The sequence below is a fragment of the Rattus rattus genome, chromosome X (genome assembly GCF_011064425.1).
Source record: "Rattus rattus isolate New Zealand chromosome X, Rrattus_CSIRO_v1, whole genome shotgun sequence".
NCBI lineage: Eukaryota > Metazoa > Chordata > Mammalia > Rodentia > Muridae > Rattus > Rattus rattus.
The window spans coordinates 33,258,220-33,330,308 of NC_046172.1; the positions used below are offsets into that span (position 1 = coordinate 33,258,220).

The following is a 72,089-nucleotide window of genomic DNA, read 5'->3' on the forward strand; positions in this document are numbered from 1 at the left end:
CCTGCAAGTGTTGCTAAGCCAGCTGACTCCATTTTCCCTTTTCCTAGTTAAACATGTTAGAATTTGCTTTCTATATTGTTCTCTATGGTGCTTTTCTATAATAATGTGTTTTTTGACTTGTTCTTCCTCTATAACTTTGTGATTTACATGTTATAAATTATTTCATAGTATGTTCCGAGAATTGGCTGACCATAAAATGTCTCATGGTATGTTCCAGGAACTGTCTGACTATAAACCCACAACATGTACTTTCTCCATTATCATAAAAATAACTGCAAATATCTGATTTTTATAATTACCTGCTCGAATGCTATAAAAAAAAAAGACTCCCCTGCTTTTAGTCTTAGCTGCTTCTCGCCTATTTGTAGTAGACTGCAAGTTTGGCCCAGCCATAAAAGATTTTTTTTATCTTATAACCTCTCAGTTTTTAGCTCCAGGTTTTCAACACCAAAGCAGTGAGTCCGAGGATTAGAGCCCAAGCATCATCAAGCAAACAATAACAACAAAACTGTCCTGGCCAGTTTTATGCCAATTTGATACAAGCTAGAGAGGGTTCCTCAATTAGAAAATGCCTCCATAAAAACCAGCTGAAGGCAAGGCTATAAGACATTTTCTTAACTAATGATTGATGGGGGAAGGACCAAGTCCATTGTGGGTGGAACAGTCCCTCGGCTGGTGATCCTGGGATCTATATGAAAGCAGGCTGAACAAACCATGGGGAGCAATCCAGTAAGCAGCACCCCTCCATGGCCTCTGCATCAGCTCCTATCTGCAGGTTCTTGCCTCCAGTTTGAGTTTCTGCTCTCACCGCTTTTGATGATGGAACTGTAAGCGAAATAAACGCTTTCCTCTCTAAGTTGCTTTTGGTCATGGCATTTTATCACAATTGTAACTACGACATGAACTAAAATATGATTAAGTTCATATGCATCTATTTAAATGTTTTAACGTAAATGATATTTTCAACAGAAAAATATGTACTCTAAAATATGAGTTTTCTCTGTGATATGGTGATGGGTACTTTTAAAATTTGTGCTGAGATAATTATAGGTTAACAGGTATAAAACAGACAGATAAACAGACAGACAGACACACACACACACACCCCAGAAAAGGGCAGGCACACAACTTTGAGTTTAGCCCTTGGATCACAGAATGAAATTCTCCCTCAAAAACAAAAACAAAACAAAGGAAAGTAATACAGATGGAACCTGGATACTTTTTACTTATTAACTAACATCAATCTTTAAAACCAGAAAACCCACCTAGAGAACAAATTAGTCTTGTCACTAGTCAAGAACTCTAAAGGAACTGTTCAATCTTTCATGTCTCTGTTACAGTACTTAATGTTGTTCTTTATCTTTGTAGATCTTTTGCTCTGGTTTGAGATTCTTTACAGCAGGGATAATCTTACTATTGCCACCCTATTACCAGTGACAAGGCTAGCACATGAGGAATTGAAAGGAGGCAATGGTATGGGACTCAGTCAAAACGTTTCTGGGGTGGAGTAAGGGTTCAGAAGGTAAAAGCACTTGAAACATAACCATGAGGATCTGGGTTCAGATGCCCAGAACCCAAATAGAGCCATACAAAGTAGCACATGTCTGTAATCCCAACACTCTTACAGCAAGACAGGAGATGGGGACAGGAAGATCCCCTGGAATCTTGCAGGACAGTAAGCCTGGCATATGCAGCAGTGAACAAGAAACATTGTTCAAACAAGGTAGAAGGCAAGGCCTAATACCTGAGATCATCTACCCTCTTTTCCTTCATGTATAATGAAATAAGAACATTGTACTCACATATGCTAAAATAAAAGCAAAGTTCTCGTCTTAAGCATTTAAGAATTCAGATTCTTTTTGAGGCTATTGAAAGTGGTCTTGTTCAATTCCCATATGAAAATTGCATACATAAATTCTACTATTTACAGATGCCTCAATTAATATTTAATGACTTAATTAGAATGTTATATGCTGGGGATTATGGTGAAAAAATAGACATGGTCTGTTTGACTGAATGCTATAAATTATCATAATTTTAATTTGTCTGGGTTTACTCTTATCTCATGAATTTCTGAGACAGTATCTCAAACAGTAACTCAGGCTGGCCTGAACTCTCTATGCAAGTCAGGCAGACTTCAAACTTGGGGTAATCCTTCTGCCTCAGACTCCAAGTGCTGGTATTACATACTTGATGTGTGTGTGTACTTTAAATTATAAAACAAGTGTATCATTTTAGGCTATCAATCTTATAGCAATTATTATCTGAGTATATATTCTGCCAGATTAAAAAGCTTTGATTTTGAGACACTGTCAAAAATTTATACAAATACGCCTAAATGGGGGAATCAGTTGTGAAATGAAATGCTAAATTAACAATCTTACCCTTAGGTGCTACAGTGATTAAAATCATCTATAATCAAGCTGTTTACCAAGCTTCATTTCTATGTTCAATGGCCATTTTCCTTATGAGACTGCAGAAACTACACAGGCAAACAGGGCCCATGTATCTCATCCTTTTTCTTGTTCACCAATACATGAAACATACACACACCCCCACCCCACCCCACCCCCCACACGGGGCGGGGGGGAGCTGCCAGTCAAATGACTAACTACTACTGTTTTATGACTATTTACGAGAACATGGGAACGAATGAAATCAGTTATTTTAAAACTAGAAGCTGGACAGATGGCTCATTAGTTAGGACCACAAGCTGCTCTATCCAAGGATCTTGATCCATTTCCCAACATCCAGTGGCATCTCACAACTATTTTTAACTCCAGTTCCAGTGCCTACATCTTCTTCTGGCCTTTGTGGGCATTGTATGATATACATGCAGGCAAAAACACCTATACAAATAAAATTAAGCTTCATGGACTGAAGATGTGGTTCAGCTGGCAGAATTCTTGCCTACCATGTATAGTGGAAACATGCCTGTAATCCCAACACTCCAAAGGTCATCCTGGTCATCCTCAGCTATATACTGAGTTCCATATTAGCCTGGGCTACATGAGACCCTGACTCAAAAACATTAAAAGTAGATTTTTTAAAAAATATCCAAAAAAACACAAACCTACTCTACTGTTGCACACATAAAATTCTCCCTTGCCCTAAGCCTCACATTTAGAAGGGTTGGAAAATCCGATTTATAGAGGTAGCACACAATACAAAGTCATTTGTGTGCATCATCTACATATCACGCAATTAGCACTGAATCAAGGCTCTGACTTCCCTCATCACTGACTCGTTTAAGGAAGAGTGGCTCTTGTGTGAAAAAAATTAATATAGATCCCTATGTGCTCCCCATTATTCAATATCAACAGGTGTTACCCAGGGTTGGCAGTCTCATGAAAAAAGAATGTTCTTACCATTGCCAGGTAGCAGCTTCAAGCAGAAAGAACAATACTTTATTTTCTTACAAATAAACATGTCACAAAATTTTGACTGGGAATGTATATGTACTTTTAAGCAGAAGAAAGAAAACAAAGAATTAAGTTTCTGGACCTACAGACTGTATTTACTATCCCATGGATCCTATCTTACACATAGTAGGTATGCAACATCTATCAATTGAACCAAAGATATGTTGTCTGTAAGATGTGTCTGCAAAAGGTGTAATACAGTAGTAGTAAAGTACAATGTTCAAATATGCAATTTTGTCTGTCAGATTTTAAAAGCCTTTAAAAATATAATATGCACAAGCTTGCCCTGAGGGAAAAGAAGATGGAATAGAGACTATAAAATCCTTACATATTTTCCACAAAAGCACTTGAAACTAGAAAAGAGCAAATAGTCAGGGGAAAACCCAAGATACGCATTACTAATAATTCAGTGCACTCGCCATGACCTGATGGAGAGGATGCACTTCTTCTCTAGGCTTCTTATATTGTATTATGAAATGGATGACACACACAGGCCTTGATCTTCACAAACTTCAGAAAACTTCAAGTTAGTAGCCAAAATGTCATCAGAAAAAGAAAAGCCAGTATAAAATTTGCTACTGTAAGGCCACTGTTTAAAGTTCTTTAATATACAGACACTAAATAATTCTGATACCTGTTCTTATAACACAAAGCTTTCAACATATAAACCTTCACATGTAACTCAATTAAACTCTCTCAGTGAAACCATGCTGAGAGAAAGATGCATCAACAAATAATGCCCCTCGAATGCATCTGCTGAGAATTTTTGCAAAAGAGCTTGTAGTTAAATACAACTTTTGAAATTGAATACTGTGATTAACAGTGATTGTTGAGTGTAAAAAAAGTTGCAGCATTCTACTACTGAAAAATAAAGATATTTTATCAAGAAAGTTACAGTATTAGTGTCTTAGTGTCAATCCAATTCCTGACAAAATGAGATGCTCAGTTAAGTCCTCATATAGTGTTGACTCCATCTGCAACAATTCGAGGTGGTTTGTCCTTGGCAATACTGGGTATTCCTATCAAGAGAAAACAAGAGAAATATGGGTTTCAACAGAAGAGTCAGTTTTCAATATCTGAGCTAGAGTTTGGGCCACAGTACAGTTCTCAAAATACTTTAATCTGTATAGTGCTAACTTGCACCTCCCAATTCACATAAAAGTAATGAATGTGTAACCCTAAAGGTATCATTTAAACATAGAGTGCATCAAAACAGTCAAAAATGGTAAATAGGTAAGACAAGAAACCCCACTAGAGGGCACTGGTATTATTGGCACAAGGAGAAAGCTGCATTGTGCTTCTTGGGAGATTTTCAGGGAAAGAAAGCACTCTGGCCTCAAATGTTGCCTCTCCAGTCCCCAGCCTGACTCAACAGAGGTAACCCATGTGCAAACTAGCATATTATCCTTTCCATCATATCCATGACTTCTTATTCCAAAACTATATGAACTCTTGTAATGACTGATAATTGCAAAGAAAGCTTTTGAAAAACTTTCCTCACTTTTAGATGGTTGTCAACATAAAGACATAAGGTTTCAATAAATGTGAGAAAAAAATTCACAAGAACAGGAAGATTATGATAAAAGTAACAGATATGGGTTTTATATTGTGGCATGATGCAAAACCCCTAAATTACCAACTACAAACTTGATATAACTATACAAATAATAAATCTAAAAATGGTAGAATGGCATGTATTTCAGAAACACTGAAAATAAAAATTTATTCAAATATATCCTTACCTTTTAACTAGGCTCTTACATTAAAACTGAAAGAAATGCAAAAGTGTATTTATTTTTAGCATTTATATTAGAATGGAAATGTTTAATTCCAAATAAAAACAATGCTGGTAGAAAAATCTTATTATTTCTTCTATTTTGCTTAACAAACACATGCACATACATTTTCAACATTATCTAAAACTGGTAGGTGGCACTGTGTTTTATTCTTTATTAATTGCACAATATAAAACCATACAATTATATCTTCAATTAACATGGTACCAACTAACGACTTGGAAAGGAAATTTTAAGTACAATAATTCTAAAGAAAATTTCACTTGAAAATCTTATAGAAGCATGCAATTTTTGAACTACTTTCATCCTGACATAGTTTCTCATCATCTCTCCAACTCATCTTATTGTTCAGTACAAGCCACCCTGCAAGCTTCCAGAGATTCTCCTATCTCCCCTATCTTGGTGGATGCCGGGACTGCAGGTATATACTGCTTTTTCTGGAATTATGGAGATTGTGGGAATTGAAACTCAGGTATGTACACTTACACACTCACTGAGCCACCTCTACAGGCTCCTTGAATCTATTATTTTGTCTTAACTGGGGCCAGGCCCCCATGGCAAGGAACACTCTGAATTATGAGTGATGGTGTCAAGAAAGTGAACCAAGAATGGGGGAATGCTGGCCTTCTAGTACTTTGAAGGCAGAGCCACCTGGATCTGTGTGAATTCAAGGCAAACCCAACCTACATAGACCAGCTAGTACCATGTAGTGAGGCCTGTCTTTTTTTTTTTTTTTTTTTTCTTTTTTTTTTCGAGCTGGGGACCTAACCCAGGGCCTTGCGCCAGCTAGGCAAGCTCTCACCGCTGAGCCAAATCCCCAACCCCGTGAGGCCTTGTCTTAAGACAATCAAAAAATTGGTTTTGCCAGGTCATGATGGCATACTTTTTAATCCCAAGCTTAGCAAGCAGAGGTGGGCGGATTGATCTCTTATGAATTTCAGTCCAGTATCATCTATATAGGAGTTCCATGCTAGCCTGGTTTATATATTTATATAAACACATTCTCTGTGTGTCCCCCTCACCTCAGAAGAGAGTTGGATCCTCTAGAACTAGTTACAAGCAGTTCGATACCATGTGGATGCTGGACCCAAACCCAGGTCCTCTGTAAAAGCAGCACATGCTTTTAACCTTTGAGCATTCTCTCCAGCCCCACTTGTGTATCTTTTAACTGAAAATTAGTTATTGAGTATATAAGTAAAAAGCTTGGGAAACTGAAATAATTAATATACCCATATAGTAGAATATATATTTGTTAATATACCCATACAGAATATGCATTTGTTAAAATGAATTAACTGAATGCAGTTGTGAAAGAAATACAATTTAAAATATTAATGGTTGGAAGGAGAATGAGGAGGACTGCCTATTGGGACAAGCTTTTAGGTTGGCTTGGCTGGCTGTAACAGCTATGGATCCTAATGGGAGAAATTGTCTATGGAGGAGACCATGTTTGAGATTGTATTGGATAGGTATTTTGTCAACTTGATAGAAGCTAGACTAATGTGGGAAGAAGGAAGCCCAACTGAGAGAATGCTTCCATCAGACTGGCACATAGACAAGTCTGTGGGGCATTTTCTTGATTGACTGGGCAGATGGTCATGGGTCATATAAGAAAGCAAACTGAACAAGCCACAGGAAGCAGGCTGGTAAGTAAGCAGTGTTTCTCCATGGCATCTGCTTCGGTTCCTGCCTCCAGGTGCCTGCTCTGGCTTCCCTCAATGATGGACTGTGATAAGGACAAGTAAGGGAACCCTTTTCTCCCCAAGTTGCTTCTTTCTGGTCATGGTTTTTGTCACTGCAATTGAAAAATAAGTAAGAAGGTATTTAAAATAAAACTTTACTTTCCTCCCATTTTAAGCAGTTCACCTATTTAAAGTGTACAATTCAACAACTTTGGGACTGGAAAGAGAATTAGTGAATAAGAGCACTGGCTGTGCTTCCAGAGGATCAGAATTCCATTCTCACCACCAACATGGCAGCTCACAATTATCTGTAACTCTAGTTTTAGGAGATCTGATGCCCTCATCTGGCCTCCTCAGGCACCAGACACACATGTGGTATACAGACGTGCATGCAGGCAAAAAACTATATACATAAAAAAAAAAAAACTTAAAACAAAGCCACAATTCAATGGCTGCAGAGCTCCCAGGGACTACTAAAGGCTACATACATATGGACTGACCCATGGCTCCAACTGCATAAGTAGCAGAGAATGGCCTTGTTGGGCACCAACAGAAGGAGAAGTCCTTTGTCCTGCCAAGACTGGACCACCCCCACACCCCCAGTGTATGGGAATGTCAGGGGAGGACAGGAAAGGTGGGGGTGGATGGGAATGGGAACACCCTTATTGGGGAGGGGGATGGGATAGGGGCCTTATGCCCAGGAAACTGGGAAAGGGAATATAACATTTGACGTATAAATAAAAAAATCCGAAAAAAAAAAAAGTATATTCACACACAGTACTGGTCAAACAACCGAGACAATCAGTTTTAGAATAGTTTTTTTTTTTAACTTTAAAAAGTAGCCATATACCCATTACCAATAATCCCAGGATGTCTCTAATATTCACTCAGCATCACAGTTTAAAGTTATATCCATGCTGCAACTTGGTTCAAAACAGGTGTAAATGAATTTGACTTGATTTAGAACAACAATTTGAGAGCATCTGTGAGGCACAAAACATCTAGAATCTGAGGAGTTGTCAGGATCAGCCATCAAAAGAAGTAATGGTAAAATCTTGGGAAAGGGGGAGGGTAATCAAATAGGATAAGTAACAATACACTAAGAAATACCCTTCCCTTCTTTTTGAGACATGGTTTGAATATGCAGACCAGGCTAAACTCGAACTTACTAGGTAACCTAGACTGACCTCAAACTTGCAAATTTTCTGTGTCGATACTGAACACGTCTTTTTAAGTGCTGGAATTATAGGTGTCCACCAGTGTACCTTGTAGAAAATGCTTACCCTCTTTAAGAATGTATGAAAGAAACTAGGTATACATGTCATGATCCTAGTACTTGAGTAGCTGAGGTTGGATGATCATGAATTCAAGGCCAAACTAAGCTATATGGTAGACTATTGCCTCAATTTTTTTTCTTTAAGAAGAAAAGAGAAAACACTCAAAAAGCCAGAGAAGCCAGACTTCAGGTCACAAAGACTCAAAAGTGATGACGCACACAGATAACACTTCCTTTTTATGTTGGTATGCTACAACTCAGACTTGGCAGGCACTTAGTAAATTCTTGATGATTAATCTGATCTTGGTTCTTTGTCTTTGTGATGCCATACTTTCAAGCTTCCTTGCAATCCCCAAGGCCACAAATCCCAGTCTCTAATTTCTTTCCGTATGTTTTTATGCCTTTTCTAGTTACGGTCAGTTTTAATAGGCACATAACCTATGTGGACTGAAGGACTACTGAAGGATAGATGATTCTAAGGAACTTTGTGCCTTCCTGACCAAATGCACAACTGCTGATGGGTTTTCAGTGGCTATCTTACCACTTACATTTTTTTATTGAAATTAAAATATAATTGCATCTTCCCCTTTGACCCTGTAGTTAATAGGGGTGTGTGTGTGTGTGTGTGTGTGTGTGTGTGTGTGTGTGTGTGTGTGTGTGTGTGTGTGAGAGAGAGAGAGAGAGAGAGAGATCATAAAAAAATTTTTTGAGGCAGGTTCTTACCCTCCTCCTAGAACTTACCACATATCCAAGTTTGCCTTGAATACATGACCTTTCATATTAGTCTGAGATTACACACCTGAATCACCATGGCAGCTGTCCATCAAGCTTTCTAAAACTTCCTGTGAGAAGCAGAAGCTATTATGGGAGATACTTCTGATACTAGGACATTAAAAACAAGCCCTCTTCAAGGAAGTAATGAACATATGTCCCTCATCTTCTAGTTAAAATACAAAACTCAAGAATGAAGAAACCTATTATAAGTGAAGGCAGTATTAATTCCCCAGCTAAGGGTCCTGGATCAGATCAGGCTGTTCTCAGATCACTTTCTCTTTGGTCCAAGATGGTCTGATTCCAGGATCTTGTCTGAAAAAAAACCCCTCTTTGTCACATTTCTATTACTGGGCTTTTCTTTCCCTCTTCGGGAATTTCTAAAGTCCCACCCTTGTCTCATCCAATCAGGTTCCTGCTATTATTTAAAGTGACTCAACTCACAAAGTGCATTGTGCTCAGTTCAAGGAGAAGACCTAACATTAATTCACATTGTGTGTGTGTATGTGTGTGTGTGCGCACGCGCGCGTGCATGTCTGTCTGTCTGTCTGTGCATGTGCATGCAAGAATATGTAAAAGCCCAGACATTCAACTCTAGACCCATCTCCTCTCCTTGAGGTAAGCCTGTTATGAATATGTAACAATTTCAGTTCTCTACCTTTTTATTTCTGCTTTGGAATCTTAAAACTTCGTGGGAAGCTGAGGGTCAAACGCAGTTTTAGGAAAATCATTATTATGATGCTAAGCAGTTGAAGATGATGTATTAAGAGCATATCTAGGGCTGGAGAGATGGCTCAGTGGTTAAGAGCCCCGACTGCTCTTCCAGAGGTCATGAGTTCAATTCCCAGCAACCACATGGTGGCTCACAACCATCTGTAATGGGATCTGATGTCCTCTTCTGGTGTATCTGAGAACAGCTACAGTGTACTTATATATAATAAATGAATAAATCTTAAAAAGAAAGAGCATATCTAGTATCAACCCTTACTACTTTCTAAGACTGCTGGGATGTGGAGGCAGGAAACCAGGAGTATGTATCAGATGGCACAGAAACCAGACTGCACTGAAGATAGGAAACACAAAATTCCCATGACATATTTAACAGGATTAAAAATAAAACAAGAATTCATATGCAGCTACAAAGGACCACAGAGAGCAAAGGAATCCCAAGGAGAAAGAACAATGCTGGAGGTAGTTCAGTACCAACATCAAATTATACTATAGAGCTATAGTCATAAATGCAGCTTGTACTTAAATAAAAATAGACAGGAAAACCAATGGAATAGAAGAGAGGACCAGGAAATAGAATGGCAAAGTCATTTCCATTAATTTTTTTTTGACAAAGGAGGAAGAAACATACTATGGAAAAAGGAGCCCATTCAAGAAAAGTGGCAGCAGAACTGAATTTCTAGCCAAAGAAAAAAGAAACTAGATTTACATCTATCTCTTACCCTTTACAAAAATCAGTTGAGAATGGATCAAAGACCTACATTTAAAACCTGAAACACTAAAAGCTTTTGAAGAAAACACAGGGGCTACCCCTCAGGATATTGGGGTAGACAAGAACTTTTAAAATAAAACAGCAAGAGCACAGAGCTAACCCTAAAATCAAAATAATGTGACTACATGAAAATAAAAAGTTTCTGTATAGCAAGGAAAACAACAAACAGAGCTAAGAGTGCACACAGAATGGGAGACAATGTTTACCAGCCACACTTCAGATAACAGGCTAATATTGACACATTGAAGAAATCCTAAATCCATCTGTTATCCAGCAAATTTTTAACTTCCTTTCTTTAGAGGTTAAGTAGTATTCCATTTTCCTATATACCAAATTTTCATTCTCCATTCATCTGTTCACTGACAACTACATTGATTCCGATTCATTGCTATTGTGAATAAAGCAGTAAGAAACAGAAGCATGTATGTAAATATCTTTATGGTAGGATATAGAGTTGTCTGTGTATATGCCCAAGAGTTAGAAAGCTGAATCATAAAGTAGTTCTATTTTTAATTTTTTGAGAAATCTCAAACTGATTTCCACAGTGCCATATTAATCTGCACTCCTACAAACAGTAAATATGGATTTCCCTCTTTCTACAACCTTTCTAATACCCATTGTCAGATTTGTTGATGACAACCATTCTGACTGGTAAAACAGTATCTCAAAGTGGTTTTAGTTTGCATATCCCTGATGGCTAGGGACACTGAACATTTATAAAAATAGTTATTGTTCATTTGTACGTCTTTGTTTGAAAACTGTATATTTAGTCAATTGCCCATTTGTTGACTGGCAGTTTGATTTCCTTGGTATTTTATTTATGCAATTCTTTGTTAATTCTGGATACTAGCCCCTTATCTGAAGTACAAGGTTACACAATCTAAGGAATAAAACTGCACATTCTCTCATATGCAAGATCTAGCCAATAATATACATATATAAGTAAACACATGTACATATGGGTACAATACAACAAAGAAAAAACATGAAAGGCTAAAATATAAGGGAGTGAAGAAGTGAATGCAGATAATGGATACAAGTTACAAAAGAGACTATAAAGCTAGTTCTTTTTCTAGTTCTATCTCTGTCATGAATTTTTTGATTTTGGTAAAAATGGAAAATTTAATGCAATATTTAAACAATGAAGAAATCTAAAGTGGAGGCAACCCTGGAGAAAAGTATCAGAACTTCTAACTTTATATAAGTTCATTAATTCTAGGCATTCTTATTTACTTGCAAGTTTTTAAATAAAATTTATTTTAAAATACTTCTTGCTTCTAGTCCGCACCTCTACCTGCACCCATAGCAGATTGGCATGCCCACTCCCCAACCCCATAAGTCCTGCCTGCCTCTGAGGAGGCCTGCTCCAATCCAATACCCCCAGGCCAGTTAACAATAGAGACAACTAGATGGTGAAACAGAAGCCAATGTAATTTGGCACCATCAGAACACAGTTCTTTTACAGCGAGCTCTGGATATCCTAAAACACAAGAAGAACAAGACTGTGACCTTAAAGCTTATCTCATGAAGATGATAGAAGTCTTTAAAGAGGATACAAATAATTCCCCTAAAGAAACACAGAAAAACACAAACGGGTAGAAGTCCTTATAAAAAGGAAACAAATAAAGCCCTTAAAGAAATACAGGAAAATACTATCTGACAGTAATTGAACAAAATGGTTCAAGACTTAAAAAATAGAAACAATAAAGAAATCACAAATGGAGACAACTCTAGAGATGGAAAACCCAGGAAAGAGATCAGGAACTACAGATGCAAGCATCACCAACAGAATACAAGAGATAGAAAAGAGAATCGCAGGTGTACAAGATACCATAAAAGATATTGATACACTGATCAAAGAATGCCAAGTGTAAAAAAAGTTCCTAACCCAAAACATCCAGGAAATTTGGAATACAGAAAAGAAGACCAAACCTAAGAATAATAAAAATAGGAGGTGGTGAAGATTTTGGGTCAGAAAATGTCTTCAACAAAACCATAGAAGAAAACATCCTAATCTAAAGAAAGAGATCGCCATAAATGTACAAGATAGAACACCAAATATATTGGACCAGAAAAGAAATTCCTCCTGTCATATAATAATCAAAACACTAAATGTACAGAAGAAAGAATATCGAAGCTGTAAGGGGAAAAGGCCAAGTAAATATAAAGGCAGACCTATCAGAATTACACCAGACTTCTCAACAGAGACTCCAAAAGCCAGAAAAAAATTGGGCATTTGTAATGCAGGCCAAAGCTACTATACCCAGCATAATTCGCAATCACCATAAATGGAGAAACCAAGATATTCCATGACAAAACCAAATTTAAATAACATATCTTTCTACTACAGAGGATACTAGAAAGAAGACTCCAACAAAGTACATAACTACTAGACCCAAGGAAACACGAGAAATTAATCATCTCAAAACAAACCCAAAAGAAGAGATCACACACTCATGCACATATTACTAGCACCAACAATATAATAACAAGAAATAACAATCATTGGTCACTAATATGCCTCAACATCAATGGACTCAATTCCCCAATAAAAGACCCAGGCTAACAGACTGGATATATGAACAGGAACCATCATTCTGCTGCATACAAGACACACACTTCAGCAACAAAGATAGGAACTACCTCTGAGTAAAGGACTGGAAAAATGTTTTCCAAACCAACTGTCCCAAGAAATAGTTAAACTCAGAGCTGAAATCAACCAATTGGAAGTAAAGAGAATACAAAGGATCAACAAAACCAAGATCTGGTTCTTAGAGAAAAATCAACAAGAAAGACAAACCCTCAGCCAGACTAACCAGAGGGGAGGGAGACAGTATCCAAATTAACAAAATCAGAAATGAAAAGGGAGACATAACAACAGAAAGAGAGGACATTAAAAAAACCACCAGGTCTTACCACAAAAGCTGATAGTCAACAGAACTGGAAAATCTAGATTAAAAGGATGATTTTCTAGATAGATACCACATACCAAAGTTAAATTAAGATCAGGTAAGCTATGTAAACAGTTTCTATAATCCCTAAGGAAATAGAAACATTCATTTAAAAAACCCCAACCAAAAAAGGACCAGGGCCAGATGGTTTTAGTGCAGAATTCTAGCAGATCTTTTAAAAAGAGCTAATACCAATACCCCTAAAACTATTCCATAAAATAGAAACAGAAGGAGCATTGTCAAACTCATTCTATGAAGCCACAGTCAACTAATAACAAAATCAAAAACTCAACAAAGAAAGAGAACTTCAGATTGATTTCTCTTATGAATATCAATGCAAAAATGATTAATAAAACTCTCATAAATTGAATCCAAGAACACATCAAAACAATCATTCGCCATGATCAAGTAGGCTTCATCCCAGGGATGCAGGGATGGTTCAATATATGAAAATTCATCAATATAATTCATTATATTAGCAAACTCAAAGGAAAAAACACCACATGACCATTTCATTGGATGCTAAAAAATCTTCAAAAAAGTTCAACACTCCTTCATGCTAAGTCTTGGAGAGATCAGGTATTCAAGGCACATACCTAAACACAATAAAAGCAATATACAGCAAACCAACAGCTAATATCAAATTAAGTGGGGAGAAACTTTCAGCGATCTCACTAAAATCAGGGACAAGACAAGGCTACCTACTCTCTCCCTGTCTATTCAATATGGTACTTGAAGTTCTAGTCAGAGCAATAAGACAACAAAATGAGATCAAGGGGATACGAATTGGAAAGGAAAAAGTCAAGGTATCATTATTTGCAGATGATATGACAGTATACATAAGTGACCACAAAAATACCACCAGAGAACCTTTATAGCTGATAAATAACTTCAGCAAAGTGGCTGGATATAAAATTAACTCAAAGAAATTAGTAGCCCTCCTTCCTATGAATAATAAATGGGTTGAGAAAGAAATTGGGGAAAAAACACCCGTTCCAATAGCTACAAATAATATTAAATATCTTAGTCTTACAGTAACCAAGCAAATGAAAGTTCTATATGATAAGAACTTCAAATCCCTAAAGAAAGAAATTGAGTAAGATCTCAGAATATAGAAAGATCTCCCATGCTCATGGATTGGTTGGATTAATATAGTGAAAATGGGCATCTTACCAAAAGAAATTTACAGATTCAATGTAATTCTCATCAAAATTCCAACACAATTTTTTACAGACCTTGAAAGAGCAATTTTCACCTTCATATGGAAAAACAAAAAACCAAGGATAGCAAAAACAATTCTGAACAATAAAAGAACTTCTGGAGAAATCAGTATCCCTGACCTCAAGCAATATTGCAGAGCAATAGTGATAAAAACTGTATGGTATTGGTAGAGATAGGTTGATCAATGAAATAGAATCAAAGATGTAGAAATAAGCCCACAAAACTACAGAAACTTGATTTTTGACAAAGAAACCAAAACTATACAGTGGAAAAAAAAAATCTTCAACAAATGGCACTGGTCTAACTGGCAGCCTGCATGTAGAAGAATGCAAATTAATCCATGTTTATCACCCTGTATAAAGCTCAAGTCCAAGTGGATCAAGGACTTTAACATAACACAAGATACACTAATTTAATAGAAGAGAAAGTGGCATAAAGACTGAGGTAAAATGGGACCAGTCATCAATTTTCCCACATGGGATGTAGTTTCAAAGTAACATGTGCTAGAGGGATAATCTAAAGGTCTTAGCTCAAACCTGGCAGAGCTATTAGCTGTCATATCTCATTCCTTTCTCCAAAGGTTAAGAAAATTGAGCTAAATTGTTATGGAGCATGCTAATCATAGTAGGGTATCTAATTTCATGTTACATTCAAGAGTTGGACTTTGTTTAAACAAAACTATGGAAGCCTCTCAACACTGCTCACAGGCACAGTCAGTAGCCAGAGTGAAAGAGACAAAAATCAACATATATATAATACTAAGAGTCAGGAATTAAGAGTTCAGTTTATTAAAAAATATGGAAATTTATTGCTTTGTAAGCCAATTAAAAATCTTAACAGTGGAAGGGTATTCTGCATAGCTGTATAATACTGCTTCTAGAAGTCATGGTGTATTAAACAAAAATCCCAGTGGCAGGTATGGGAAATGTCCTTACTAATTTTTAGCCAAAGAGGCCTCAGAGACTCTCACAACAATACAAGCTATGACCATTCCTCTTGGTTGCCTACCAGAACTAAATGACAAAATCTTATTGCTAAAGACCTTGGTTTTACCAGACATACAGAAAACGAGCTGTAATTGAGCTGAATGTTTTTTCTCCCTGATAGCTAGATTTCATGTGCTGGAGTCTGCTATACAGGCTACAACTGGAGTAAAGCTATCAATGCTCTTATCAGCTTTGGATTCTGTATGCTACAATGTAAACTGGCCAGGCAAGATGTGTCCACTGATACAATAGCGGTACAATTGTTATAAGGTAAAATAAGTGCTCTTGGACTGGATTTGAAGCCCACTCCACAGGTCAGAATACAAGTCAGTACTAGACTGTAAACCCTGTCAAAAAAACCTATGGTTGGGGTTGGGGATTTAGCTCAGTGGTAGAGCCCTTGCCTAGGAAGCGCAAGGCCCTGGGTTCTGTCCCCAGCTCCAAAAAAAGAAAAAAAAAAAAAAAAAAAAAACAAAAAAACAAAAAAACAAAAAAACAAAAAAAAAAAACCTATGGCTGGGAAGGTCCTACGTCCCAGGACAGGGGTTACTACTGTTGTTTAGTTAATTTAACATGGCACTAAAGTGAAGTCTATATGTGTTTATACTTATAGACAAATGATAATCCTAACTTTGATCAGAGATGCTTTTCTGCACAGTGAATGATAGAAAAGATGCTTCAAATGATGGGTGAGCATTCAAAAACAGGACATTCATTTATGCCAACCCTTCTAAGGCATAAGCAACATGGGAAAAGAGTGTGTGGAACGAATGTCAGAGCAAGATAATAGGGAGGAGGGCTGTAAATGCCTACCTTCAGGACATGATAAAGCCATGGCAAAAATGATCTCACAGCAGCTACAGCTGTTTGCACTAAGCTTGCACAAGAACAGGACTGTCAATAGACAATCATGGATCACAGAAAGGCTTATAGGACACTACCCCTTTGTGGTGGTTTGAATGAATATGGCCCCTACAAGTTCCTATGTAAGTCACCTCCATAATTTGGTGGAACTATAAGGGAAGGATTAGGTGGTATGGCATTGTTGGAACAGTTATCAGCCCTTAGGTACTACCCCGTGCCATGCTTGCCTACTTACTGCCATGTCCCTTGCTATGATGGCCACAGACTCTAACCCTCTGAAACTATATGCCCCAAATAATTTTTTTCTTCTGTAAGTTGTCTTGGTCATGGTAATTTGTCACAACAAAAGAAAAGTAACTAAGACACCCTCCCAGCTGAACTACTAGCAACTGCTGGAATCTGCCTTCAGTAGTCTGCTAAATGGTGAACCCATGAGGCTCCAATGATCAGCTCTAAGACTGTGGATAACATAATCTTGGTTAAAAATCAACACACCAACACACACACACACACACACACAAACACAAAACCAAACAAACAAAACAAAGGTGTGAATGTGAAAAAGGAGACATGTGGGAAAGGAGAGAGAGGGTAGTAGAGGTAGGAGGGGTCTAAAAGAATGCATTACTTAAATGTATGAAATTGTCAAAGGACAAATTGATCAATTAAAATGCTTTATTTAAAAAAGGAAGTAGAATCCAGAAGAATATGCCTGAGTAAAAGAATATTAGACAAGGAAAAATAGTGAACACCAAGCTTTTGGCTTCAACTTGTGGTAATCCTCCTGCCTCTGCATTCCACGTGCTGAAGTTATATTTACATGTGACAATGCCAAGTTTTGATACTGATTTTTCAAAATCCAGTGTGCTTGGATGACATCTAAAGTATCAGAATAACCATGAAAGGCAACAGAAAAACAGAAACCCATATTGGTTTAGCCTCTAACTGTAAATCTGTTTTATTATAGGTCATTCGGAGCCTTTACTTAAATGTTCATTTTAAAGATTACCTACACAACAAAAATGCTAAAATACAAAGTTCAAAGAGCTATGTTGTATTACAGTTTTCTCTGAGATTGAGATATTCCATCCTTCAGGGAAGCTCCTTGAGCAGGAAGTAAACAATTCAAGATTGTTTCGGGAAGTCTCTGAAACTGGCCAGAGTAAACAGTTAAGTTGCTCTCAGATGGAAGAAAGCTGAGCTGCAAAAATGACTCTTAGATGGGAACTGAGTTGCCACATCTCTGACAATGTAAGCCTCAAAGACACTCAGAGGAGAAGAGATTCAAAGACTCTGAGACCAGCTCAGCAAACTGAAAGAAACCAGCCTACCTGCCTGGAAGTTCTGACCAACTTAAGACATCTGGAAAAGTATTCTCCAACCTGTTGACCTGCCTGCAGACTGCAGTACTCCACGTTCCCAGCTTTGTGAGCTGCTACCCATGCTGGGTAGGTTTTGGTGATGCAGCTGTTTTTGAGTCATTTCTGTCCCATAAATAATCTCAATAGAATTCATTGGCTCCCTAAGTGAAACTTTAGTGGTATCTGTACTTTGTTCTGTCATGGGTCCCTTATCTGGGGTGGGTAGGGGTGTGTGGGTAGGGTGTGTACACATCACGTGCGTGAGTGAGTGTGTGTGTGTGTGTGTGTGTGTGTGTGTGTGTGTGTGTGTGGTGGGTCTCCCAAGGAAAAGATTTGTCATACAACAAGCTGGCATATTCAAATTGTTTCAGGTAAAATGGCAAAAACATTTTAAGCTAAAATTTAAGTTTCACAATTCTATCAACATTACTCTCGAAGTTTTCATTCAACTATCATACAATAAATTCATTTTTGAAATCTAGGTTGTTTCTTAAACTAGATGAAAAATCCAATTATCTAGAAAACACTTAAAGTTATTCAATATTTTTAAAAGCATTGTCAAACTAACCTTTTTTTTCCTCAGAAGTCTGTTCCTGAATTTATTGGTAATAAATCCCCTTGGTCCAGCAAATCGTAAACGCTGGTATTTGGCCTGAATATACAAGCTCTTCTGTACCAGGTGTGATTTATAATTGGGCTGGAATCTGCCACCCAAAAAGTTCTGTAAAGGATCCAAAGAGAATCAAAGGTTAAAAACACAGTTTCCAAATCTATTCTATAACAAGCATGAGAATAATATTCACAATAGCCCTTGATTCTAGGCACCATGAGTACTTCAAAAAGGCATTAATACCTTCACTAAAGTATATTTCTTTTGTATTAGTTTTTAAAAATTTGCTATATAGGTTTTTTAATTGCTAGTAATAAAGCTAGAAAGATGTCTCAGTAAAGTGCCTGCTAAGCAAGAATGAGGACCTGAGTTTGGATCCCCATTACCTGACTATACCAGTGATGGGTGTTGGAATAGGGAGGTAGTGATAAGCAGATCCCTGGAGTTCATTGGTAAGCCAGCCTATCCAAATTGTTGAGCTCCTGGTTCAATGCAACACTGTCTCAGAAAACAAGGTAGATTTAATTTTATTCTTCTACATGTTGATGCTTAAGTTTCCCAGAACCATTTGTTGGAAGATACTATTTTTCTCCAGTATTTATTTTTTGGTATCTTAATAAAAATTCAGGTAGCATGAATCCAGGTCCTCTATTCCATTGTGTCTATTTTTTACAAGTATCATGCTGTTTTTATTACTATTGTCAGTCTCTGTACTATAGCCTGAAATTATATATGTTGATACCTTCTGTATTAGTCTTGGTTTTCATAATTGTTTTGGTTGTCCTTAAGTCTTTTGTGCCTCTAGATACATTTTAAGATTACTTTTTCCACATTTATGAAGAATGTCCCTAGAATCTGTAGATTGCCTTTGGAAGGACTGCCAATTTTACAGGATTGAACCTGATCCATGAGCATATGAGCTATTCTATCCTCTGGTATTTTCCTCACTTTTTTTTCTTCATTGTCTTAAAGTTTTCATAGTAGAAGTCTTCTATTTTCTTGGTTAAGTTTACTGTCAGATATTTTTTATATGGCTGCTCTAAATTAGATTTACTGATTTATTTTTTTTTCACTATGCTTGTCGTCAGTATATAAGAAGACTTGTAACTTTTGCATATTAATTTTACATTCTGCCACCTCACGAAAGTGTTTTCTCAGTTCTGAGATTTACCCAGGGTCTCTAATCATATCATTTGCAAAAAGGAATATTTTGACTTTTTTGTATTCCTTTTATTTCCTTTTTGTCCTGTTGCTCTAGCAAAGATTTCAAACATTATATAGAATAGCAGCAAGAGTGGACATCCTTGCTTTGTTCTAATCTTACCGGGAATGCTTTGAGGTTTTTTCATTTAGTATGATGCTGGCTAGGTTTGAGACATAATGCCTTTATTTTTTTTTTCTTTTTCTTTTTTTTTCGGAGCTGGGGACCGAACCCAGGGCCTTGCGTTTGCTAGGCAAGCGCTCTACCACTGAGCTAAATCCCCAACCCCTCATAATGCCTTTATGATGATGAGATATACTCCATCTATCTCTAAACTCTTCATTACTTATTTTTCTTTAGATTTATGTTATGTTTGCCAGTATATATAGGCATTACATGCATACAGTACACTCAAGAGGCCAAAACAAGGCATTGACTCCTCTATAACTGGAGTTATGGATGGTTGTAAACTACTAGGTGCTGAAAAACAAATGAGTCCTTTCCAAGAGAAATGAGTGATCTTTGCTAAGCTATCTCTCCAGCAACATGCACATACCAATCCTCATGATTCTTATCATGAAGGAATGTTAGATTTTCCCTAAGGCCATTCTAACATTTACCGAGATGATCATGTAATTTCTATCTTTGTATTTCCTTATGCAGTGAATTACATTTATTGAACTTTCCCAGTATCCCTGGAATGAAGGTAACATGACCATGATAAGTACATTTTTTTTTAAGACAGAATTCAATATGCAATTACTGAGAACTTTTACATCTATGTCCATCAGATAAATTGGGCCTTCTTTTTCCTTCCTTCCTCCCTCCTCCTCCTCCTCCCCTCCTCCCTCCTCCCTCCTTCCCTCTTTTATTGTGGTTCAGTTTGGCCAGTTTGGTATCAGCACAATATTGGCTTTGTACAAAGACTTAGAAGCACCCTGGTACTTTTCTACTTTGTAAAATAATTTGATGCACTGGTGGTAGGTTTTTTTTTTTTTTTTGAAGGTCTAATAAAATTCATCAATTAAATTATCTGGCACTAGAGAGTTTTAGTTGTGACAAATTTTATTGTTGTAAAAAGACTTATTTATTTAATAAAAGTACACTGTAGCTGTCTTCACACACACCAGAACAGAGCATCAGATCTCATTACAGATGGTTGTGAACTACCATGTGGGTGCTGGGAATTGAACTCAGGACCTCTGGAAGTGCACTCAGTGCTTTTAACCACTGAGCCATCTCTCCAACTAGGGTTGGCTTTTTAACTTATTTTATCTTGGTCTAATTTTGGTAGGTTATATGTACCTAAAAATTCATCCATTCCTTTTAATAGAATATAGGTTTTGAAGGTATGTCCTTGTAATTTTTCATTTCATTAATAACTATTTTCATATCATACTTTTCATAACTAGTTTTATTAATCTGGGTGTTCTCTTCCTTTGAGTTAATCTGGTTAAAGGTTTATCAATTTTATTTTTTTCAAAAAACCAAATTCTTTGTTTCGTTGATTGTTTACATTTTTTTGTTTCATTATTTCCACCCTAATCTTAGTTATTTCTTCTCTTCTACTACTTTGTTCAGTTTGCTCTGTTTTCCCCCCTTAAGATGCATTGAGATCTCTAAATTTTTTTGATGCAGGTACTTATCCCTATATTATATATCACCTGCACAAAAGTCAACTCCAATGGATCACAAACCTTAATATTAGACTTGAAACTCTGAATCTTCTCAGTAAAAAAGTAAAGATTACACTTTAACATATAACCATAAGGATTTTCAACATAGAGGTGTACAGGTTTTCTAAATAGGACTCTAGTAGCATAAGAAATAAGGACAACAACTGATAAATAGAATCTCACGGAACTAAAAGAGTGTCTGCATAGCTTGAGAAACCATTAACTAAATGAAGAGGCTGCACACAGAATGAGCAAAAATATCTGTCAGCTACATATCTGAGAGAATTATTAACTAGATATATAAGGGACTCAAAAATCTAAACTCCATGCAAACAAACATCCCAAATGTGCTAAGGGACTTAATAGAGCAAACTCAAAAGAAACAGGAATGTCTAGAAAATACTTTAAAAACTGGTCAACATACTTAGTCATCAGTGAATTGTAGGTTCAAAACTATTTTAAGGACTAGAAAGATGGATTAAGAGCACTGGCTGTTCTCCCAGAAGACAAAAACTTGATTCCCAGCATCCATACAACTGCTCACAATAGTATATAACTCTAGTTTTGAGGAATTTGACACCACCTTCTGGCTTCCACAAACAATGTACGTCCCTGGTCTATTAGCATATATGCAGAAAAAGTGTCCATACACATAAAATTTAAAAAGTGCTATTTTTAAGACTTCACCTCACTCCACTGAGATGGGCCATCATCAAGGATACAAGGATAACAAACACCAGTCTTGTTGTAGGTAAAGAGTACCACTAGTGGACATGTAAACTGGTATATCCACCTTAGAAATCAGTCTCAACACTTCTAAAAAAATATTAGAAACAGACTACTATATGACCTAGTCATACCGCTCTAAAAAATTGATATCTCACTACAGAGACATCTGCACACCCAAATGATAGCTCTATTCACAATAACCAGAAAACAGAATCAGCCTAGATATCCATTACCTGGTGAATATATAATAAAAGTATGGTATGCACGCACGGGGACACTTTATTTAGCTATGAAAAAAGTGAAACTACAGAATATGCAGAAAAATAAATAAAACTAGAAAAGAAATATATTAGGGGCTGGGGATTTAGCTCAGTGGTGGCGGCTTACCTAGGAAAGCGCAAGGCCCACCAGGTTGGTCCCCAACTCAAAAAAAAAAAAAAAAAAAAAAAAAGAAAAGTATATTCGAGGTAAACCAGGCCCAGAAAGACAAACAGCACACAATCTCTCTTACGTTCAGTTTTAGGTGTTTAACTAGGAATACCTATAAAATCTAGGAAAGCAGGAAGTAGATAGTGGGCAATGGTGCCTTAAGGGAAGGGAAACAGCAGAACATAGGCAAAATGAAAGTGGAGCGGGAAATACTAGGAAGAAACTTCAAACAGGGACGAGAGTATGGAAAGTTGAGGTGATAGGGATGTCATGAAAATGAGAGTATAAAAACGTCACCTGAACACCTGCTATGTGGTAACCCAAGTAAAAAAGTTTGAAGACAGATACTTTGAAAGGCTAGACAATGCCAGTCCTAGAAATAATAAGTTGTGTTGGCAGCCATGAGGCCAAGATGCCGACCAGTGAGCTTTTTATACTTTTAAATCCCTTTTGAAATACGAAGTACTTAAAAAATAAGAAGCATTAACTAACTTTTGACTTCACCGGAGACCCATAGTTAAGACACTAGATTTTCAAAGAGAACTTGGACTTTTGAAGTGTTGAAATGTTTAGACTTTAAGGAGTATTAGAGAGAGAGTGGGAGAGAGAGCTGAACTCCCAGAAGTGTGGACAGTACTGAGAACTCAGAGGAGACAACTACTTTCTGCCCATATTCCTGACTGAAGACGAAATCACCTAGTGCCATCTATGCCCTCTGGACCTAGGACAGGGACCTAGGGGCAGTCAGGGACAGGACCCTTCACGTTTGTGCCTGCATTGAGAGCTAAAAGCCAGTCGCCAGGAGTCCCTACACCCCTGAGAGCAGAGGTAAGAGCAACTCTTCTACAGGCAGGTTGCCTGGAGGCTTCTGGTCACACATACCCAGAAGTGGCTCTATGCGCTCAGAGCCAGTTGAAAGAAAATAGATCTACAGGAGTGCTGAAACACAGGCCTACACAAGGGCTAGGGAATTGGAGTTAAGAGCAGCCCAGATGGAACATGGCAAATTCTAACTCAAGATTATTGATAGGAAAGTAGATTCCAATAACATAGAGGGTAGATTATCTGCCCAGTCTAGTGCTGATTAAAGCTTATTTCAAATATAAAGGTTATGTGTCTTTTATCAGGGAACTGAATGATCAAAATCAGGACAGAAAAAACAGATATGAGATTAAATATTTACAACAAACTATATATATGTACATACATTCACAGATGCTTAAATAAAATCTATTCCTGCAAGTTCCTTCTTCTTTTCTTACCATAAGATAATACATAGTAATTGTATGAATGATGAAAACTAGATTCTGTCCTATAGGAGGCATAAAAGGGCTATACATATTTATGGTTTGATCTTGTCATTTTGTGCTGGAGGTGGGAGGAAGGAGGAATCTTCAGTTTTGTCAGAGATAAGCAATCATATGTAAACCTTTCCAAATAATTTTATAAACCTTCCTCATTCACTCCTCCCATATACTTCTTGTGGCTAGTTGCATTTTCAAGCAACCTCCTAGAATGGTTTGAGAAGTGACCCAGCCCACATGTTTGTTTCCATATAGAATCTACCTCTGCTCTACTAAGTCTTAAATCCTTTGTAATTTCCAGAAGCAACTGCATTACTATTTGAAAACAGGATTCCACTAGTAAAAATGAAATTCAAAGTCAAATCCTGATGAAACAGGTCAGTATTAAACTGGTAACTATTTGAATATAAATTCCAGAAGTATTTACAGAAACTAGAAACACTAGTTAATAATTATTTAAAAGACCACAAAAATAACTTTAATGTACTGACACAACATTACTTCCAATATATAAGCCCCACAGTCGGATATAAATGAAAAACAACACTCAATACCTTAAAAGGTCCTTTAGAGCCTCTTCTGTTTTGATGATTTTCCTCAATTCTAAATATCTTCTGAGTAATGGCATCTTTTCTCTGCATAGTATAATTCTGAACAAAAAGTATTAATATGAGTTAATATATCTTAAGGGTTCCTTTAAAAACTAGTCTCACCATTCAAGACATAATTTTGAAGATTAAGACCCCAAACCAGGAAGCATGAAGCTTACATACTTCTTCTCTCTTTATGACCCATGCCCTAGTTTGTGAGGGGCCCGTTTTCATTCATGCCTGTGAAGTGTAAAAAAAAAAACACTCTGTATAACACCATGGTTGACTTTTAGAAAGTGGACTATAAATCTAGCATTTACTCATGTATGCATCTTGAAAAGAAAGGACTTGGTAAAAGGTTTTCTACTGCCCAAGAAATACACCAACTTTCCACATTGCCAGTAGGCAAATTAGCCCAACACATCAACTTTAACTGATCGAAGGTAATATTCTTACAGTAGCTTGGGAAGGCCCAAAAAGAAGAAAAAAGAGCTACATGAGCACTCTAACTACAAAGAACCCAAATCCTCTAGCAGGAACAATTAAGATGGTACCCATTCTCCAGTTTCCTATTTCTAAAACCAACAATCTTATTACCTTCTACTTAATCCATTTCTGTGGAGTCTGGCCAGAGGGAGGATTGTACTACGCAGCTGCTGACATGGCTCCTAATTATCTCCATCAATGATCCTTCTCTTTGACTGTGGGTATGACCTAGTAGTTTGCTTCTAGTAATAACCATATGGTAAAGTAATGGGATATTACTTCTAGAATTAGGCAACAAACTAACTTAGGCTTCCATCACTTAGTCATCACTTACAGAAGAGCTGTTGGCTGGCTATTATATCATGATGCATTCTATAATCAAATCTTTAAAATAGAGTGATTAGTGGTTTGGTGGGTAGTGGGGACATGGAATAATTAAACAGGCATGAGAACCTTTACTTGGTAATGACAATATCCTATTCAGGCATGGTGCCACATGCCTGTAATCTCAGTACATAGAAGGTAAAGGCAGGAGGGCTGCAAATTTGAGGTTAGCCTGGGATATACGGTGAGTTCCCCTGCTTAGCCTGAGCAACAAAGTGAAATCCTGTCTCAAGTCCAACAACTAGACTATGGTGATGGCAATATATCTTGGAGAATTACTAAAACTCACCAAATTATACGCCTGAAATGAATGAACTTTAGATTATATAAATTATATTTTAATTAAGTTGTTACCAAAACATCTTAAGAAAATTAGTACTTTAATAAATTGAACTTCAACTAAATCAAGAGATGAGCTATCTTCTATCATAAAATCTTCAAGCCTCAACGTTCTTATAACACATAATGAAGTTACAAGCACTTTGAAAAGTATAGATATATTTATAAAGAATATACAAAAATGAAAAACTTGAAACTCCAATCTTACTATGTAAGGTTTCTGAATAAATTTTCTAAAATTTGATTTTATAAAATGTGGAGGCTTTTGAAATCCATCAGCACGAATAGTCTTCACCTTTGGAAAACTGGAAGACTGATGATTCCTAATAAAGGAAAAAAAGAATCTTGTTACTTTAATCACTCAAGAGGAAAGAAACCTTAAGACATATAGTACAACAGTAAAACCTCAATGCTCTGTCACTACTAAAATTATAAAGGATAGTCATTAAGACTGACATTTTCAACAAATATTATTTAACTAAGCTGAAAATTACCAGTAGAGAAAACAGTATTCCTTGTACTAGGGGTCTCAATCTGAGGTCCAAGGACAGGATTCCTGGAGCCTATAGTTGATAACATGCAAGTTTTTCCCCTCAAGTAAAAGCATCACTGCCTCTCCTGCCCAATTCCTGAGACTCTACTTGGCAGACACACTGGTGGCTCCTGACCCATCCCATTTATAAGGGGAAAGGTAGAACACAGTCATCTCACTGGCAAAACTGTGAGCTCTGACACTGCAAAGGACAGGCTTCCAGCTCCTGACAATGAGATTAAGAGACTCTGACAATGAAGTTCTGCTTGGGAGGAAGATCCTGGAAGTCTCATTTCTATAGCCCTTGGCCAATTCTTTCCTTGCCATACCCATATTTCCCCATAATACTCTTAAGACCTTTTCTAGTCTTTTGCAGGCCCTGTTATAGTGAACCAACTACCGTGCTTCAGCCCTACCCCACCTCCACCATGCATTTTGTATGGGATAAAATTCATATTCCTGATGGTTTCCCATGTCCTTCTTACCTTAGCTCTTTTATGGCTTTACTACGTGCTTTCTTCCAATCTCCCCAATACATATACTGAACTTTAAGTAGTTAACTGTGCATACATGGTTCCCAGCACATACCATGATCTTTCCTCTTCTACAACTTTGTACCTTCAATTCCTCCTGTGGTCATTTCCTTCCATTCAGATTAACTTCAAAGTTCGGCTCCATTTGTACCTTGTCCAAAAACTTTCCTAAACTCCTCTGAGGTAGAATAGATAACCCTACTGTGACACATACAGCATTTACAGGTTCTAACCCCTATGTCTCCTATTTGTAGCTATTACTTATACCTGTGGGCTTAATGGAATATGCTTTGAATACCACTGTAGTTGCTTTATTTGTGGCCCCAGAACCTGATACAAACTAAGATTTCAGGGTTTCTGAAATGTTCAAAACCTACTGCCCTATCAAAATGTTTGTGATATGATATTATAAGGCAAAACAGCAGGGTACAATTGTAACACTGTGCATTGAAGATAATTTCAGTACTTAAAAAGTACATATAGATGCCTATAAAAAGGGTAAATGTCAAAAAATAGATTAAATATTAAGTGATCATTTCTATCTAGCAAATTACAAATGCCTTATATTTTAAAAATCCTCTTTGCAAATCTTATCTAATAAAGGAATACAGGTTAAACATCTCTAATACAAAAATCTGAAATATGAAATATTCCAAAATCTAAAGCCTTCTAAGCACAAATATAAAGAAAAACTCTATACCTGATCATATAAGTCAGTCAAAACAGAGACACATTAAAATATTGTATAACATTTCCTTCTGTGTATAAATGAAATAATATAAATGAATTTCTTATTTATTTACAGCACCCATCCTCCTAATAGCTCTCTCTCTATATATATATGCAAGTATTCCAAGTAATCCAAAATCTGAATCAGTTCTGATCACAAACATTTCCGGTGAGTAACACTCAGCCTGTAGTATCTAGAATATATAAAGAACCCTTAATATAAAGAACATGTTTTACTTATTATATGTGCGTCAAAGCATACATATGGAATTCAGGGGAAAATATGCTGGAGTCAGGAGTTTCCTTCTATCATGTGGGTCCCAGGAATTGAACTCAGGCTGTCCGGTTTGGTGCAAGTGTCTTTCCCCACTGAACCATCTCACTGGCCTGAAGAACAGTAAAGAACTTTTATCTAGGTGCGGTGCCTCAGACCTCATGCCAAGCACTTAGGAGCCAAAGGTAAAGAGATTTCTTTTGTTTGGGGTCACAGTGAGTTCTAGGCCAGCCAAGGCTATTTGTCTCAAAATAAAAATGAGACCCCCAAATTTTTATACCTTAGCAGTAAAAACATTAACATTAACTTGATTATAAAATGGGCAAAGGATTTGAACAAAAATTTCTTTACATAAGACACACACACACATACATACACATATTATGTCAACAAGCATATGAAAAAATGTTCACTAGTCATTAGGGAAATACAAGTCAAAACCACAATGAAATGTTATCTTACATTCACTAGAATAAAAAAGCTATAATAAAAAAGATGTCTCACTCGTGTTCCTAAAAGCACCACTTATAAAATGCAAAAGGTGGAAAGCCTACAAATATCCACATAAAACCAGGTAAATACAATGCAGTATATCCAAAGACTACTCCAGCCTTAAAGATCTTTAAGGAAAGAAACACTGACACATGACACAACATGGATGAAATTAAAACCATTATTAAACTGAAATAAGCCATAAAATGAAAACAGAGTAATTTTTTTTCTGTAATTCTTACAGTCCATCTTCTACCCTGTAGCCATGGTAATCCTTTTAAAATTCAGAGTCTGACTTTTCTTTAGTTAGAATCTCAAATGTTCCTAATTCCACTCACTATAAAATTGTTTTCATATCCTTCATGATTTGGCCTCATCTACAAATTTTTTGTATGTGTTGTGCACTCTTGCACGTCTATGTGTAGGTGTAGGTACACATGTGCCACTGAGCACATATGAAAATCAGATGATAACCGAGGATGTCACTCTTCACCTTCTACCTTGTTAGAAACCAGGTCTCTTGTTTGTTCACTGTTGTGTCTGCCAGGCTAGTCCACAAGCCTCCAGTTGTTATATTGTCTCTGCCTTCCAATCTCCCAATAGGACAACAGGATTATTCTGGGGACCTAAATCTAGTACAGGTTTGTTAGGCAAGTGCTTTGCCCACTGAGCCATCTCCCCTTTATACCATACTGCAAACCCACTAGACCTCATTCTAGTCCTTAGAAGTTCAGAAAGAAAACATGTTTCTGGTTAAGATCTCTGCATTTGGTTCCCTGTAATGTGTATAATCTCAGGTAATGTAGTTGGCTGAATCAATTCACATGCCTGCTAAAACCGTAAAACTCTATTACACAAGTCACTCTTCCTGCTGAATTTCCATGTCTACCTTAGTTTTTAACCATTACTCCACTGACATTTTCTTTCTCCGACCATTAAATTCCAATTGCCAGAAGTCAAGAGCGTGGATTTTCATTGTATCCCCAATGCATAGAACTGCAACTTTACAAGAAGGAAATAAATACATATCTCTTGTACATAAAATGACCTCTATAAAGTCCTATGTTTTGTATAAACTTTCTTTTCCCTAAGGTCCCTACTGATAAATAAAATTTTGGTAGTTTCATGTCCTTTTTAAGTTCAGTGATAAAATTTAAAGCTTTTAAATTACACACAGCCCACATCTATATAACACATCTCAATTACATTGTAGGGGACTTAGTAACACTGGTTAGAAGAAATAGTGTGTCAGAAGATTTGCAAACAGCATTAAGACTTGGGAGAAATCAAGGAAAGATACTGATCACAATGAGGAGCTAATAGAGAACAGCAAGGTCTTAGACATTGGATGATGGAATGCCCAAGAATTAAGCTTGTTGGCAAAAGATCCCAAAACAGTAAGGAATAGTAATCCAAACAGAAATGAACTATGGCTAAAGTATCATCTGCCACATCTGCTGCTCTGTAAAGTCATCATACATTTAACAAATATGGACTGAGCTCAACGGACTGGAATATAGCGATGAGTAAACAGTCAGCCTTCAAATAACTTACAATTGAATGGAAACCCACAGGAGGAAATCACTAAATCCTATGATTTATAGCATTATGCTTTATCTGAATCTCTAGAAACTACATGCTGAAATTTACTTATGTAAAAATGAGACCAATTTGGCAAACTTCATTTCTAAGATGAAAGGGTAAACTTTAATAAGGAAAGTAAATGCAAAGAAAAACAGTTCTACATCATTTAAAATTTTTAAATTTCATTTTTATTTAAAGGTGTTTGTATAGGTGTGTAAGTGTGTGGATGTCCCTGTCATGATGCACAGGTGAAAGTCAGAGAACTGCATGTGGAATTCAGCTCTCTTCTTCCACATGGGTTCCAGAAAATGAACTCAAGTTCCAGTTGTCAGGCTTGACAGCAGCAAGCACCTTTACCCACTGAGCCATCTCCCCAGCCCTGGTATCATTTAAGAAAACAAGAAGCGAAAACAAAAACCAGAAAGAACCCCACAGGTGTTGGTAAAGACACAGACTTGAACCTCTCAAACACTGCTGATAGAGTGTAAAATGATGTAGTCATGTTGGAAAACAGTTTGGCAATAACCACCTATCATCACTTCTACATATAGGTATATACTTAATAAAAATGAAGACATGACCACACAAAAACTTGCACACAAATGTTCACAGCACTATTTATTCACAATAACCAAAAAATGGAAACAAACCAAAAGTCCATCAACTGATAAATGGATAAACAACATGAGACATCCATACAATGGAGCATTATTTAGCCATAAAAGAAATCCTCACACTATAGCATGGATAAAATTTTAATACATGCTACATAAAATAAGTCACGTCACAAAAAGCCAAACATTTGTATTATTGCATTTTTATAAAATGTAGAGAACAGGCAATCCATAGAAACAAAATGTGTAACAGTGGTTGCCAGGGAAGGGAAAAAGAAAAATATGGGGGAGAGGGGGTCACAGATGGGTACACTGTTTTCTTCTGGAGTGACAAAATATTTTTGGGATAAGTGGTTCTTATACAACTGTGAACAACTCAATTGCTTACTTACAAAGGGTGAATTTTATGCCAAAGAATACTGAAAATTTTTAAAATTCTCATGTCTTATGCTCTAACACTGTCCTCAGAGCTAAGTAACAAACTTTATGCTAATCAGCTATATTTAACTTAATCCTGATCAGCAGTATGATGTAAGCATAGTTCTCATTCCTATTTCTCAGATGAGGAAACAGAGGCTAGGTAGCCTACCCCAAGTCATCCACATAGCTAGGATTCTTAGAGCTGGGCATCAAACCCAAGTAGTATGCCACACTCACGTTCTAATCATCTCCTCAGAGGGTAAGGATCTGCCTGCCCTGGGACATTTATGAGATAGTTATCATTGTAAATGTTGAAAAAAAATCCTGTTTCTTGGTACAATGTATTTCTAAAGGTTTCTCGGCTAAGAAAAATACAGTAGATATCTTGTCACTGAACACCATGTGTTAAGCATATAAGAAATTAGTGACTTCCACCCAGCAAAGGACAAAAGTTTTACACTTTCCAATTGTTTTCCATGCAAAACACAATTTCACTATCTTTTAATCAATTCCAAACTTATTATGAAAATAAATTCCAGTTAAAACAAGCTCCATGTATTTTGGTTAAGACTAGTCAAATTTGGAGCTGATTTTAAAATCTAGTCAAATACTTAAAATGTTTTTAAAAGTTGATATTAAAGGTTATGGTAAAACAATTAGCACTATCACTTTCTATTCAAAGTCCTGCTTCTCCAGGACTCAAAAGGACCCTTACCCAAACTAGAAAGTCTGTCTTATTCAATTATTCCTCAAAATCCTTTGGGTTCACATAGTTGTCATAGGTTTCACTAGTTCTCAGAAGTAGAGGTAGACTAGGGTCAATCTAGATGACTAAAGAAAGACTCCTGAAAAGAGTTATGACATTGAATATAAAAAAATGATACGATAATGATCTCTTTTTAACTTCTGCTAAGATGCCAGTGACTTGCTAGTATAGCTCCCCCTGTATAATAGGTATAGCATGGAGAAATTTCTAAAGATTCATTAAATTTATTGACAATTTGTAAATGGGCAGAGTCAGTGAGATTCAAATTGAGGTCTCCCTCTGCTGTTTCTTTTCTTTTCTGCTTTTGTCTTGTCTTGTTTATGAGACAGGGTCTCACTATACAGATTTACCTGCCTTTGCCTCTAGGGTGCTAAGACTGAAGGCACGTGCCACCACACCTGGCTTCTTCCACCTGTTCTACTGCAACTGTCTACTTCATAGACTCGAGAATTCCCAAAGAGAACTGTACTGACATAAAAAACTTTTCTTCTCATAAGTCAGAATCTAAGGGTCTAAACCTATTATTTTCAAACTACTTGATCCAAATAGCCCATAAAGGTTGCTGGTCATGGCTCCTGCTAATATTCAAACAGTTGCTATATTCCTCTTATCTAGAATTAGAAGACCTCAAATATTTACCCACACCATCACTTTTGATGTTTAGATCAAGCTTCTTGTGATGACCACTGAATAAATGAAACATTTTAAAAACACATAAAAATGGATCTGAACACTCAAAATTCTAGACAAAAATGAAGCACAAAAAAATGTAAAAACTGCTAAAACCAAAAACTTCCTGATAGCAAGATGTTTTTCATTTACTGATTACCTCTCTGTAGAACTAGCCATGTGAAAAATATTCTCATCTTCATTCTGTAATCGCTCTTTTCTCCTCCTCTCAATGTCATGTCGTAGATCATTTGGTTCTATTACTTTGACCACAGTCTGAGGAATTTTGACAGAAGACAAATTATTCACATTACTGTTAGCACAAAGATAATTTCTAACAAGAAACTTAAATAAAAGTCCTTAATTATTTTATACCCATCCAGCTAATGGTAGTATATACTGATAAAAGTACTTTTAGACAATTGACATTAGTTAGAAAAGTTCTATTTTGTTTGTTTTTGGAGACAGGGTTTTCTGTATGTAGCTTTGGCTACCCTGGGCATCATTATGTAGGCCAGGCTGGACTTGAACTCAGAGATCTGCCTTCTGCCTCCCAACTACAGGGATTAATGGTGTGAGCCACCATGGTCCAGCATCAGAAAAGCTCTACTTTTAAGATTTTATCCCAGAGAAAAGGTTGCCTCTTTAAAAATATTGAAAATAACAAAAATGATACACTTAAATATCAAAATATTTTAAGGGGAAAAATAATGTTGTGGGATATTATGGCAAATAAATCAAACAAAAAATTAATAAATTATGGAAGTCAATATGGAGAAACATTTACTGAGAAGTTTTAAAACTTAAAAATCTCAATTATAAAAGGGCCATGGAGAAAATTTAGAATTTTTATATAAAAGATGCCATGATTACCATACTGAACTGCATCTGAAAGACTGTTAAAATGTACTATGCCATACTGGAAATATGAATTTTTTAAGTCTTCAAATTTCCTGGAGATCAAGTATAGTTAGAAATTTTACAAAAGCATTATTCAATAAATGAAGCTATATATATATAAAAAAATTATTTATATAGTCTATCAGATTATCAAATTAAAATCTCTTCACTACAGAAACATACTCAAAGGAAAATTAATGATTCATTTAGAATTTGAAATGCTTTTAAAGACTTGATTCCAACCTGATCAGTCATGGCAGTCTTTCTAGCCAGGAAAGAAATAGAAAGTGGCAGGGTAGGTATTGGGTAGGAAGCATATATGATGACAATGAAAAGATTTGGTATTAGTTCCATTATTTTGGTAGTTTTTATTCCACAGAATCTTTCCTGAATTCTACAGCAAACAAATAGGCAGCATCAAATGTCACAGTTCCTTTGCATTTCTTCCACATAAAATTAAAAGTATATCCCACATACCAGATTTGCGAAATGGCTATCAAACATATTTTCTATAAGCTTCACACTAAGAGGTTTGGGGATGAGTATTAAATGTAATTTTATATCAACTTCTTAAAGTTGTTACGCTTAATAACCATGCCTCTCAAAAAAAATTTTTTTTTATCCTTTTCAGCATCTCACTCCATCCTGGACTGCCATCAGTCACTTGGAGAACTTTTTCGATTTTAGATTCCTGGATGCCATCCTCTCTTTATAGACCTTTAACTCCTTTTCCCACTACTATACCAATAATAATTATGGGGTTGAGTTTAGCTCAGTGGTAGAGCACTTGCCTAGCAAGCGCCAAGGCCCTGGGTTGGTCCCCAGCTCCGAAAAAAAAAAAAAAAAAAAAAAATTATACTCCTTACCTTATCTGGTTCATACACCATAGTATATTTATTTTGAAGATCAGCCAAAGACATATCTATTCGCCTAAAATAATAAAGGTACATAACTAAATAATTATGCTAATTATGTTATACACTGATTCTTTTACTACAGAATAGAATTAGAAAGAAACCAGTAGGTTTTAGAAAAAGCCAAAGCAACCTGCTGTCAGGTAGCTTTTCATTTCTTTTGTTTCTTAAGGTAGGGTCTTTCTAATGTAGCTCTGTCTATTTTGAAACTCACTCCCTTAAATTCAGGTATCTACCTGCCTCTGTCTTCCAAGTTTTGGGACTAACGTCATGTGCCACCATGTTCTGCTAGGCTTTCAACTATATGGCAGTCTACTAAGCCATACATATCCTACAGGCACATTGTAGGGAAGTCTTGGTGGTTCTCCAATCACTAGTTTTGGTGATACATAACATTATAACATTGATTCAACTCAGTACTCCATACAGGGTGTACCACCTGCTCAGACAAAGTGCCAACAAAAGGTAAGCATGCTCTCATCATCAGACCTCAGAGAAATCATTGTGACCACTTAAAGGAACCCCTGATTTCAATGGCTTGACATTTTCCAGCATTCCCTTCAGTACACAACTACGATAGACATAGCAGAATCAAAGTATTGGTAAATCTTTTCAAAGGTCCACACATTCAAACAGTGTTAACTCAATGACTTTAATGCAACCTATTTCATCGATGTATTCTGGTCCAGCAGCTGCTTAGATTGTTCTTGCTTTTATGTACAAAGTGCACTCCTAGAATCTGTACCAAGCTTAGGAAAAGAAAGCTCAGAAAGCTAGACCTTTCCCAATCTCTTCTGAGGACTAGTCTCATGAGGTAAGTGAAAAGGCAGTAATTAATCATTACCTGTGAAATTCTGGATCTGAATTTGATTGCATTTGATTGAAATCTGCATACATTTTGTTTTTTATTCTTGAGAAACGCTCATGTAGAGTAATCTCAGGTGTTACAAAACTATCTGCTGTAAAAGGAAACAAATAGTCCCACGTCAATGTCAAACTGAATGCCCTTCAAAGAAGGGACCATTAAAATAATCCAAACTGTTCTCCTTCGAAAAGAAATATGACCCAAACTATTTACATATTAACTTATAATGCTCACATGCTTTTCCAAACCCAAATGAGTTAACTTATGAATTCAAGGACTTTCTTCCTATCTGCCATATTTCTTCCTATCTGCCACATTTGCTTTCTTGTCTAGAAGAGGGACATTCTGCAAGTGAGAATCATTCCTCTAGACCACACTCTAGAAAGTTAGGAAGACACTCTACAGTTCAACAGTGAAAATTAAATAGTAATTTAATCAAAATAATCTCTGAACAAGTGCTAAATTATGTCATGTTTAAATACCACAGAGTGCCAACACCACTTTACTTTTGCATTAACTTTAGTTCATAAAGACATTCTAAAATCAGCTATGCTACAAGCTCTTAATAGTACAGAAAGAATACACATAATCCATCAAAATGTTATATAAGCAATCTTCTCTCTTAATTCACTAGCCTCGTTCTAGGACACTCTCCTGTTTTTCTGTAATACTACCATACTTTCTGAAAACTATACTCTGGGTAAAAAGAGTTGGAGAGAGGGTAAACTATTGCTGACAAACTGTATACTTTATTTTTTCATATTCAAAATTAAGTTTTAGGGGATCAAAATCAGGGCCTTACCCATTCTCAGAAAAGAGCTTTAATAGTGACCTAAACCCTCAGCTCCAATCTACCTGGTTCAAAGAATATACATATTTTCACTTAAGGAATAGGAGAGCAAAATAATTATTTTTTAAATGTATTTTACTTATGTGCATAAGTGTTTTTGTATGTGCACTAAGTGTGTGACTTGTGCTCAAGAGTCCAAAAGAGGTCTAGAACTGGAGCTACAAGTCTGTAAGCAGCCATGGAGGTAATGGAAACTGAATTTAGGGTCAGTACTCTTAACTGCTGAGCCATCTTTTTAGTCCAAAATATTATTTTAAAAATATGTTTCATAGTCAGGGGGTGGTGACGCACACCTTTAATCCCACCACTTAGGAGGCAGAGGTAGGCAGACCTCTGAGTACCAGGCCAGCCTGGTCTGCAGAGCAACTTACACAACGGCTAAGGCTACACAGGGAAACCCTGTCTCAAAAATTTTAAAAAAAGGTTTTATTGAGGTAAAGATTAAAGCAAATAAAAATTTGACATTCTTCAGAATCTCTTGCTTATTGCTTATGATATCTATAATTTATGCAGTACTACTAGGGAAAGTTGCTTTACATCACTGAATTTCCAATGGACACTTATGAAAAGCAAAAATTTAATGCAAATCTTTAAAGCCTTCCTTTAATTCTGATGTCATAAAGAACAGAATCGTCCACTGATTCTACATGAACAAGCTTATAGCATAAAATCCTAGAAAGGTCTTGGGGAAAGGTTGTTAATATCACAAAATAACCTAAACTCCTGCATTGTCTGGGATATATACCTGTTTTTGTTGCTTCTTCCTCCTTTGTTAGGCTTTTAATATATCTGTCATTTGGAGTGGTCTGATCTTTTTCTGACTAATGATTTGTAACCCACTAGCATTTGAAGTAGAAAGTTATTGAAAATACATAAAAAGTACAACTAGTCTTGAGTGAATGTCTGGTACTCTCTCCATCAGAATACTAATTACAATTAAGCTACATCAAAGGCATTTGTATCATGGGAAAAGTTGGTACATTATTTTTGTGCTATCCTTAATATTTGTGTAAAACATACAAACCTTTAACTTTGTGAATTAGTGTTATGATTTCCTGAGCAAATTCTTCTGTAGGTTTGTCTTCAGGATTCTGAGTTGAGTCAAGATGTTGAAATACTGGCTGAAAATTATCATTTCTGCTGCCAATGGCAACCAAATCGTGTGATGTCTGTCTCTCTGCAGAATATCTAGTAGACCTAAAATAATTTGAAATATTTAATTAAATTTGCAATTTTGCTAAGGATGGAATTTGTTAATATTAAGATAGCTAAATATTAAAAAGATTTAATTATTCTGCCATAATTTAGGCACCAAAATTACGTTATAAATCTAATAAACGAGTGGAAAATAAGTATAGATAAATAGTTCTGAGCTCATTTTCAAATCACAAAATCACAATTCTAAGTGATTTTTTCCTTGAAACACACAAAGGCATTAAAATTAGCCCTAATATAAAAAAAAAAAATCAAACTATTTTCTATTTTAATATTGTCAAAAAGTAATCAGCCACTCTGAAATATCACCATACTTTAAAAGCTGTTATCAAACCTAAAAAACGTAACTATTAAAACCCTCACTATAAGCAATGAGAAGCTTAAAATAATGTTTTGAAACTAAATCTATTAAGAAATTAAAACTGTGGAACAGCAAGATGGTTTAGCAGGTACAAAAACCTGCCACGGAAGCCTGGTCCCTAGAACCCATGGTGGTAGAAGAGAAAACAACTCCCTAAAATTGTCCCCCAAAAGAGGTTTTCTGACCTCTATGTACCTGCCATAGCACATGTGCACTAGCATTCTCATATCAGCCACACACAGAAACACAACTACATTCTCATTCCCTCTATCATGAAGAATAATCTAGTCAAACTGAAGTCATGCTAAAATCACAGGAGAAATTACATCAAGTTATCTGTCTCCTGGGATCCCAAGAGGGCAGGAGGATTTTAGCTCTACTGATCTCTCAAAACTAACTTTTCTCTGTAGAATAAGAACCTGTACGATCCCTTCCTGCTCTATGAATGTCAAAAGCAGCAAGGGACAGCCTGAAAAGCTGCATAAAGAGCAGATGCTGGCCTGGTGGAGTGAGTGTCTCGTGCCTTTAATCCCAGCACTCAGGAAGCAGCAGCAGATGGATCTTTGTGAGCTTGAGGTCAGCCTGGTCTACACAGTGAATTAGGAGACAGCCAGGGCTATATAATGAGACCCTATCTCAAAAAACAAAATTAAATACCAAAAAAAGAATAGAAGCTGAATTCTCCTTAGTCTATCCCTAAATTTAAAAAGACAAAAAACCTGGCAGTTTAAAAACACATAACTTCTTAAATGAGAAACAATTCTTTGAAATGCCCATACCCAAGAATTATCTGGTGATAAGATATGGAAACTAGAAGACACAAGACTACCTATTACTAACTTCGTAATTTATCTTCATTTCAAGACTTTGGAGGAAATTACTGATAATCTCTTGAACATGTAATATACTCTAGCCAACTTCATCTTGGAAGCTGCAGATTAAAGTGCAAAAATCTATTAATTAACATTTCTTTAAAAAGCCAATACCTAAATGTGTCCATCTTGTCCCTGTCTACTTTGACGGTAAGTGATTTCTTCTTGGTAAGCGAATAGCTTTTCTCTTCAGGTTTTGGGCCTGTATCAAGTTGTTTACTAGAAGATGCATTCTCTTTTCTGCAATCTTCTTTATTTGTTTTTTTCTTCCATTTGTCATTGCAAGATGCCAAATCAGTCTCCTTTATATTTGTATGAGTATAGGAAACACAGTCTTTCTGGTAGAGATAAAAAGGTCCATTGATTTGCTCATTCTCAGTTTCTCTTCCTCTTATAGTACTGAAACAATCTGACTCTCTATTTCCAGGAATTTTTAAAGAACTGTATTTTCTGTCTTCTTCCTTCAAGTACTTCTGAAATCTCCCATCAGCAAAGTCCTGTTCACCATCTGAGAGCTTATGATGTTTGTGACGGTAGTCATAGGATACTCTGGTTGCTGCACTTCTCTCTGGGTATTCTCTCTCAGTATATCTGTAACTTTGGGTTCCAAAGCTCCAGTCTTCTGCCTTTTCTTGGAAAGGTAGAAAAGAATGCTCAGGCTTCCACTTTGGGTTTCTGGCTGGCTCTCTATTTTCATACCTTGCTGCATCTGTAGGTCTTTTTGATGTGTAGCCATACTTTCTGAAATCATGATCCTCTGGATACCTGTATTGACATAAAAAAGTTTACATCTGCAATATACAGAAGTAAAACTTTTGATGTCTAGAATATTGAGCAGACTGGCCTTAAAATACAGCATGCAATGGCAAGGCAGCCTCATGTGAACTCATAAGAGGGACATGAAAGTTTAAAAGTAACATCCTTTAAAAACATTCTTGAGCATACCTTTAACCCTAGTGCTCCAGAGACAAAGGTAAACATATATCTACAGAGTAAGTTCCAAGATAGCCATGGTTACCAAGGAAAATCCTCTCTCGAAAACAACCACCCACAACCAACCAACTAAACAAACAAACAAACAAAAATACATTCTAGCTATCCACATGAATTACTCAAAAAAGAAATTATTTTATCTTTTGAGATAAAAATTATGATATTCAATATAAAAGTAACAGATGTTTTTACTGGAGACTTTATGCCAAATTCCCCAAGCTTAATGATTTCCTGTACCTCTTCTGAAAAGGGTTCCTTGTGTCAAAGTCTTCTAAGCCTCTTCTGGGTGACTGAGGGAAGCTTCCTTCTGGTACCCTTTGGTGTCTCAATTCATCTTCATGCCATGTCTCTTTAAATCTAAAGGAATCTGCCAGTGACATCTGAGGTGGCATCCCCAGTAACATCTGAGGTGGCTTCCCTCCTCTCCCATTTCCTCTACCTCTGTGCTCATCAGTATATCTTCCTTGCACTGTAGGAATATAACAATCCCTTTCATGCTCCATGTACGCTGGTGCATTTTCTGTGTATGTGGGCATATACTGAGATCTTCTGTCATCATCTCCTCTTCCAGGAAAATATTCTTGGTGAGGCTTATATGTATCAAATTTTTCAACAGGTTTTACATTTGGGGAAGGTGATATATTTTCATAAGACCGATAATAGGAATTCACACGAGGGGGAATCCTTGGTTTATTTTGTCCATGTTTCTCATCATCCATTCTCCAAGTAAAGGGTCTTTGTGGATCATTTCTATATTCAGGGTCATAGTGCCCATGGAAATGTCTTTCCTCGTGGTATTCAAAATTTCTAGATTGTGGTGATAATGACCTATGTAAACAAGCATAAAGAAATTTAATTCACTTTGAGACAATTAACTGTTTTAGCATGATCTACCTAAAATACTGCCCTTTCCTAGATTTCTACTACTTACTATCTCACTCAAGGTAAACCTAGGAATTTGTTTTATATGTACTTAGAATTGTATATTGGTGTGAGGGAGATGGGTTAATGAATTTTTGACCTACCTGACAACCATCCTCTTGTCATTCTATCTGATGTATAACACATCAAAGTGGGTTAAATATACATGTGATATTAGAGGAGGACCAGATCATGTAGAAAGCATAATTTTTTCTTTTGAGAGACTAATGATAGCAAGTTCTAGCAAAAGTAGATGTAGTACCTTCAAAGGGCCAATCAAGAAAAGCTTACATCATGTTCAACAGCTAACTGAGAAACAAGAATGAATGAAGAAAAAATATGCAGAAGGGGAGGGAGATGGTCTGGGGGGAGCAGCTACTATGCCTATCCCTCCATAAATACTTCTAACATAAACTGTCGTTCTTTCCAAAATCTCAACCCTTACATATCAACAGAAATATGTGTTGAAATAACTTAGAATGCTGGTCAAAATATGTTTTAATGTAACTATAATGCTTTCTAGGAGATAGTATTATGGCTCTTCTGTATCTGTCTTTTTTTTTTTTTTTTTTTTTTGGTTCTTTTTTCGGAGTTGGGACCAAACCCAGGCCTTGCGCTTTCCTAGGCAAGCGCCTACCACTGAGAAAACCCAACCCCTGTCTTTTCTGTTACCTTGATATTGCAAACATATAGACTTGTATTCCTACTAAGAAGACTCCATTCATGGAAAAAATCTCTAAGTCACTCAGCCTTAAAAATAAGAAAGGGACTGGTATGGTGTCTACACCTTTAATCCTGGTACTTGGAGGCACAGGTGGGCACTAGCCCCGTCTATATACTAAGTACTAGGTCAGCCAGTGAAACCCTGTCTCAAAGCCAAAAAAAAAAAAAAAAAAAAAACTAGGAAAGAAGCTTACTTGCATCCAAGTAAGAACCCCCATGTGACTCGTCCAATTTTTCATCTCCTCCTTTAGGGTTTAATGACTCCAAATCAGTAAGAAAGGAACATCATGGCCATTTTAGAATTTACCTGCTTTAAGAAGCTTCAAAAGAATTGGGACAATCACAAATGAATCTTTTTTTTCTAATGACAAATCTGTGTCTTCCACACAGGAAAGGAAACACATCAATCTTCTCTAGTACCCATTAGGACATTTACATCACATTTGACAATATTGTCGTGCAGAGTCACCAAGCTAGACATACTGGTAAATGTTACTTATCAGAAGCAGAAACTCTGCCATCGAGATGGCTATACCTCATCCCAAGTGAGAAAATAACTAGAGTCTCTTAGGAATTCCTGAAGATATCATCTCTTTTCACTGCTAAACAAACAATGTGAGAGGCAGAGGCAGAAGTCTTCCAGGCAGAATGAAATATTCAAGATTTAACTTTAGCCTTTAATTCACATTTAAAACTGCCAATATTGTTTTATGTCTTATTATATAGTACTCACTTCTAGAAAAAGTTGTTATAATGGTTGTTAACATTTCCAGTTCTCCTAAAGGTTAGGAGACAATTCTCTAGTCTCTAGAGTTTTGCATGCCTTATTGAGTGGAGGCACTGGCAACTTTTATTCCCCAGGAAACAGCCTTGGAAACAGAGATCAGGTCTCCCTCATGGATAGAGGGCTTATTTGTTTGCTGCCCATGATAATAAGATAGTGCTTACTCTAAGTGACTCAAGTTCCTCAGGTGTGTCATAACCCCAGAACCTGTGACAAATTTGCATCATCTGACCAGACAGCCAGCCACTCTGGAGCATTGGCCCTCAGGGGTTCTTAGAAGGTAGAGAGAATGTCTCTAACATGGCAGTGCCTTGTGGCAAACTAGTATATTGACTTCTAAGTAGAAACAAAATACCAAACTCCTTGTAGTTCTTAACAAAAAACCCTGGATAAGTAAGTAATTAGAAAACCAGGCATGAAGCATTGGCAGAGTCCTGTGGCCATTACTCTAATGGTCATACTAAAAGAAAAATAAAATAAAACACACTCTGTGTTATCTTCCTTGTTATATAGGCTTTCTGTCTTTATATTCTCTTTTCTTTTTGAAACTTCTCTGCCCAATTCAACATCATTTTGTGACATTTATAAAATGAAAACTAAATTACTGACTGATGATTCACTCTATAATCGGAACAAGCTATATTAACATAAAAATCATGGTTTATCTTTCCTGTATATAATAATGGCCTTTTATGTCAGTCTGAAACTTACTGGTTGTAAAGCAGAATTAATTATCTCCCTAGAGAGATACAGAGTGCTTTGCCCCTGTCAGAAGCACAGTACTTTCCCCACTGTATCAGAGTTGCCTACTCTCCCACAGTAGGTCTGCCAGTCTGTGTGCTTGCTGAGGCCATGGAAGATGGCATATGCACCCTTGTAGTCGCAGAACTGGGCTGTATGTAATGTACAATAAACTGGTTGAACTATTCCAATCTGACTTTGTATATACTATAGTACTAATACCACCTACCAGAAAAAAACAAATGAGAGTTGAACTACAATTGAGCTATTCAAAACCACCAGTTTGCCAAGAAGATAGGAAATACTTTATTTTCCGACTAAATTTCTTGAAAAAAATTAAACAAGATATGCACTAAAAAGTTGCAAACCTCTTAATAGCTTAAAATAAGGCACCTCAAAGATATTTTTCATTCTGGGTGTGGTCACTGCACTCCTTTTTATTATAAAGTAATTCTAGCCCCAATTAAACAAATTCATCAGCTTCCCCAAATCTATAATTACTACCTTTACCATGATTAATCGCCTACTCTGCACAGCCAGGTCCAGTGAGCTTATTAAAATAGAAGCTTGAGCAGTAACAGTAATTTCTCTAAATCCAAGTTAACTGTGCAAAAGCATGGAGCTCCTCACCTCTGTTTCCACCTGGGGGATCTGGACCGTGACCGTGCCATCCTTTAGCCACCTGATCCACTTTTTACACTGCAAAAAAAAAAAAAATACAGAATTAGCAAGTTTGGTTTTTTATTTTAAAAAAAAAAGCCTTCAGAGTACTCTAAAACCTGGTGACTGCCAAGAGAAAGCTGCTTAATTCTTCTGAGCATCTATTTCCCATCTACAAAATAGAGATTAAAACACCCACCTTTACTATTTTTACTTAACATAAGGTCCAAATCAAGTCTATTCCTTCTCTTTTTATTAAAATAAACTGTAAGGCTGGACAATGGTAGTGCACACCTTTGATCCCAGTACTTGGTAGGCAGAGGCAGGTAGATCTCTGTGAGTTCAAGGACAGCCTCATCTACAGAGTGAGTTCTAGGACTGCCAGGGCTATGCTGTGAAACCCTGTCTTGAAAGAAAACCAAAAAAAAAAACAAAACAAAAAAAAAAACAAAACAAAGAACAAAAAACCCACAAAACAAACACAAAACAATCCCTTAAAAATGTAAACACATAGCTGGGCATGATAGCATAATCTTAGTACTTGGGAAGCTGAGACAAGAGGGATCATGATTTTGAAACCAGCCTGGGCTACGTATCAAATTTGAGGCCAGCTTGTGTTACACAGTAATACCCTACTTCTGAAAAGGGTAAAAGACATGGTTAGACCATTTTGAGATGTGCTACAGATATAAAACGTATCAGCTTTCAAAGACTTGACCCAAATAAAAGAATGTAAAATACTTCATCAATATATTTTACTGCTGACATTATATTAAAATGATTACTTTTACTATACTGTATATACTGTATTAAATATATTGTTAAAATATTTTCAAAACTTAAAAAAATGGCAGGAAATAGAGGCAGGCAGATCACGAGTTCAAGAGCATCCTATACCACATCTACATGACAAGTTCAAAGCTAATCTGGGATGCATAAGACTATTTTAAAGCAAAATAATGTAGTTTACTTCTCTGTTGCTGTGATAAAACACTAACCAAAAGCAACTGTGGAGATAAGAGTTTATTTAAGCTTACAGGTTAAAGTGTACTGAGGGAAAGCTGAGGAGGTGCTACAAAATGAACCTGGAGGCACGATAGAAGCAGAAACAAACCATCACCAAACGCTGCTTACTGGCTTGCTCCAAGGCTCACATTCAGATTCTCCCCTTTTGGATTTATTTTCCATTCTTATTTTTAGTGACAAAGTCTCACTAAACAGCCCTAGTGCTCACTACTTAGACCAGGCTGTTCTTGAACTTACAGAGATCAACTTGCCTCTGCCCCACTAAGTGTTAGGATCAAACACACCCAGTATGTTTGCCAATTTTTGGATTTTTGTTTATAACCCTAGGCTACTTCTGAGATATGTACATACCTCTAGTTTTGCTATCACACCAATACTAAAAAATAAAACAGTATATACATAAACAAACAACAACAAGAAAAAAAAAACAGGAAAACAACTACTACTCCAGACTGACATCTTTGCAGCTGTGAAAAGCCCATCTTACCCCGGTGAACATTTTATGGTCTATAAATCTATAAATTGTGCTATCCACCCAACTTGTCCCAAAATTCCCTTTCTGCAACATTTTCGAGGCAGGTGTATCTGAGTAGTTGAGGTAGTGAGGCTTCTACTCTCTACTGCCACCACTACTATCTTTTATACTTGCCTGTTTTGGTTTGTGGGACTTTCTTTATTCTTTTGTGTTCTGGCCAGGGACCTATCCAGTATTTAATATATGACTTAGTTGTACAAATTCATTCTTAAGTGAAAGAGCTTTCCTAAGAGAACATTACCTTAAGAGACTGATATACACCCCCTCATATACACCATGTCCTAAGGCATTCTGTGCCCTCTCTGTCCCATAAAGAAACCTGTTTAGGTAAGTGATTCTGGAGTAACACTGAGATTTGTTTGTTAGCCTGGATTTAAGCATCAATTTCATTTTTGTGTATATGGGTGTGGAATGAGTCAGCCTGACCTCAAGTGTCTTCTTCTCTTGCTTTCTACAATAAGGTCTTTAACTGCCCTGGAGTGCACCATTTCATTCTAACCTGACTAGCATCTAGCTGTTGAATCCAGATTTTGCTATCTTCCCTGGATTTCTGCTTTTTCTTAGACATGTATCATTATATCTGGCTTTTATGTAGCTGGCTGAGGGTCTGAACTCAGTAATAATAAGCAAGCACTTCACTCTAAGCCTAATTAATCAGTAGATCTTCAGATACAAAATATAGTCTCTTCCTCAGTCCTCTTCACCATTCACTTACAACTTGTACTCTTCCTGCCTATCATCTCTGCCATTATCTACAACTCTAACCCCTTTTTGGTCTCTACCACTGACCAGCATTCTTATTTCACTTCTTTGACTTGTGAGGAAGACATGAGAATTGTCACTCAGCCACTCACCAAGGCTTCTTGTAAAATTGTGAGATTTTACATAGGTAGATGAAGAAGTTGTTAGATTATCTTTAAGCCATTCTCGACTGCCCAGGAATCGAGTCAAACTTTCCTTCCCTTCTTCATGGACAAAAACCCCTAACCCTATGGTATAACTTTGATCTCTTTAAGAGTTGTAAATTAAATCCGAAGACACTGGCTATATAGCCTACTCATCCTCACAGAAGGCCACTGGAGTTATAGGGAATATACAAAGGTGGACAAACTACAAATCCCTCTAAGGAACCCAAAGCCTGAGGGAGATAACCTCCAAGTCTTTCCACGAATTAATCCAACTATCACTCCCTCTGATCTTCTATTCTCTACTTAAGACAGACTTGCTCAGAATGAACAGTGAGCTATCACAGGTTAAGAAATAAGGGGCCCTGAGACCTGACTCCCCTTACTATCTTCACTAACCTACAGGTTACAGGCTACTCCTAGATAGCTGTTTGGTAAAAATAATGTTAAGTAGGGCAGATATACAGCAATTCTGGGTGCATACCCTGCTCCACTGGTTCCTTCTCTAAACCCTAGTCATTTCCCACAGCACTTTAGGGGACCAGATGCCTTTTATATTTCAAACTAAAATAACAAGGTTAACATAGAAAGACTGTTGACTCTATCTTCGGTTCTTTCTTCCTTTCTTGCTTATACTAAGATAGTCTCCTGATTCAAGGTCATTTTGAAGTTTTCATACCTTGGTCAACTATTCCTGAAATGTTAACATTCTATAACTTAAACTCATGAGACTAAGTTTTAAATAAATGTATAAAGAACCTTTTAATATTTAAAACCCAAGCAACAATAAAGTCTAAAGACTTGTACCAAGTAAGAATCCTGTGATCTGGAGCTGGAGAGATGGCTCAGTGGATAAGAACACTGGCTGCTCTTCCAGAGGTCCTGAGTTGGGGGTTGGGGATTTGGCTCAGTGGTAGAACGCTTGCCTAGCAAGTGCAAGGCCCTGGGTTCGGTCCCAAGCTCCGGGGAAAAAAAAAAAAGAAAAGAAAAAAACAGAGGTCCTGAGTTCAATTCCCAGCAACCACATGGTGGCTCACAATCATCTGTAATAGGATCCAAGGCCCTCTTCTGATCTGTCTGAAAACAGTTATAGTATACCAACATAAAGTAAATAAATCTGTAAAAAAAAAAAACATGTGGTCTAACAATGTGTGGACAAGTAATCTTAGTTTGCTTCATTATATCATATATATAATTTGTATGCAACTCCTTTTTAGTAATCTGACAAACTTACTGTGTTGCTCTGTCTCATGACTAGATCTTCGTTTACTGATTATTTTGTTAAATTTAGAAAGAAAACAATATAGAAGGGAACTGGTATGAGAAAGAAAAAAATCTGAAAGTTATGACCATGTATTTTTACCAAGGAAAACAAAAACACAGACAGAGGTTGGAAAGATAGCTCCGTGGTATACATCTATAATCCCAGTGCTAAGGAAATAGACATAGGCAGGCCACTAGCCTACTTGGCACAGTCCAAGCCCTTGAGAAACCACCTCAAAAACAAATGAGACTGAGGAGGAATAGCTGAATGTTTGCTGAGCAGCCGGGAAGATTTGTGTTCAAAGTTCAGTGAAAGATCCTGTCACAAAAAATAAGGTAGAGTAACTCATCATGTGGCTCCCACATGTACATATGTGCACATGTAACCTACGTATACACATGTACATACACAAAATAAAGAATATTTTAGGGTAAGATTTTATAGCAGGCATAGTCATATACAACTTTAATCTCAGCTCTTGGAAAGGAGGGCAAAGACAGAGTACAAGGCTAGCCTGGTCACAGAGTGAGTCCCAAAACAGCCAGGGCTACACAGAGAAACCCTTCCTTGAAAACCAGTATCAAAAAAGAAAAAATTTATAAAATTTATATGGTAAATAAGATTTGGTCCTAGCTTAAAAAGCACAGTAACAAAAAAAAAAAAACAAAAAACAAAAACAAACAAACAAACAAACAAAAAACACTATTTTTTTCCCAAAATAGAAAAGGAAAAGTGACCAAAAAGTTTAAGACTGTCACAAAGGGTCTAAGTTAAGTTAGCAAAAGCTTTCTAGGGAGGTAACTATAGTTCAGAATCATTCAGTCTATACACGACAAACTTGGTAATGAGAAGACTCAGTTGGCTTCTTGCTTTTATGAGAAAAAGTTCTTGAACCATGGCATCAAGTGAGCTACTCAAATACTTGGCTCAGTTTTGCCATACAGTAAAAGTACACTGGGGTTGGGGATTTAGCTCAGTGGTAGAGTGCTTGCCTAGCAAGCGCAAGGCCCTGGGTTCGGTCCCCAGCTCCGAAAAAAAAAATAGAAAAGTACACTATACTTTTTAATAGAAATGGACAGAAGTATGGGTTGGGTTCAAGTTTCTTCACAAAAACTTCAAAGTCTATTGCAAGGAAAACCAAAATTGATAAAATAAAGTTCCATGTTTAAGTTTAGAGACCAGGGTTTTGCAAAGGGATAAAACAGCTGACAAAGATTTCTGACATGATTAATTTACTATCTAATTAAATAAGCATAACTGAGAAAAAGGAAAAAAGTTTTCTGAAGGATACACTTAAATATAGTATGTTTATAATTCAAGGCTGTTAAAGTTTTCAAGTTCAGGGGCTGGAGAGATATAGTTCAGTGATTAAGAACACTGTATGCTCCTTTAGCAGAGCTGAGTTCAATTACCAACACCCACATAGATACAATCCTCTTTACCTTTAGTTCTAGGCAACCAGACACCCTCTTCTGGCTTCATCCAGCACTGTGCAAGTGGTGCATAGACACATACATAGGCAAAACATGCATACACATAAAAAATGATTAAAATTTTCTAAAAGTTAAAATTCTTAGGGTTAAAATTCACTGCAGCTGTACAAAAATAGAACCAGGAATGAAAATCATTAATGTTTTAAGATGTTAATCTGGTCTTAATCTTTAGATCTGGCTTAAAAAGTTCTATATATGTATATATATATGTGAAGACCAGAGGTCAACCTCAGGCATCATTTTACAGGATGTGCCCCCTTTACTACCTCTTCATTTTAGTGATCTTGTCGTTAAGTGAATTATTTAATTATTTTCTGACATTTATTGCCTTCTCTGCTGTATCAGAGAATAGTGGTTCTCAACCTTCTTGGTGCTGTGATACTTTAATATGGTTCCTCATGCTGTGATGACCCACAATCATAAAATTATTCTATTGTTGCGGTAACATTATAATAAGACTTTCTTTTTACCCACACTAGATCCAGCACCCTAGTGCCCCATGACATCTGTTAGATATTTTCATCTCAGGCAGCAAAGCGTCTCATCCGATTTGCTCCATCCCATATCATACTGCCGATGGCTACTCTCTGAGCCTGGCAACAATCTCTCTACCCATCTAGTTCCCAAGGCGGTTGTCACTATGCCAGACATACACATCCCAATTCCGAGGCGGTCCGGTGTGTCCAGCCACCACACACTCTCTCGAACTCAATTAAATCGCCACATGAAAGAACACACAACACAATAACCTCTGATTCAATTGATGAGATATAATTTGCTCATCTAGACAAACAAAGCCCTGTACACATCTATCCCTTAAGAATAATCATAACAACCTGTAAATGTACAGAGAGGAATCTTAACATCAGCCTCCATGTTCTCTGGGCTGCTTCTCCTCTCTCGCTCTAGTCTAAAACTTTTCTCCCACCCATCCTTCCTTCTCGTCCAATGACAAGCCTTGTTCTAATCTAGTACCTGCCTTCACCTGCATAATGACATCATCCTACATTTCCATTGCTACTTTATAACTAATTTTGTTAGTTATGAATTGTAATCTAATTATCTGATCTGCAGGTTAGCTGATATATGCAATCCCTATGGGGTTTTAACACACAAGTTAAGAATCACTGTCATAGGAAGTGCTTTAGAAGGAGAAAGGGGAAGGGAGAACCTTTTAAGGTTGGCTTTAAATCTGACTTTTCGAAAAATACATCTGCCCCTTAGATTCACCTGAGCTTGTGGAATAGCAGTTCTATTATGGAATTGTGGTATTGCCACAACAGCCCAGGCCTTTAACCAAAGCACTTAGGAGGCTAGGGCAGGCATTTCTCCATGAGTTTGAGGCCAGATTGATTTATAAAGGAGTTCCAGGCCAGTCAGGGATAGCCGGTCACAAAACCAAATGAAAAAATAAAAATAGGGGTTGGGGACTTAGCTCAGTGGTAGAGCGCTTGCCTAGCAAGCGCAAGGCCCTGGGTTCCGTCCCCAGCTCTGAAAAAAAAAACAAAAACAAAAAACAAAAAACCTGTAAAAATAAAAATAAAAAATGGTGCCATATATATGCCTTTAATCCTAACACTCTGAAGGCAGAGGCAAGATTACTCTTTATTTGAAGGCCACCCTGCTCTAAATAGTGCATTTAGGGCTGACAAAAAGCTACAAAAATCAAACCCTGTCACGAAAAACTCTAAATTAAAAGTAAATATAGAACTGGTCATTCTTCCCTATGTGCAGCCAATCACTTGTCTTGGACGTAGTATTAAACTAGCTTAAATACAAGCAAAATTTAATTCTGGGAACCCTGCAACTGGAGTTCGCAGAGGAGATGAGTATACGTGACTCTTCTGCAGTAAGAAACCTTATATTTCCCAAACCACCATAGGTGCAGGAGAGGGGAAGATGGGGCAGACCCGGCTGCACAGCTTCTCTTAAGTACTCATTTGGACTATAAATGCCACATAGAGCACTGCGCAGGCGCAAACATAACTACAAACTGTCCGCTGCTGCCTTTACTCCACCACAACCCAGGTGCTGAGACCACTTCCCAGTGGCCACCAAGGGGAATGGGGAACACCCTGAATTGGGAGGGGAAAAAAAATCACAGAAAGGAATGTGATAGAGGGAAGAAAGCAGGTGAAAAGGAATCAAAATCAAGCCTTACCCTTCTTTCTGGAGATGTGAGTTTTCAACCCCTACCCGTATAGCACAACAATGGAAAAAACAAAAACCTTAAGAAGTGGGGGGGGGGACAAATAAGGGGCTCTTGAACAGCAGAAGTTAGAACAGCTTATATCTCCCGCTCTGTGGGAGTCCAGTCTCCTCCAACCTTCAGTTGTTTGTGCACTCCTCCCCCACCTTTCTTTTTGCCACTTTGTTTCTTTTTGGGACCTGGAGATTGCAGGAGGCTGGCTCATGGGCCCCAGAAACCACCTGTCAGTCTGCCTTAGCCCAGCAAGAAAATAATGTAAGTGTATCCCCTTCCCCAACCCTAGCAGAGGTGGCAGTGGTGGCAGAGTCAGTGGCAACAGCAGTGGAAGTGGTGGGGGCTGAGGCACCACCAACGATGACAGGACCTACAACAGCAGCAGCAAGATGATTTAGTAGTTAATATCTCTGGCTGCTCTTGCAATAGGCCTTTGTTTGATTTCTAGCTTTAACTCCAGTTCCAGGGGTACAACTTCTGGCACCTAGGCATGTTTACATAACCATCCATGCATACACATAAAATAAGTCTTCAATAATTTAAAAGGAGAAAACCTAAGAATGTATATTTATAACAAGCAAAGCAAAACCGAGCCAAATTAATCCAAATGCTTCACTATAAGTGAAATATTAAATTCAGTGGTGGCACTCAGGAGGAAGAGACAGATTGAGGATCTCTGTGAGTTACAGACCAACATGGACAAACTGAGTTCTTGGATAGTAAGAGAAAACCTGTCTCAAAAACAGTGAATAAATAAATAGAATGATTAAATATATGACACAATCCTTTTTTAAAATTTCTGGTCTCTTTTCCTCTCCTTACCTTAATAAGTAGTCCATATCAAACTCCTTGTTTTCCCTAATCTGGTCATGCTGGTCCTCCTATTTCAATGCCCTTGTCTCAGTTTGTCTGTGCTTTCCTGAGTTGTTTGACCGTCATTTCCAGTGTTCTTCCTTGAATTTCCTTTTTTAAAAATTCTGGATTTCTTTCTCCTTGGGGATTCTGGGTTTGTTCAGTAATTATTTCAACACATTTTTTTAATGTGGTAGTATTAAATAGGCAAAGTTTCTAAATAGTATATCCCAAACCCAAATTCAAGTAACCTATGCATATGATCAATTAGTAATTGGGAAATGCAAATAAAAACCCAACCATTTCATACCCATTAATTTTTTTTAAAAAGTGGTTATTATTTTAGTGAGTAGACACATGTTTGGCACAAAAGGAGCCCTAATACACTGCTAGAATATATCCATATATAAGTAGGTTGGAAGCAGCATGATAGTACCCAAAAATATTGAAAATGCCCATATCCAAATATTTACCAATTACACACACACACACACACACACACACACACACACACACACACACACACCTTGGAATGGAGACTCTCAAATTTTGGTGTACACTGAAATTACCTGGAAGGCTGGTTAACAGAGATCGATAGATCCTAACCCTGGTATTAAAGTACCACAAAAAGGAGGAATTGTTAGAATAGAAATATACATGCAGCATATAAAGTATAAAATATTTACTATCTGGCCTTCGCAGAAAAAGTTTATCCTATTTAAATGCCATTTCTTTTGCCAGCAATGTTGATTAAAAGGGTAAAAAAGGCTTTAAAAGAAATAAAATGACAGTAAAACCAATATGGTATTGAGTGAGATGTCAGAAAGATGATAAATGCAATTGTATTACTGCTTCAGAGTAAAACATAAAAGAGCAGAGCAGCGAATCATCTGTCTACCTCTGAACACAAACACCCAGATAGCAGGGTCATTTACTCCCAGGAGGATGCTGAAAAGAACACTGATACTAAAAGAAGACAGCCTTAGCAGAACACACCCTTATTCATCTGACAGACCAGACCGTAGCAACTCCCTTTCTCTTATAAAAACCCTCTCCCTATTCATCAGATTCTTCCCATAACCCTGCATAATTTTTCCATCTCTATTGAACCATATGGCCTTGGGGTTATCCTAGCTCTCCATGATAACCAAATTCTTCAAAAGGAATATATATGTATATGTGTAACAGCAATTAGAGAAAAAGAGGCCATGAATTTGAGAGCAAGAAGGGTACATGGGAGGAGTTGGGGGGAAAAAGGGAAGAGGGAAATGATGGAATTATAGTTTCAAAATACACACACACACACACACACACAACAAAGAAAAATAAAGGTAGCATTTTAAAAGCCTCATTGAAAGAAGAAAATGTAAACTAAGGAATTTATATCAGCCAATATATAATTACGACCCAAATGTCATGCACATGGACACACGTACACAAAAACAAAATGGATTCAAGAACTAAATACACAAAATTTACAACATGTATAAATAATCCTTATGACCTTGAATAGAGCAATAGTTTCTAAGATATGGCAATAAAAATACAAACAACAAAAGAAAAAATTAATTAGGATTCATCAAACTTGAAATGTTATGCTGTTAAGAATTCTAACAAGGGAAGCTAAGCTGCAGAAACAGGTCATGATCACCCAGAGGACGAGAGGCTCACTACCATTCTAGTGGCCAGGCTGCTGGGTACCAATCATGGAGCTACAGCAGCAATCATGTACATTGGATATGGGAGACTGACCCACTGAGGACCAAAGGACACAAGGGGCTGCAACATGCTGGTGCTGCAATAGCACGGGCCTGCTTGCCTGCCAGACTGAGGCCCAAGTCCAAAGGTGGAGGCCCTAAATTTCAGTACAGAAGACCCTCTCTTGCCTGGTTAGATGAGTTCATCATGCTGGACACAATTCATGGAGACTTGTCCATGTGGCCAATAAAGATGCACAGTATATTCACTCGAAATTGCTGAGATGAAGTATGTCCACAACAAAATTCAGAAGCTTGAGGCCTTCATGAAGATAACCCTGGCAACGTCAGGATGGAGGAGCAACTCATCAAAGTCTAGGCTGAGCTGGGAGGACCTTCCCCTGGGCATTCAGAATGTTCCTGTACACAATCAAGAGTTTATCCCCAACTGTGTGTACCTAGCAGGAGCCTACCCTTAAGCAGGCAGCCTAAAACAGCACTTTGGGCAGCAGAGTAAGAAGCTTCATCTCTGAGCCTACTTCCCTACTCATAAAAAGGACTCCAAGCCAGGCTCTGTCCTGAGTATTAAGTTAAAAAAAGATCTTATTAATAGGCTTGTACTATGTTAGAGCATGATATTGCAAAATACCAATTCTAATCTAAAAGCTGTTTGGTGGATGGCTAGAAAAGGCAAACGAATTAATTGATCTGTGTAATATGCAGGGCTGGCTTTTTATTTTGTTTTGTTTTGTTTTATTTTCAGACATTTCTCTGTGTAGTCCTAGAACTCACTCTGTAGAACAGGCTGGCTAAAAACTGACAGAAATCCACCTGCCTCTGCCTCCCAAATGCTGGAATTAAAAGCATGCACCACATTGCCCAGTTTAGAGCTATTATTTTTATGTTTGTTTGTCTTGTTTTTAACAACTGTGTTACCCTGTCAAGATTTATATATGAAAAAACCACCACCAAGAAAGTAAAAATACGGGGCTGGGGATTTAGCTCAGTGGTAGAGCGCTTACCTAGGAAGCGCAAGGCCCTGGGTTCGGTCCCCAGCTCAGAAAAAAAGAACCAAAAAAAAAAAAAAAAGAAAGTAAAAATACAAAATGTAAAACAAAGAAAAAAAACAAGTCTAGAGATAACCCAATGAATGAAGAATTTTTCTTTACAAATCATTTATCTTATAAAGAAATGCATGAATACTTGAGTGTCTATCACCTTGAATGTACTTAATTTCACCTGTATTATATAAAAAGAATACAATCAAACTTTTTAAATTAAAAAAGAGGATGAACAGACATTTCTCCAAAGTATAAAACTGACTAAAAAAAAAAGCACAGAAAACCACTAGTCATTGTGGAATGTAAATCAAAATTATAATAAATACTACCCCATGACAATGAAGATAGCTATAACTATAGCATTACATGATAACATGTGTTTTAAGGATGCAGTATTGTTACAATACTTACATGCTGCTGGTGGAAAGGTAGATGGTACAGTTAGCCATCTTAGAAAAGTCTAGCAGTTCCTCAATAAAGTCAAACATGTTGTTACCATGTGGCCCAACTATTATTGCATTTCAGGTATATCCAACCACAACAATGTTCACAGGAGCATTTATAATAGCCAAAAGCTAGAAACAATTCAAATGTACATTAAGATGAATGAAAAAATATGCCCCCCCCTTCTGCTCTCTTCCCACATGTTCCTGGCCAGCCTCTCTTTCTCTTTTTCTCCCCTTCTGTCCTTCTTCCCCTTTCCCCTTTCTGTCTTTACCCCTTTTCCAGGTCCTTACTCCCCTCCCTTCCCACAATAAACCTCCTTTTATACTAAAAAATAGGGGAGCACCCTCATAGAAGCAGGGGAAGGGGGGAGAGGGAGGTTTCAGAGGGGAAACCGGGAAAGGAGATAGCATTTAAAATGTAAATAAAATATCCAGTAAAAACATAAATTTCCCTATTTTAAATCATATGTTTGACTTAACAGAAAAAAGTCATACATATATAATAGAATATCTAACCATAAAATATGGAACAAATATTAATATATGCTACAACATAGATGAACCTAAAAGCAGTATGTTAAATGAGTGAAGTCAAAAGACAAAAGACCTCATATTGTATAATTTCATTTAATAGCTAGACTTGGTAAATCTACAGAAATGGAATGATGGCTAATGGCTTTAGTGGTTTTTTTTCTTTAGGTTTTTGAAACAGGGTTTACCATCAGGAAGACTGGCCTCATACTTCCTGTGTAGATGAAGATGCTGACCTTGAATTTCTGATCCTCCCTCCTTCTGTGGCCCAAGTCCTGGGATTCCAGGCATTTAACACCACACCTAACAGAGCTTTTTGGGTGAAGAACTGTGCTGGAATTAGACTTATGATAATGTTTGTACAATTGTACAAAAATACTAAATATACTTAACTGTACACTTAAGATGGGTGAATTATGCAAAAAGATTCCACACTAAATACAAATCGAGTATTTACAAATTCAAAGAATAAAAATTCTCCATGAAAGCCTCTGTAGCAAGAAACCACAGGAATAAGAGGGTGATCAGTAAGGAGCTCTGAAGAAAGGGGAGAGCAGAAGTGTAGAGAGCAGGCGTGGCTTATTCTCATTGTCACAAAGCGTTGTGTTCCATTATCACCATTCTTTAGTAAGGAAGAGCCATAAGCACACACAGAAACCCACTCTGCTCACTTTGGTTCCAGGAGGTAAAGTATTTAAAAAGTAAATACATTAGAAAGAGGCTAATACAAAGGTAGACCACTAAAACAAAAATACTAATGTTTTCACAGGCTGGGGACATAGCTCAGTAGGTAAATGTTCTTGCCATACAAGCACAAAGACTTGAGTTAGATTTCTAGAACCCATTTTTTAGGAGTCTACAAGCCTTTTTCTCTTCCACACACATGCTATGCCATGAACATGCATATATACACTAAATAAGTGTAAAATAGTATTTTAAACATTTTTTACTTTATGTGTTTGAGTGTGGGTCTGTATGTATGTTATGTATTGACTATTTGTACATGTAGTACCCACTAATGCCAAGAAAGATCATCAGATACCCTGGAACTGGAGTTTCAATATTTGTGAACAATCATGTGGGTGCTGAGAACTGAATCCAGGTTTTCTAAAGAGAAACAAGTGTTCTTAACTGTCAAGTCATCTATCTCTCCAGTCCTAAAGAGCTATTTATTTAAAAGCTAAAAAAAAGTAATACTGACAATGAAGCCAAATGTAGTTGCTTGCACCTATAATCCTGGCCCTTTGGAGGCTGGAAGCTGGAGGATATCTGTGAATTTGAGGCCAGACTTGGCTACACAGTTAGTCTGAAGTCAGACTGGGCTATAGTGTATATAGACACAAAGGCTAAACAATCAAATTCTCTAAAAACAGTGGCCAGTCAAAAATTCATTGTAGGAGGCTAAAGGAACAGCACCACCAATAAAGTCTTCGCCATGTAAGAAGACCTGAGTTCAGATCCCTATTACCTACATAGAAGCTAGCACAGCAGCACAACTATAACTCCTGGGCTGGAAAGGCATTTGCTGGCCAGCCAATCCAGCACTCTGTCTCAAAAATAAGGCACAGGACAATGAGCTAGATCAGCAGATAAAGACTTTTGGCACATAAGCCTGACAAACTGAGTTGATCTCTCAAATCCATGTAAAGGTAGAGAACTAACTCCACGAAGTTGTCTGACCTCTACATGTGTACCAGCACACATGCATGCATACCCTCCCACAAGTCTAATAATAAATAAACATTTAAAAATAAGATAGACAACAATCAAGGAAGACACTTGATATCAAACCTCTGGTCTTAACATATATCAGTGACATGAATAAAAACACCTCTCCCTCTCCCTCTCTCTCTCTCACTGTGGTAAGTATATTTATCAGTAAAAATTAAAGAATATATATGTGATGTATGTGTTCAGTTACAAGATTAAAAAATTAACAAAGGAAGAAGGCCCAGGATACCACTTAATTAGTACAGCGTCTGCCTAGCATTCACAAAGCCATAAGTTCAGTCCCTAGCACCATATAAAACAGTGTTTTTCAACCTGAGTCACAACCTCTTTAGTGGTCTATGGACCTTTTCACAGGGATCCCCTAAGACCATCAGAAAACACAAATATTTGCATTATGTTTCCTAACAGTTGCAAAATTACAGTTATGGAGTATCAAGGAAAGTAATTTTATGTTGGGGGGCTCACCACAACATGAGGAACTGTAGTAAAGGGTCACAGCATTAGGAAGGTTGAGACCCACTCACTGGTATAAACCAAGTGTGATATACACATGCCTGAAATTTCAATACTTAAGATATAGGGGCAGATGATCAAAAATCTAGGTCCAGGTAAAAGGACTATAAATTTGAGTCAAGATGATCTAAATAAGACCCTATCTCAAAAAAGAAATGAAAAAGGGAGCTATGTTCAATATACAATTTATATACTATGAAAAACAACTTAAAGTTCAAACTTGAGAGTATGAAAGAATGTGGTGTGAGACCAAAGAGTATCACAGCAGAGTTTTTGAAACAGTATTTTTTGTTTGTTTTTGTTGTTGTTATTTAAAGACAGGGTCTCACTCTATAGCTCTAGAACTCACTACACAGGACAGGATGGCCTCAAACTCAGAGAGAGATCTGCCTGTCTCTACTCATTAGTGCTAGAATTAAAGGCATGACTGACCCACTATACCCAGTATAACAAGGTCTTTTTTTTCGGAGCTGAGGACCGAACCCAGGGCCTTGCGCTTGCTAGGCAAGAGCTCTACCACTGAGCTAAATCCTCAACCCCTCAAGGTCTTATTAGTGTCTAGATTGGCCTCAAATTTCTGATTCTCAACCAGACTTTGTCCCACATACCTGTAATCCAAAAATGCACAAGAGCCTGAAGCAAATTTGAAAAATACAGTGACATCCTGCTCAAAAAACAAAAAAAAAAAACAAAAAACTGAGGGCCAGTGATTCAGATATATTGGTAAAGTGATTGCCTGATATGCAGGATATCCTGGGCTCAATTCACAGCACTTCAGAAACACACACCAGATTTTGCAATCTTTTGTCTCTACCTTTTGAGTTCTTGAAATACAAATCATGGCTTCACACATGCTAGAGTACTCTATCACCGCTACTCCATGCCTACACCCAGAATAGTTTTTCAAAAACTGGAACTTTTTAAAATGATATGTATGTCCGTGTGTGTGTGTGTGTGTATCCATGTGTGTGCAAGCACAAGAAGAGTGGAGAAATACATCTTTCTCAGCAGCTCTCTACATTCTTGTTAAAGACAGGAATCTTTCATACCACCTGAAGCTCACCGTTTCAGCTTAACTGAATGGATTGCAAGCCTCAGAAACTCTCCTGGCTGTTTTCTGAGAGCTGGGATTAGAGACAAATACTTTGGTGCTGGCTGTTTATTCAAGTACTAGAGATTTTAACCCCGGTTCTCATGATTTCACAGCAAGTACTTTACTGACTTTACTGACTGGGCCATTTTCTGCAGCTCCAGAAAAATTCACATTTTATTTTTTGTGCTTCAAGTTGCTTCTGTGCTCTAAAATTTTTACAGGAAAGTAAAACTTGCAGTAAGACAAAGTATGTGAAATGTACTTTTCATAAAGGTCTCATATGACCCTAAAAAGAAAGGTAAGACAAGCATTATAAATCATTGCTGAGGAAATCCCTTAGGAAAAGTTAAGTGATTTAGTCAAGGTAATCAGATATATTTTTAATTGAAAGAAGTCATAATTTCAAATCCCTTGTTCACTTAGAAAAACCCTCACTAACTTGTTTTACTTTTTAGAACACTGAGTAAATGAGAAGCTGAACTGCTATCATCAACCGAGGAAAATAAAGCAGGCACGACTGGCATATACCAAGCAATCCTAGCATCTAGGGCCCAGAGACAGGAAATCAGAAATTCAAGGCTATCCTTGGCTACAGTGAGTTCAAGGCCATCCTTTCTTTAAAGACTTTTTAAAAAAAAGGTGGGGTGGGGGTGGGGGATTTAACTCAGTGGTAGAGCGCTTGCCTACCAAGCGAAAGGCCCTGGGTTCGGTCCCCAGCTCCAAAAAAAGGAAAAAGGAAAAAAAAAAAAAAAAAAGAAAGCCTCAACTAAATGAACAAACCAACAAGGCTCATTATGAAAGTACAGCAAAGCCTTTTAAAGTTTTGGACCTGTTCACATCTAGGGGGGCAAAAAACGCTTAAACATGCCTAATCCCAAGTACTCGGGATGGAGAGTGGGTACAAAGTCCGAGGGCTGCCCAGCCTGACCAACAGAACAAGCTGAACACCAGCTTGCGTCGAGCGAGACACTATCTCTGTGGTGGAGTGCTTGCTTGGCATCCGGGAGGGCCTAGCTTTACAGGCTTACAAAAGAAAAAAAAATGGTCAAAAGGTAGCCTGACCAGGAGCCTCGCGGGCCCTATTTTCTCCTGGTAGTTTGTTTCAGGGAAGCAGCCACTCAAGGTGTAACTCGAAAAGCCCGAAAAAGGAAATATTTGTGGAGGGCTGAGTTTCTCTAGGGCGGTCCTGACCCGTGGCAGTTGACTAAATTCACAGAGGGAATAACATTGACGTTCGCGGGAAGATGCGGGCCCTGCAGCTAAAGCATCTCTCGCGGACAAAGCCCGGAGCTCCGCTCCCCAGGGCTCAGCGTCCTCGGGCTCAGTCTCGGGGCACCGCCCCCTCCCTGAATCCCTGGAGAGACTCCGCACGAGACTGGCACCTGCCCGACTCCGTGGGCGGAGAAAACTGAGGGGGGTGGGGTGGGCAGGTGCCCAGGCTAACGGCGGCTCGCGAAAGGCACGGGTGGGACAGCCTTGGAACCTGAGAGAAAAGCCAAGCGCGCGCCGGGGCCTGTGTTGCTAGGGCGGCAGCCTCAAAGGGAAGGCGCCGGCCCAGCGTGAGGGGAGAAGGGATACCGTACCCTGAAAAGCCAAGTCGGTCCGCCGCCCCTTTCCCGCCGCCCCTCCCGCCACCGTGAGAACAGCCACTCACGGGCGAAAGACACACCCTCCCTCCCTGGCAGGCCCGGGCTTCCTCACTCCGCCCGCTCCCCGGAGCGCTCACCCCTCAGGGAAGTTGTCACCATAGCCGTCGCTGTCGCCCAAGGCTCCGACACCACAGCGGCCGCCGCTCCCTCAAGGCCTAGCCCCTCCGCTCAGCTCCCGCCTCCTGCTCCAACAAGCACCCAGCTACCCCCGCGGGCCGAAGACCAGGAACCACTTCCTTCCGGAATGGTCTGTCCCACCCCCTCTGGCCCCCGCCCACAGTGTCCGCCTCCCCGCCAAACTTCAAGCTTTCAAGGAGAAGCCCTGGGTTGAGCCCCGCCCACACACTGCTCCAGCGGGCTCTTTTAGCGCCTTTGCTGGGCTGCGCCCGTGTGGCCCTGAGAGAGGCTGAATGCTTGGGAGTTTATCAGGCTAGAAGAAGGGAAGTACCAGATGGTACAAGTCCAGAGCTCTTTGGAGTTGAGGATCAAGGCCTAGAGATCAGCCCTCACTTGGTCCCCTGGGTCTTCCTGCCTTGTGTGCAGATAGACACACCAAGAGGCAGAGATAGGTATCCGCCAAGCATTTCTAGCTTTTTATGTAGCCCTCAAAGCCTATCCAGAATCTACACATCTGAGCCCGCTTCTCCTTGACCTCTGTTCCTACCTATTTAATTTCTAACCAACCCTCCAACTTTTCATCACTTCCCATAGCCTCAAATGAAACGGGAAACGGGAACTTTGGAGATATCCATATAGGTTAATGGTCCCAATAAATACTAACCCCTCTGTCTGCTCTCCTCTCTTTTATAATTTCTTCTTTTTTCTTCCTCCTTTCTCTCCTCTGTTCTTCCTATTTTCTGACTATAGGGCTCTGTTTGTATGTCCATGTGTACTTCCCGTGTGTGTTTCTGTGTGTGTGTGTGTGTGTGTGTGTGTGTGTGTGTGCGCGCGCGTTACCAGAGGGTAACCTTGGGTGTTGTTCCTTGAGGAGTACAGTCCACCTTTCTTTTAGTATGACAGGGTTTCTCACTGGTCTGAAACTTTTCCAAGTAGGCTGTTGACTGGCTAGCAAGTCCCCAGGATCTTCCTATCTCTGCATCCTCACTACTGGGGTTAACAAGTTCGTGCCACCACACCAGTCTTCTTTTGCACAAGTTCTGGGGCTCCGACTCAGGTCCTGATCCAGCAAACACTGTACTAATAAATCTATCTCCCTAAGATTGCCGCCCTCCCCCCAACCATTTATCACTCTGTCTCTGTCTATGGAACCCAGCACCATGCACTCAGTGTGCAAGCTCTGCTCCCAATCTGGTTACTTTCAAATTTTCTTTTCTCATATACTCTATAACGTCTCTAAGGGGATGTGTCCTCTTTTCCTTTGAAGTTTCCCCCACTGACAGGTTTAATACACATTTTATCCCTAGTAAAATAATCTCTCCCAGAGTTTCCTACTGCCTGGTAGAACTAAGCGTTAACCTCCCTTGTTACTGTCACCTCCTGACAGCATGGTGTTCCTTCTCCTCTTCCTGCCATTTACTAGCATCATCCCAAGGAATCCAGCCTGAATGAGTAAATCATTTTTCCTTAGACTCTTTAACCCAAATGACTTTTAAAGTTTCTGAAGGGGGGCATACAAGTGTGCATATATGTTGGGAGCAATGCCCTTGAAGCCCTCCATTGTTGATGTTATTATTATGGTTAGAATTAAGTATGACTGGGTTCATGGAAAATTCCCAGCCAGCTGCAGAAGACTAATACAAATCTGGTGGTCAGTATCAATAATAATATGATAAAGCTCTCTTGCTGAGAAGTACATCTTACATCAAGATACCTAATGTGATGACCTGTAACCTTTCTGAAAAACCAACATCCTGCTGACTAATAGATATGACAAACCTGTGACCTTTCTGACATCCTGTCAACATCAGCCGATTCCTGACCACACTTAATATTGTCCTTGGCTCATGAATGTTTTTACTTCCCTCCCTCTGTTACCCATGTTATGGTATAAATTCAGCCTTGGGGAAAAATAAAATTGTTGCCTTGATCAGACTCTTGTCTTAGCGTCCTTCTTCGCGTCTCTTGTCCCCCATTCTCTTCCAGGTACACTCTGCCCCCCGTCGTTGACATGTATATGCAGTCGAAGTGACAGGTAAATCTCAAGTACGGTTTCTCAGGAGCAGACTGCCTTCACTTTTCTTAGACAAGGTCTTTCACTGAGCCTCAATGTTTTGGCTAGTTGTATGCCAATTTGACATGAGCTACAGTCATGTGAAAGAAGGGAAACTCAATTGAGAAAAATACCTCCATGAGATACCTCCATGTAGACCATTTTCTTAATTAGTGGTCATTGTGGGTGGTGCCATCCCTCGACTGGTGGTCCTGGGTTCAGGCCCAAATCCAATACGGCTCCCTACATCTGGGAAAGCAGGTTGAGCAAGCCATGGAGAGCAAGCAAGTAAAGCAGTACCCCTCCACGGTCTCTGCATCGGCTCCTGCCTTCAGGTTCCTGCTCTGCAGGAGTTCCTTTTGTATCTTCCTTCAGTAATGGACTACAATGTGGAAGTGAAAAGAAAATGAGTCTTTTCCCCCTTAACTTGCTCTTTGGTCATGATGTTTCATGACAGCAATAGAAACCCTAACTAGAACACCAGAGCTCACCAATTAGTTTAAGTTGGCTAGCTGGCAAGCCCAGAGATCTTCTTGCCAGTCTGCATTGAAAAATTGGCACCTACCACACACAGCTTGTTTACTTGAATTTCAGGCATCAAACTCCAGTCCCCAGGCTTGTAGTGCAAGCACTTTACCAACTGTTCTATCTCTCCAGCCACCAAATAACCTTAACTTCTGCTATGCCCATCTATTCTCATGGTACTTGCTCTAGAAAATCTGCCAGTCATGTCCAAACCATCACCCTATGAGCCACCCATTCTGTAATAGCTTTGAATATATCTATATATACATTTTAAAAATCATAAATCTACTTAAAAGATATTTTGTGGTTCTTTTTTGTTGCTCAACTATGTGGTTCTCGAGCATGAACTTTATATATGACAATGCCATATTATGATGGCAAAAGTTAGGCAACACCTGACTGCTCTGTTTCTAAAATGATCCATTTTCAAATCTTATTATTTGGAGCTACAGTCCTCATCCTTGCTATATATTCTGAGCACACAGTCTTCACTGATCATAGAGCTCTCGCTTCCCATAAACTTTCTATTCAACTTAAACCCATATTTTGAACAACAGTTTCCTCTGAATTAAAACATTCTCTGCAGGAGGGAGGGAAAGAGGAGACACATATTAGTTGTGAACATATATATATATATTACTGTGAAATATATATTATATATTAGTTGTAAATACACACACACACACACACACACACACACACACACACACATATATATATGTCAAGTCAAGCTGCCTAGAGACAACTAGGCTGCCTAAGACGGTGTTTTCTGGCACCTGCTGAGTTGCCTACAAGCTTGCAGAGTTTCAGGGGTGCAGAATTCCTGGGCTGTAACCCACATTGGGGTGGATTTTTAGTGATAGAGCTGCTTCTGAGTCATCTATGTTCTTAAGGGTCACCCATACCCACACCTTTAGCAACCCCTGATAAAGTCCTTGTTTCTACCAAGTTGGACTTGGTTGAAATAACCACTTTGAGCCTGTTGAGGGTTCCTATGTAGGCCAAGCAGTGGTAATGAAATGGATGGTGAGAGAAAAGTCTCATAACACACACAAACACATATTCAACTACAAAAAAAGAATTTGTTAGATTAGGTCCCACAACTAGATGCTGGATAATCCAAACAATGACTGTCCCCTGCAGAAGCAAAAACCTGTTAGCTACTCAGTCCGAGAAAGCTGGACATCTCAGAACAAATGGCATCATGATTGCCTACAATCTTAGAGAGTATCTGTGGGAGTAGGTGTTGAGAAGCTGAAGACTAGAATCTGGTGGCCACCGAAGATGCCATGGCCACCTCCGCTGAATAAGTATAGAGCTTTCACACTCTGGATAGGCATCTTCCTTTCTCCACCTTTATTACATTTGAGCCCCAGGCCTATTTGGATGTTGCCACCCACACCCCGCTATATTCCCCATCAGTTGCTCTTCTACATGTCAATCATCTCTGACAACACCCCCACAGACACACCCAGAAGTGTGTGTCACTAGGCATCTCAGTATAGTCAGGTTGACAGTCAGATCATGACAAAACACATTTTAAGGTATCCACGATTCCACTATTCAACTGCCTTACAGGGAAAACAAATGACAGGAACTGGTTCTTCAACTTGAGTGTATATCAGACTCATACAGAGGCTCTTCTTGCTGAGCCCTACTTCCAGAGTTGCTCATAGGGGAACTTTACATTTGCTCATGTTTTTAATTTATTTATTCTTATTGTGGTGCAGGGAATTGAATCCAGAGCTTTGGGAATCTTAGGGAAGAGATCTACTGCTTAGCTATCCCCCTCAACCGCTGAGTAATATCTTTAAACACAAGCTTTAATATACAGTGCATGTGGATAGAGATGTAATATGGCACTAGAGTGGACTGTACTAATAGTTAGTGATGCAGAAACTCTTTGAAGAAAAAAACAACACCTGTAAGATCTCACATATGGTTGATTCCTTGAGTTTTGGTTCCAGGCAGAAGAACCAAAGCAGACCTTCAATGGCTATGTATGTATGCTAGTACATTGTTGGTATAAGTAACCCATTGAAATGCATGGATTGGTATTTTAGCATAACTTACTATACAAACTCCTTATACTCAGCATACTTGATATATGGTAACAGGTTTGTGATTTCATGGAGGACAAGGAAAGTAATAGGAAAGTTCAATGATAGCATATTTAAGTAGTATTCTTGGTATATATGTAGAGGCGATGTTCATATACACACAAAGAACTGTTGCTACGTGCAAATGGATTTGTTTTATTTTGAGACAAAGTCTCCTGTAGTCCAGGCTTGTCTCAAACTTGCTATGCAGCTGAGGATGACCACGAACTCCTCACAAATGCTGGATCACAGGGAAGAGCCATCATTCCCACCATCATATACAAATTCTTTACCTGCTTTCTCTGTGGAAATGAAAGACCCCTGGAGTGGGGAGACCCTCACTCAAGTCTCGGGATGACGCAACCCCCCAAGAACTCAAGTAAGACCATTCTTGCTGTAATTTACATGAGGTTTATTGATAGTGCACTGGGGTCGAGACTTGTATCCCATGTAGGGGCAGTAGATTTTGACACCCCAGTAGCTAAGAGAAGGGGAATTTAAAGGAACAAACCACAACCCAAGAGGGTAGGGAGGGCGTCATTGGAAAATGTGGAGAATACCAGTGAAAAATCACAAGGAGAAGCTTCCTGTTTCTCAAGATGGTTTAACTTTATGGTCTGCCAATTCCTGGGAGAAGCTTCCTGTTTCTCAAGATTGTTCTTTAAGGGGGTTGGGGATTTAGCTCAGTGGTAGAGCACTTGCCTAGCATGCACAAGGCCCTGGGTTCGGTCCTCAGCTCCGGAAAAAAAAAAGATGCTGTGTGGTTTAAGATTGTTCTTTAAGATTTTAATCTAACTTTATGATCAGCTAGTTCCTGGGAGAGAGTTGTTGAACTGGCTGGTGTAATCGCAGTTCCAGGGCCCAACCAGTTTCTTTTTTCTGCTCTAAACTTTTGTCTAGGGGGGCAACCTTAAAACTTCTACCTTTCAGAAATAGATAGACAATGGAGCCAAGTACCATCTGTTGTCTTGACAAAGGTCAGAGATGAGTCTAAAAATAATTCACACAGAACAGAGAAACATACATACACGCACATAATGACAAAATGCACACACAGTTAAAGAGAGAGAAAAACGTGTTTCTTTTTGTTGTTTTCAGTGTTTGTTTGAGACAGGGAATCTCTGTGTAACCTTGGCTGCCCTGCAACTAAGTATATAGAACAAGCTAGACTAGAATTAAGAGATCTTCCAAGGACCAGTCTTGGCTTGGAGAGAGGTTCTAGAGAGAAGGGGTGTTTGGAAGTTGGGAAAAGACACGACTGGAAGCCAAATCATGGGTACAAGCCCTAGGTTCTGCTGAGAGGGCTCTCCAGATTGTGTTTGTTCGCCTCTCTGTGTTCTCCTCCCTCTCTCTCCCTCCTCTCTCTCCCCCCTCCCTCTCTCTCCCTCTCTCTCTCTCACTCTCTCCCTCTCTCTCTCTCTCTCTCCTCTCTCTGTGTGTGTGTGTGTGTGTGTGTGTGTGTATAGGTGCGCATTACCACACATGCGTGCCTGTGTCTGTGTTCTGCTCCGCTCTAGACAGCAATTTCTTGCTAGTCTATAAACTCTGGCTCAGCTCTTGCTAGAGAAAAATTCGAAAGAAGTGCAAGTGCTTTTTGCTAGCTCATCTCATGCAGACCAAAAGCAGCTTTTATTTTTATATCAATTCAGTTATTTATTCAGGCTCCCTTTAGATTACCCTATGGATCAGGGTGCTGTGATTCTTTCTCTCTCTCTCTTTCTTTCTTTCTTTCTTTCTTTCTTTCTTTCTTTCTTTCTTTCTTTCTTTCTTTCTTTCTTTCTTTCCAATGTTGAGGACCGAACCCAGGGCTTGGAGCTTACTAGGCAAGCGCTCTACCACTGAGCGAAATCCCCAATCCCGCCCTGTGATTCTTAGGAGACAGCAAGCACACATTTTCTTTCAACATTGCAAAAGAACTCAGAGACCTGCCTGCCTCTGTTAAGCACAGATTCTAACTACCTGGGTGGGACCCTGCCCTGTAATTACCATTCCTACCACACCTGGGCCTGGGCTCAGCATCTCAGGCTGACCTTGAACTCAGGACTCTGCCTGCCTTTGTATCTTTCAGACAAGCTGGCTCGTGGTGGAGCTGCCTTTGTTCCTTCAGACTCATGAAGCCCCTCATAACTCACATTGCATCCTTCTATTTTGCATAGTTGAGAAATTTGATATACATATATTAAGCCCATGTTTTTTAGAGTTGCTTTCCCCAGTCTTAAGGGCTGTCCTGAAAGTCCCAGTGTTTACCTTTTTGCTGAGACATTAGCCACACCTTTGCCTCCTGGACTTGTGCTGCCTCTGATTATCATGGAATCATTAACATTAATGTCCGGGAGGACATTCCTCTAAGGAGGAATGTCAAATATGTACATTATTATACAAACAAGCCTTATGCCCATGGCAGCCATTGACACTTGGGGAGGACCACCACGACTGGCCTTGTCCCAGGGGCTGGAACCATGTCATTCAGTCAGCACCACATACTCATTTTGTCTAAGCTCCACCCCACAGTTACCTAACTCACTATAAAAGCTGCTTACCCCTTCTGCTCTCTTGCTCTGTCCTCTCACCCCTTCCCCCCTCTCTCTCCATTCCCTCCCCCCTCTCTCTACATGCTCATGGCCTGTCTCTACTCTCTCTGCCTTTCTCTGTCTCTACTACCCTCTCAACACCGCCCCCCCCGCCCTGAGTAAACTCTATTCTATATTGTACAGTCATGTGGCTGGTCCCTCAGGGGTAAGGGATGCCTCACCATGGGCCCACCAAGGCACGCCCTTCTTACTACACTTGACTACATATCCACCAAACATATTCCTTCTCCCTTACTTTTTCTAAACCACAACATTTGGTGCCGAGACTTGGATTTAGGAAATCTAAAGGTTTGCATGCCCCCCCTGCTACCACATGTATAGCCAACGCTCGATAGCCCAACCTTCTGAGAACTGGTAAGACCCCTCCCCCCACTGGTCAGTGTAAACATACCCATGGTCCCAGGGAAGAGTTCTTGAGTTCAGAGCTACCCCTGTGCTTGAGGATGGAGACATTCAGTTTTTTTCACTGACCCTTGTTCTAGGACATTTTCCCTTGGATGAGATTTTCCTCTCTCTTCCAAGATGGTTCCTTTTTTGCTGCTGAGAAATCCCAGGCCTGGTGAACTGCTCTCTGTCACTCAAGGCACCAGCCCAGAGCCTAGCACCCACACCATCATGTGACGATGAAGGACCCTAGTTCTTGCTGAAGCATAAGAGCTATTAAGAGGCTTGGCCTGGTAGAAAGTATGTAGGTTTTGAGAACCCTAAGGGCTTTCACCAGCTTTACACCCACTGCCTCGGGTCAAGATTAGGCAAAGTACCAGCTTCCCGCCTTGGGTCAAGGCTAGGCCAAGTTCCATTGATAGTCACCTGACCCTCTGGTCCCAGGTAGAGTTTGAATGCAGGTCATATGCTTGCTAGCCAATAGATTCAAAGGTCAATATGCTTAGCCAATAAGTTTAAAACTGTAACATTGCTGATGCAACCTGTAACCCTAAAAAGTATAAAAACTGCTTGTTCCAGGCATTTGGGGTCGCTTTCCAGTCACTCACCACGCGGGGGCTGATTAAGGTCAACCCCAATGCATTGAAAAATAAACCTCTCGCTTTTGCATCAAACTCCATTCTCCTGTCTCACTTGGGGGTCTCCTGTCTCGCCCACCTAGTCCGGGAAGGAAGACGCAACACCTTCGGATCCTTGTCAACAGCCTTTATTGCAGGACACCTTCATTGCTGATACTGGGACCTCAAGCAGCAAAAGTGCTCGCCTTATATACACAAACAGGCTGGGGCTATGCTAATTGTCTTTCAGGGATTGGTGGAGCAGGAATCACCCCACTATCACCCCTGCTACTTGTCCTCCAGGGATTGGCGGAGAATGAATCACCTCACTAGCATGGTACCGCCCCCTCATTAGCACATTACCGGCCAACTGACACCAGGTGCAAAACCTGCGCATGCGCAGTACTGTAGTTCACCACTGGAGGGCACCCTACAGTCTCCCAGTAGTTAAGACTTGATTTGAACCTTACAAGGACCTTGTGGTCCTGCCTGGCTGGCTGTCAGTCTCTATGGTTATTAATAGTATCCTCAGGACACTGGTAGGGGTAGTTAGTAACCCTATTCTCACCCAAAGAGTTGGTCTTCACTGCTTTGTCCCTACCTACTGAGATGTCGCTGTCTAGTTCACAGTATTCAGCAAGCAATATCTCTACATGGCCAGTAAACTGGCACTTTAAAACAACTCTCTTGCTAGTGATCCATAGCACAGGTTTCCCTCTTCCCCTCCCTCATTGTCTTGCCATTTGCTCTGCTCTGCCATTTCACCTGGTGAAAAGCAAGTCTGGTCCCACCCCTTCCTGGTGTCTCTGTCTGCTGAGATGTTGCTTTCCCTTGCGTGACCATCCACCACCCCTACACTTACACTCTATCTTGAGTGGGGCTCCTGTACTCTGCCAGCCAAGGTCGCCACCACCTCTGCCTGGCCGCTTGAGCTCTGATACAGCCCCGAAAAGCAGCTTTTGCCCTGCTCCCTTGTGCTTCCCTCACCTTGCTCAGGGCTCATGAACTGAGCTCGAGCCCTGCCACCGCAGGAAAAGTGGACACACAGCCCTGCCCCAGAGCTGCTTCTCCCACCCCAACCCCGACCCACTCCACCTGCCCCTGTTGCTGTCGCCACTGCCTTCTCTAGTCTCCGGAGCCTGCCCCGGACTGCTGCAGGCACACTTTTGTCTTCCACCGGCTTCTCCTGCCTCAGCCCTGCACCGCCCCTACCTTCTCAATTCTGCCCTGAGTCGAATTGCTAGGAGAACTTCAGGTGCTTCCTCTGCCACCCACCATGATAGGCAGGGTGGGCAGCACCGCCCACAGCTGGAATCACTGTGCTGGGGCTTCCAGATGCTAAGGGGAAGCCCCGCCCCACCTACTTGCTTCTGAGCCTCATGTGTGCAATGGCACCGCCCCTTGATACCCATCACTATTGCCACCACTGCCTTTCAGTGTGGCTGTGATCCCATGCTACCTGGGGCATGCATGCACACTGTTATTGTGGCTCCTCATGCTGCGTGACCAGAACTGCACATGGACGCCTGTCTCTCCCTAGCTCCACAGACTGGCTGTTCCCGTGGCCTGCCCACCCACTCAGTTCGTGTCATAGGTCTGAACCTGCCTGGTCACACTCACTTTCTGTCACCATGGTCACAGTCCCCCACTGTTGGCTCTCTATTTCTTTACATTCTGGTCCACACCAACTCTAAGCTAAATGTTTCTCTACTAATGCAAAATGTGTTTTTCTATAACATGCCAACCTGTCAAAGTCACTTAACAATTAAGATATTCCCTCCTATTCTGCATTAGTAAATTATGATTTTTGCTACCACTACTAAGCTATGTTTTATTTACTATATACATTCTCAAAAAAATTTAACAAACACAAGTTGTCTAATTCAAATTTGACCAATTGATACACCATTCAAACTTGTCAGAAGTCTACCAATTATTAATATACTTATGTCAGACAGAGACTCCTGGGGCATAACAGCTTATCCTGCAAAGGTCTCAGAAGATAATAGACATAGCTACAAGAGGCTACCTAGATTGTGGTATATATCTCTCCTGAGAGATATAGCCGGAATATGGCAAATACATAGGCGAATGCCAGCAGCAAACCACTGAACTGAGAACGGGACCCCCGTTGAAGGAATCAGAGAAAGAGCTGAAGGGGCTCGAGACCCCATATGAACAACAATGCCAACCAACCAGAGCTTCCAGGGACTAAGCCACTACCCAAAGACTATATGTGGACTGACCCTGGGCTCCAACTGCATAGGTAGCAATGAATAGCCTAGTAAGAGCACCAGTGGAAGGGGAAGCCCTTGGTCCTGCCAAGACTGTAACCCTAGTGAATGTGATTGTTGGGAGGAGGGTACACAGAAGGGGAGGGGTAGGAGTTGGGGGATGTTGGCATGGAAACCGAGAAAGGGAATAACATTTGAAATGTAAATAAGAAATACCCAATTTAATAAAGATGGGGGAAAAACACTGAAAAGCACCACCATTGCCCTGCCCAAGCTTGGTCTACAGTGTGGACAAAATGGAGAGCCAAATGCTTCATATTGCCTAAAGTCAAGGTGTGTCATTTCTCAATTCTCTGCATCTATTTCACAGAGAAAAAAAAGTCTCTGTATTCTAGACTTGAAAACCAGACTGACTCTGCCCAAGTTGCTATGGAGATCACAGGGAACTGTTTATCTAGTGGACTTTAGATGAACTCTGTCATTTTAATTAATACATGACTCCTATATTATAATTTATTCTTCTCAGATTTACAGCTAAGCTAACTATAGCTTGACAGACCTAGCTCCTTACCCTAAGGTAATCCATCACTATATTTGCTCATTAATAAATTCGTTAACTAGCTAAGACTGCCAGATTTCTTATAGACGTCACAATAAACACAAGTTCAGATGAACCTAAATCGGTTTCCAGCAACTAAATGCTTTATGCTTCCTCTTCTTGGTATGCCACTGTCCTAACATAAAGCATTCCACTATACTATCTAACTGTATAATCACAAATTCAACTTTTAAGTTTCCTTTGGTTGTCTCTTAACTAAATTTAAAGTGACATATATTCAGTCTCCTAGACAGAAGGAAAAAGCCCTTCTTGTTTCTTCTGTTCCACGAAAAGCTCATCTTAAAAACTGTTCATGTTAACTCCTGTTGTTATCTCTTTTGTAAACTTATAAGCTACAGTAAACCCACTCAGATCTACCTCTCATGGACCAAATAGACTCCATTCACATAAGTACATGTGCCTAAAGTTCCCACTTACTACCTATTCCAGGGGGTGGGACTTCTCTGGATTTCAAATGTACATCAAAGAAAAAATGTTTTCTCTCAAATGTACTTAATCCTATTCTCGTGTGTGTGTGTGTGTGTGTGTGTGTGTGTGTGTGTGTGTGTGTGTGTGTGTGTACGCGCACGCGTGCTTCAGCATCTTGTCAAGTCCAGATGCTTACTACAATGCAGGACAGCTCCAGAGAAGCAACCTCCAGATGTTTCTATCTTCTCTCACAGACACAGAAGCTTCTATTCTGTTCCTTCTGATCTATCCACAGCTGGTTCCACAGACCCTGGACAGCAAGGAAACAGTCAACTCTCATAAGACTGGGCGGGCCAACATCCCCATACCCACTTTCCTAGGTTTCCTAGAGACATCTCACCACAAAGCCAGCTAAAGACCACAGCGACCCTATTCCTGCTCCGCCATCACCT

General features: G+C 38.7%; 1 protein-coding gene across 4 annotated transcripts; it reads right to left on the reverse strand.

Moving 5' to 3' along the window:
* Positions 1-3,378: 3,378 nt before the first annotated feature.
* Positions 3,379-60,227, reverse strand: Bclaf3 (BCLAF1 and THRAP3 family member 3). 4 transcript variants are annotated; one of them, XM_032889671.1, is made up of 13 exons: positions 60,068-60,227; positions 42,962-43,030; positions 39,400-39,990; positions 38,284-38,934; positions 36,746-36,918; positions 34,851-34,962; positions 33,959-34,022; positions 32,353-32,468; positions 25,788-25,902; positions 24,335-24,430; positions 18,400-18,552; positions 5,165-5,190; positions 3,379-4,441 (listed from the first exon to the last, which is right to left on the reverse strand). In XM_032889671.1, the coding sequence occupies exons 2-12, from the start codon at positions 43,000-43,002 to the stop codon at positions 5,185-5,187; spliced, it is 2,118 nt and encodes a 705-aa protein (XP_032745562.1). In that variant the 5' UTR covers positions 43,003-43,030; positions 60,068-60,227; the 3' UTR covers positions 3,379-4,441; positions 5,165-5,184. The 4 variants fall into 4 exon arrangements, with proteins under 4 accessions (XP_032745562.1, XP_032745563.1, XP_032745561.1 ...); XM_032889672.1 differs by having other exon boundaries at positions 25,875-25,902; positions 34,851-34,965; XM_032889670.1 differs by having other exon boundaries at positions 34,851-34,965.
* Positions 60,228-72,089: the final 11,862 nt, after the last annotated feature.

Bases quoted from the DNA above. Each gene is read 5' to 3' on its own strand.
- Bclaf3 (XM_032889673.1), bottom strand. From the start codon at position 43,002: ATGGCACGGTCACGGTCCAGATCCCCCAGGTGGAAACAGAG. The intron at 36,919-38,283 runs GTATTGGCTTTT...AAATTATTTTAG, and splicing joins GACAAGATGGACACATTTAG to GTCTACTAGATATTCTGCAG. The intron at 34,023-34,850 runs GTAATGATTAAT...TTATTATTTTAG, and splicing joins TCAGATCCAGAATTTCACAG to GCGAATAGATATGTCTTTGG.